This window comes from Perca flavescens, chromosome 8 (assembly GCF_004354835.1).
Source record: "Perca flavescens isolate YP-PL-M2 chromosome 8, PFLA_1.0, whole genome shotgun sequence".
NCBI lineage: Eukaryota > Metazoa > Chordata > Actinopteri > Perciformes > Percidae > Perca > Perca flavescens.
This window is the reverse complement of record NC_041338.1, coordinates 25,454,878-25,526,117: the sequence shown is the minus strand read 5'-3', so window position 1 is coordinate 25,526,117 and position 71,240 is coordinate 25,454,878. Positions and strand designations below refer to the sequence as shown.

General features: G+C 40.6%; 1 protein-coding gene across 2 annotated transcripts; it reads right to left on the bottom strand.

The window, feature by feature from the left end:
- Nucleotides 1-18,042: 18,042 nt before the first annotated feature.
- On the bottom strand, nt 18,043-55,922 carry sema3d (sema domain, immunoglobulin domain (Ig), short basic domain, secreted, (semaphorin) 3D). 2 transcript variants are annotated; one of them, XM_028585857.1, is made up of 18 exons: nt 55,674-55,922; nt 45,819-46,076; nt 41,616-41,776; nt 39,096-39,158; nt 38,816-38,935; nt 38,616-38,709; nt 37,971-38,099; nt 35,695-35,831; nt 33,775-33,889; nt 33,501-33,570; nt 33,250-33,394; nt 32,465-32,687; nt 31,692-31,780; nt 31,348-31,389; nt 29,431-29,588; nt 26,330-26,394; nt 25,988-26,127; nt 18,043-20,523 (listed from the first exon to the last, which is right to left on the bottom strand). In XM_028585857.1, exons 2-18 carry the CDS (start codon nt 46,024-46,026, stop codon nt 20,119-20,121), a joined length of 2,364 nt encoding a protein of 787 aa, XP_028441658.1. In that variant the 5' UTR covers nt 46,027-46,076; nt 55,674-55,922; the 3' UTR covers nt 18,043-20,118. The 2 variants fall into 2 exon arrangements, with proteins under 2 accessions (XP_028441658.1, XP_028441659.1); XM_028585858.1 differs by lacking the exon at nt 18,043-20,523 and adding an exon at nt 22,972-23,110.
- Between the last annotated feature and the right edge of the window lie 15,318 nt (nt 55,923-71,240).

Here is a 71,240-nt window from a genome sequence, read left to right as displayed (position 1 = left end):
CTTAGCCTACTTTGGATGTAGCCTATCATAAGCTTAATCGGGTATCACTGTCACTGTGTCACGAGCCAAAGCATTAAGCCTTTGATGTAGCAACCACCGTATTAATAATAATAATAATAATAATAATAATTTAGATTTATATGGCGCATTTCATGAAACCCAAGGATGCTAAAAAGAAAATAGGAGTCCAACACAAACACGGACTGATAAGAAATAAAAACATAACCGAGATTGACTCAGGTTTTCGCCCGTTGTGTGTCACTTTCCTTTTTAGCTTTTAGTTCTTTGTTTCATTTCCTTTGTTTCTGGTGATCACGCTGCAGTATCAGCCATAACTACAACATATAACTTGTAAAATCCAATTAAAGTAGAATTAGGCATATACAAAGCAATCTCCTGCTACCTTTACCTGACTCATTCTCATGAATTCAAGGTTCAGCCAAATTTCCAGTTAATGAATGTTAATAACTGTAGTCGTCCTGTAGTCTTTCATAACTTTGTGTTCGTGCTTCTTGCAGCCACCACAGCTTGACAATGCAGAGCATAGAGCCTTTGAATCTACAGTTATGGGATGTAATTCTGTTCCTGGGGTTTGGGTTTGATGAAAGAGCTGTTATCTGGCAGACAGACGATCACGGACCCTGATGTTGTGATCCAGGGCATCCTACATTATAGCATTATTATGGATTACTTCAAATTTGAGTCTCTTGCACAGATTTGTTGCCAAAAGCTTTGGCCACTGACAAAGTCTCCATGACAAGAGAAGGTCCTTTGATTCATCACTAGGCATTTAAAGAGATAATATCATCAGTGAAAGGTTGCCAAATCTAATTTGGCAATAAGGCCAAATTGCTCCCTCTGCACTGCTGTTGAAACATAAATAATGGGAAATTAACTTTAAGGGTGAAATGATAAAATGTTAAGAAAAGAAAATTATTTTCAAACTAACTTACTATTATACTGTTAAATAGAGAACGGAGCTACACAATGTCACAACATCCTTGGTCAGGGCACATACAGTATAAGTTCCACAAATGTCTTTAGTGCTATTTACTTATCTAACTGAATTATATTTTAAACATTTACAAATTTTTATTACAAATTTTAATCTTTTATTAGAACCTGTTGCACAGAGAGTGCAGTATACGTGTCAGGGTGTTCATATGTGTAATGTGTGTGAAGTTTGACTAGATGAGTGCAGAATGGTTCGGCCCTCACCCCGGTCAGGACAGCTGCACTGAGGACTAAACCAGACCTTCCTCCTCATGTCCCTTCCTCTGCCACACACAGAGACACATTGACAGGATTTTCTACCCTCTGTGAGGCTTTAGCTGGGTGCCGATCGTGCGTGTGGTCTGTAAGGCAATGCCCTTGTTATGAAGTGCTACGTGCTCAAGACGCTTACCTCAGGATTTACATGAGAGGGAAGTCTCAACTGTACTCCTGATGCAGACATGTGAACCCCCCCCCCCCCCCCACGACTGTCACCAAAGGCCAGGTGGTCAGTGTCTTACTAACGAACAAAGACAGGCTTATTCTCACGTAGTCTGTGATGGGAATAATACATTTGTCATAGAAAGAAAATTAAAACCACACACATCTTGTCTAAAAGGAGGATTGAGTTACCACTATAAAGCTATCAAGAAGAGACTAGAGTTACCAAGGTTGAAAAAAGGGGCAAAAACATCAGTTTTTGTGTTGATGTGTCACATGCAGTCACCTAGGGGCAGCTTTCTGTGTCAAGCTATGAACTAACTTTATCTTTTCTCTGCAACAGCACTGCGCAGTTTGTAGGAAGAGTGACGCTGTACAAGCACATAGATGCATTTTCACCTCATGACATAGCTTCCATTTCATTCACTAACTTGCCCCTCTAACCTCAAACCTTTCCATCAGCACTACCACCCCAACCAAACAATATGACCCTGTAGATTTGCCACAATGCTGTTGTTTCTCTTACAAAGATAGAGAAGAACACACACATGTTGCTACCTTACTTACATTGTCAAGCTGCAGCAGACAAATTGGATCATTTGTTTTTTAGTGCTACTGTAGATAATTGGTCTGCATTCCCACCTTAAATGGAAAACACATGCTACAGAAACCTTTACGGTATAATGAAATGAAATTACACATTGCAACATTTGTACTGTTAAATATAGTGCTACAGCTAATTTATGCAAATGCCAAAGTTTATACTAATAAAATCTGACTTACTTTGTGAGAAATCACACCTGCAAGACTTAAAATACAGTAAATAAATCCTGCTTGCTCTTTGGATTATATCAGGGATGAGGCCATCACTAGTAACATGTCAAGTACAGGCAGCTTGCTGAAACAATCCAATCTGTATGCCTCTCAATTACAATTGAGTTTTCAGTTGTAGTGGAACATGATCTCGTACATAGGGGGCTGTTCTTCAAATTGGTTTCAGAGTTACAGCTTAATAACGATCAAATAGAGATGTCTCAAGACACCTGTGTGCATGTGTTTGTGTGTGTGTGTGTGTGTGTGTAATGTAACAGAGACCCCTCAACTGCCCCCCAGAGACAGGCTTGACACAGAAGCTAAGAATAGCCCTGGCTATATTACCACCAGGCTTGGAGAGAGGGGGTGACGAGTAGAAGAGGCAAAAAGGGGGGCAAGTGACACTATGCCACTTGGGAGATGACTGGTAGACATAGGAGCCTCCGACCTTCATCGGACATCTCTTTTACCTGGTATGGATATATACATATGACCTAACTGATGACCCCTCCAACCTCTCAAAGAGAAACATGCACACACACACACACACACACACACACACACACACACACACACACACACACACACACACACACACACACACACACACACACACACACACATGCACACATGCACAAATGCTTACTGTGTCTTACATGTCAGGCATGCATGGGTTATGGCGTTTGGAGCCTAACCTATTATTTTTAGACTGAGTAAACAGTGGTCTGTGCTTAAGATGTCCATCATCACTGGGTGTGATGCCATGGATTGTAAGAGGAGGGTGGAAAAGATGTAAAGGAGTAGGTGGGAAAAGGGAAGAGCAGGCGTCAGGAGGAGGGAACAGGAGGAGGAGATGGATAATCATCAGGAAGTAGGATTGCCAGAGCACTCAAACACATTCTTGACTTTAGATTCATGAAGACCTCGGGCTATTATCACTGATTAAAGGACAGATATGCAATCTGTATCACCGTTTGGTTACTGATGTCATTTCAAAATGATTTTTATTTCAGCATAACAGAGCCTTATTTATTGTGTTTTGTGGGGGCATGGATTTGAGGACAGATGGATAGACAGGGAGAGGAGCTACAAAAACTACATACCATTGGATGTTGAACCTGTGCTACACACACGTCACATAACACACAGACACACAGACACACACACACACACACACACACACACACACACACAGGCTTCTCACATGTCAGGTGAAAGGTTGTGACCCTGCACTAACAGCTCTGTTTCCTTTGCCATCGAATACGAGAGCTTCATCCTGGGTCCCTGATTGGTTCAGAAAAGGGAAACAGTGCACTGAATGACTTGTCAAAATAGGCATATGACAGCAGGCCAAGGACTAACTGCATGTGTGTGTGTGTTGACACAAAGAAAATAGAGACATGAATAGCTATATGCAGGCCAGCAAAACAGCTACTCTAGAGGTGGTGCTACAGCAGTATCGGTGATGATGTCTGATAATCACCCATCATTTGAAATAATTGGGTAATTGGGGTAATGGGTTTCACTGTGGTCCTCTGAGCTCATCATTACAAACAGGTATGGACTGCTTTATTTTATCTACACTGGCTGTCCAGTGGCATAATAGGATGAGCCAGAGGTAATTGGTTGTATTTTTAGAATACAAGACAGAGAGTGAGGCAGACAAAACCAGGATTTTAGAAAAAGAGTAAAGAGAATGACAAACGTAAAAAAAAAAAAAAAAAAACTGAGAGCCACCATGAGGCTCTGCCAGGCAGTTAATGGTGGTTCAGGGTTGTTCAATGTGCAACAGGGGCAAAGACGGAGCGCATTACAATAGCAGCCTAACATTAAGGTCCCACTGCCATTTTAGATTTAATGACATGCTGGGTGGTGTCCAACTACATTTAATGTGCTCATCTGCATAATAGTGCTGCCCTTACAGCACTCGCAGGGGAGGAATACCTCTCTGTGATCAATCTTCCTCTCTTTATCTCTCTCTTGCACTCTTTCATTTACACACTCACACAATCACACATACAAGAACTAATGACCATTAGCATACACTTTTGCATAAACGTAGCCAGTGAAAAAGGGTACTGAGGACATTTGTGTATGTAAAATATGATTGAGCCAAATTACCAGTTGTTAAAAATTATCACTCCGCCATTAAATTGTTTGTGTTTTATATTACACATTAATATCATGGGCATTTTCCTGTGACATTTTCCCTTTACACTAATAGGGGAAAAAAGCATTCACATTGTCTTGTTAAAAAATGCTAAATTGTTTGTGTGATTACAGTACAAACAGTAGTAAATTATATTATATTAATGAGGCAAAAAAGTACAGTTGAATGAAGTTCAATTCCATAGTCTTTTAAATCCCAACACTCCCAAAATACTATAGTTATCAGACGCCATCGACAGGAATAGTCGAGCCTCGAATCCAGCAAGCAGACCTGAACAGCTGGAAGGACTGAGACTCATGAATCTTTTGAAATGACACTTTCCACTGAGAATGTTATATCATTTATCAAGTTGATTGTGACTTTTATTTCATCTCTCTCTCCCTAACACACAGACACGTGCAAGCACACACACATATTTAGTGAGTAGGAATCTGAACCACCATAAAATTCACATCAGGTTGGATGTGACCTCCATGTCTAGTGTGAAATATATTCTCTGCTTATTCGTTCACATATTTCAACTTTAAGCATGGCTGAAGGAGCCATAAAATGGCAGTGAGTGCGGTCATCTGTCACTTGCACAAGGCTGCTGAACATCCTCTGCCCTGATGGTAGCGGTGCCCTTCATGCTTGCCAAAAATGGTTCCTCAGTACCTCTTGCTATGCAAGCATTTCTAATGCAATCTTGTATGTCTTTGAACATAGTTCTGAAAAGGAGTTAGTGTTGGGATAAGGGTTAAGGTTGGCATCTGCTGATCATGAGACACTGTCCACTTCCTAATACCTGTGGCTGGATTGAAATAGCTGTAATACAATACAGTGGGATTATTATTTTTGCAAATTACGAATGTTAAATAAATTAAATTTGCAAAATCGATTTAGATTTGACTGAGTCATTGACTGTGTGTGTGTGTGTGTGTGTGTGTGTGTGTGTGTGTGTGTGTGTGTGTGTGTGTGTGTGTGTGTATTGGGAGGCCCTCACTCTGGAAGACAGGAATGCGCCTGCCATAAAACAACATGAGAACCAACATGCACGTGGATTTGGGAAAGACATCAAAGACCGTGCCATATGGGTAAGCTTATCAAAACCACAGGAAGGAAGAAGGGAGGGAGGAAGTAAGCAGGAAAGTAAGAAAGAAACAAAATAAATAAAAAACCTACAGTCCATTTCACAATTTATTATAAATAATAATCATAATTTACTACCATGTGTCTGGTGACGATTAAGGAAAGTAATTAGCTAGCAATGAATGTAGAATGAGTTCATTAAGACAAATGCTAGCAGACTGGGGCTTATCACACTCAAAGAAGCACAGGCAGCTTCTCCTTTATGACAGCACTGAATCATCTGTCATAAAAATCAGTTTAAAATACAAGAAGGAACTGCTGTGATCACCGGGCCATGGCATCAGTTTTATGAAAGATGATGCAGTGTGAGGCCACGGATGTCATTTTTCATTTCCAGCTGTACACAATAGGCCTCGCAAACTGGACTGTTTCTCTTCTGATGACTGGCATTCATTACTGGGACATCTGAATGGCCCTGAATCTGAAAAGGAATTTCACTGAATAGGAGCATAGCCCTTCCATTTATCATTTCAGCTGAAACTGATTAATACTGAGAATACCAATACTCCCTGCATTTGCACTGCTATGCTGCCATTTCTCGCTGTGGTGCCAGCACCAAATGTTGTTAGCAATCGTAAATAGAAATGTGACACGTCAAATGCCCGTCTATATATATCTTAGTCTGGGGATGATATTGCACTTTGCATGCAGTGGGGATAGTAGAACTTAAGGTCACTACAAATCTGCTTTTAATTTAAGGCAAGGTTTCTGTTGTTATTCAGCCTGTTTCCCATTGTTTTGCTTCTTCTGGAAGTAAACTTTGTCCAGATTTTGTCTTATGTAATGTTGTTGTGAGTGTGGTGAGGCACCTGGGGACTTAAATCAAATACCCCTTGGTCTTCATAAAATAGTTCTGTTTGGAACGTATCCACAGTAAAACAGAGAGGAACATTGTGTGTATTATTGCAAAAGAACACAACGTTTTTCAAACAGCCAATGTGTATCTTGTAAAACAGAAGTGACGAACCAGGTTAAACATGCAGAAATGTCTTAAGTTCCCCAGCAAATGTTTTGAGTTAAAGGAAACAAGCTCTGCAAATGCTTATTCACTCAACAGAGACATAAGATTAGAGGTGCATGCAGTCTTGCCTGTGCCAGTATCAACTAGAAACCCACAGTGCTGCAGCTGTTATAGTGACAAACATTTCATCTAAGCTTTTGATCTCAGAAGCTGGCAACCATTCACACCTCTGGAAAATACTTAGAGCATACCAAGTGTGCACACACACACACACACACACACACACACACACACACACACACACACACACACACACACACACACAGTTACACACATACAGTCTTAAAAGCACTCACGAGTCTCTACACCACCTTGTTTGTTAATGTGTTAAACAGGCTATGATACCTTTCCTGGGTTACACAGCTAAAGTCCCTTTTCTCTGAGCCAGCCATGAGTGTTTGAGCTCGATGACACCTTCTTATATGATGTTATATTTTCAGAAATGTGAAGATCTGTTTATCTCATTACCACTGTCAATACTGCAGCTGATAATTGGAAATGGTTAAACACAACAGATTTAACTGAACCTGTTAAAAGGGACAATATTTGTATCAAGCACAGAGCCCATCCATGCCAACAGCACGTGTCTTTTGACAGACCATGTCTTTTGACAGTATAGATAGTTATTTATGCATTTTCTCCTTAAATAAAATGCAAATTAGAATCAAAATAACGTAATTTTCAAGCACCAGAAATAAGCTTATGAAATCAACTTTTGACTAAATGCATTGCAATATACTGAGAAGTTACGAATTACCCACAGTTAAATGCATCAAAGCATGTCAAACGTCTGTGATATTGTTCCTTGCACATTACCTCATTCTAGTAAAACTAAATGTGACAAACTGCTACTTCATGCCATAGCGTGGTATCTAACATAAGTAGTGAAGGAATCACAATCAATGTCAATAAAAATACAAGAAATATACTCAGGGCCCTATCTTGCACCCAGCGCAATTGACTTTGTTCACCAACGCATGTATCATTCCTATTTTGCACCAGACGCACAGCAGACTTTTTCCTCCACAGACGCACGTCGGTAAAATAGGGAATGTATTTGCGCTCCCGGGGGCGGTTCAGCGAAAAGAGGAGGCGTGTTCCGGCGCAAACGTTACTTGGTGCTATTTTGCAGTTTCAGAAAACAATTCCGCCACTGACCAGGAAAAACCTGGTCTAAAGTCAGTGGCGCTAGTCTAAAGTCAGTAGCGCGTTATTCAGATGCTATTTTAGGGGCGCATGCTTGGCCATAATGTAGCGTGTGCACAATGCGCATACACTTCTCTCATTTAAACGGACGCAGCAGTTCCCATTTTTGCAAACCATACATAATTACAAGGAAAAATGTTACTGAAAATGCGCTTCAGGTGTTTGGATAGATCAGCAGGCACTTTACAGTACAGTCCTCAAAAAGTTGCAGCATTCTTTGTGGCTTGTTGTGATTTACACGTGTGTTGTGTCTATGACATAAATGAGGAAATATTATAGGACTTAAGGAGACGTGATGTGGAACTACGGCGGGATCTGGTCCGTGAGTAATGCGCGATGTGCTCCTGATGGAGCGGGTGGACGGAGATGGTGTGGGGGGAGGAGGAAGGGGCACAACAGGTGGTTCGTTTGGAGGCCCACACTCCATGGCTGCAGCAATCCTCTCCAGACATGAGGAGATGCGCCCGAGAGGCCACAGCAACATCGCCACCCGGCCAAGACGGGCATTTATTACTTTGCCGCATCCAGGACAGCTCCCGCTGAGTGCACGAGGCAAATCCGCCGTTATAATAGCAATCCGCCACGGAACAAGCGCGCCTGCTCTTAAGGTGTAGCACATATAGCCGACGGCCGACCGTTGACAGAAAACCCCGTTGATATGATCAGTTGCGTCCCCGAGGTCCAAAAAACTGCCACAGAACAGACCAAAAAGACGAGAGGAGACGAGACGTAATACGTCTCTATAACAGCAGGCGGTGCTAATCTGTAATGTTGCCCAAGAAATGAAAACCGGCAGCTGATTTGACGAACGCGTCACATGGGTTTGTTTTCTTCGGAAATCCAAAGCCAAACTGTCATGGCGGCCGTTCAGAATACGATCTCATATTGTACTAAAATAGTTCACTGAAACGTGTTACTGAGAACATTTTAAGCGAGAAATAGGCCATGCAGCTGCTGAATCTGTCTTCATTTCAGCTCAACAAAGGTCAGTTAAAAAGATTTTCGTCAGATTTTGAGAGACTGTAGTCACCTCATCCTGCTCGTCATTTCCGGGTGAGTCCCGACTGCCCTGCCGCCGACCGAACATGTCAGGTCGGCCAAAATGAACGCCGACAGCTCCCCAGACGGACGACAGCACGGGACACACCGAACAGATTTGAGTCACTGACCTCGCCAGACTGTCCCACGGCCGATAATCGGCCTGATGTGTCCCGGCCCTTAAAGGGAATGTGAGATGACGCTCTGATTGGTTTATTGCACGTTACGCCCATACCACACCTAGCTACTTCAGACCAACCCATTTTAGATTTGCGTCTGGCCCAAGAGTCATTTATCCCGCCGGTATAATAGCAACCGTGCTCGAGATCGCCCACAAAGCTATTTGCGTTTCATACTTGCGTTTCAGATCGCTAAAATAGAGCCCTCAGTCATCAACCAAAATAAGGCAAAACACAGGAAAAAGCTGCACTGACTCTCACACACCCTCAGCTCAGTGTCCCGGAATGAGCAAGGTGAATTATTGACTCCAAGAGGCAGGTACCTGACTATGGCGGGGGAAATGCAACTCTTATACCCATTGTTAGTGGTTATAATGCATAACAAATCAGCTTTCAAAAGGAGAAGGAATTTCTCTCACCTTGGAGTCAAGCAGAGAGAGTCGAGTCTAAGCGGTGTTGGAGGGGTGTTTGGTTTCAGCTGCCAAATCCTCGGTGGTATGATGTTATGTGGTATGACTGAAGAAGGAGGAGAGGCCATTGCATGTCATCAGGCTGTAGAGTGATACTAATCCCGATCAAGTATCCACTTTTCTCTCTCATCCCTCTCTCCTGCTCTTCTGCCTCCTTCTCCTCCCTCTCCTCACCCTAACATCCGATGGCCCTGACCACTTGCCAAGTAGCGTACTCTCAGATCAATATGATGAAAACCTCTCACTCTTTATCTCTGTATCCTTTTTTGCCCCCCCTATCTTGGTGCCCCCTCTGTTTTGTTACTGCTCCCTGCATATGTTGCACAGATAAGTGACTTTATCACCATAAATCACTATAAATTTGGTTTGGGGGGCCGAGGTTGGGCTGTGAAGTCGGGGGAATGATGGACCTTCTGATGGTTTAATCTCTCTCCAGTAACTGGACTGCTTCCGGACTCCATCAATATCAAACATTGTCAAACTGCTAGAGAATTTAAATGAAATATGACTACGATGATATGATTCCACTCATTCTCAACATGAATATGTATGTGTAAGAAGAGATTGACATGGCATGATAGTCAGTCAGCGCTTCCTTTCCTTACAGTTGATATCTGCCACATGAATCAGGGACATATTTTCCAAATGAGATTAGTGCAGTCGTGTCTGCAGAGCAATGCAAGGCTACAGTAAAGATATGTGACCAATTGGAAAAACCGATTGAAAGGCTAAAGGTCAATGAGGTGTGGCATCAAACTGTACTGAAAGCCATATCCATTTCATGCATACGCACACAGGGTTCGCCCCTGGGATCTGTGGATGCCAGCAGCAATCTGAGACACACACAGGCACACACATGCAAACACACATACGCATACTGAAACACATACAGTTACTGTAGGAATTTGTTCTGTTATGGTGTTGCACACACACACACACAGACACACACACACACACACACACACACACACACACACACACACACACACACACACACACAGCTATAGCAACACAGTGTAATCCCTAATGCAATAAGGCTCACATTGATGCAGACATTCAACTTGATATGCCAATTCATTAAATACATTAAATTAACTGTATCATTTCGACAGTGCTCTGCAGATCTGTGAATCAGTCGCTCTACAGTTAACAACACTCAAATCTGCTTGTTTCTCAAAAGTCTCCAAAGTAAGTCCTCTGATATGTGTAACGTAATTTATGTAATAAATATTTTATTCAAATGGTATAATTGACTACAAATTGAATTTGTACAATCGTGCAAATTACTATTATAAGCTGGGAATGTGAACTCTGTCAACCTTCATGTAAATCCCAACTGTCTGTAAAAGCTATTACTGTACTATTTTATTACTGTTTTAAAGTGTGGGACTAATGTGGGAGTAAATTGTATAATGCAGTACAGTCTCCACTAGGAAGATTAAATGTCTGAAGTTTGTATGTTCATTATGTTGCTGAAAAAAACCCACATATATTGTCTAAGAATACGACTCAATTGTGTTTAGATAAAGGAGAACATTCCTCTGCAATGGAAAAATCTTAAAAGTGTCACTAAAAAGCATTGGAATCCCTTCCAAATAAGTGTGTCAGGATTTACATGCAAAGTTTTGTCCGTCAAATATTTGTTTAAATTTAACAGAATTTTCGTTACTTACCTGTAGCTGCACAAATACACATTTCATCAGGTTAAACATGTCCTCTAACAGAGTGTAAAAACAACTGAAAACTGATACTTGAAAAAACTGACAGGCATTAAGATATGGCTGAGAAAAGCCAGAAAATATGTTTTTGGCTCATGTGGATGAAAGACACCAAATCCCAGAATGCACTTGCTTCGCTGCTTTATGAGTCCACTTCCAAGCTATGCCTAACGTTTACAGACATTATACACATTATATATAAACGACACACGAAACAGGCTACATTTAGTGCACACACATTATATGCTCCATAAAGTTCAGCTAACGCATACTAGCATTAGCGCTTGGTGGGCTGTAAACACAGAGTATAAACACAGCCGTAAATTTGCGTGGAATGTAGAATGGTCAGCATTTAACAGTCACAAACTCCACCAGCAGTTAGATACAAATCATCCCATTTCTGCAGCAGTCCGTGTTAACACAGCCCACCTCCGCTAGTCTTACCCAGCGACAGAGCAGCAGGCTTGGTAGCTGGATAGTCCGGTACACTGTTGTTCAGCCATGTTTCCACAACAACAAAAACACAGCAGTCTCTGAACTTGCGTTGGGAGTTTTGTTTAAGTTGGATGTAGTCCAGTTTGGTGTCTAATGAGCAGACACTTCTAAGCAGGATTGATGGGACAGGTGGCCGGCTAGCGTTAGCTTTCCACCTGGCTAGCGAATACTCCTGCCCTACTTCCGCGTTTCACCGCAGAGGATGTCCCCTTACCGGCTAGTGGCATCGAGCGACACCGCAGGCTGAGGTACTGGTCTCTGTAGAAGGCGAAGCTCGCGTAGTGTGTCGAGTATTCCGTCTGTAATAAAGTGTCCTGCATATTCTCCGATCTGTACCAATGTATCCGGGTGGTACACATGTGCGGTAGTTTGAATGCACATAATTGTTATAAATTGTTGCTGAAAAAGACAGAGCCTGTTTAGCGAAGCTTCAAGATGGCTGACATTCGGCTTGCTTCGGCATGCTTCGTGTAAAGACGACAGTCCAACCCCTTATGGGCGGGTTGAAAACATGCGGAACTAGCTGGCTGTAGTCCACAGACTCTGGGCAAAAATGCCTCAGATGACGCTAAATGACGATTTTTGCGTCATCGGAGGCTTCTTCCAGACCCAAAATACGGAGCTCTCTCGTCTCAGGGGGATATGAGGGAGGGAAGCACGGTCATTCGAAAATACTACCGGGTTTCTATTGATACAAAGCTTAATGCTAATCGGTGAAGTATCCCTTTAATAAGCTGTTTTAAATTTAAAATGTTCAATGTGTTAACCTTTCTTGATTGCTTCGTTTCCGACCTTGGTCAGAAAACCAGGGGAGACTCGGTACCTCCAGGGCCAACGTTATGAAATGAATAACACCAGGGTTAAAATCCCGTTTCTGGTGAGCAAATGAATGAGCTTGGCTTTCAGTCTGGGGTTTATTTCAGACAACGCACACAAAACGTGTACAAAACTTTAACGTATTCCACCAACTCTGCTCCGGTCTCATCTACACATCTGCTTCCTCTTTCTCTATCTCTCTTCTGCCCACTTTCCTCACACAAACACACACACACACACACACACACACACACACACACACACACACACACACACACACACACACACACACGCACTGAGCTCTCTTAAAGGACAACTTTTCAACATATGCCTTTTCGCGCTGATGTGACTGAGCCTGACCGGAACCCGAATATATTTTCTAAATATCTGTCCGAACCCGGCAGGTACCTTAAGGTCCCGTCGGGCTCGGGTCAGGTATCCATCCTCTAGTCCACAATATACGAAAGGGACACAGCCAGGTTGTTGCTAGTTTATATCCTTGACGTTCCACTTCCAGGATTGCTCCATTGCCAACGGAAATTCCGCTGGATTTCACTAATTTATGCCAGATATCCGTTGCCTTGGGCTTCCTTTGTGTTGGCATTTTAAACTCTGGTCGATTTATGAGGACTATGGTTAACCTTTTCTCAGATCTCTGCAGGTTAAATCCAGACAGCTAGTTAGACTATTTGTCCAATCTGAGTTTTCTGTTGCAGGACTTTCGAACTGTTCCACCAAAACAAGTTCCTTCCCGATTTTGCAGCGGAACCAAGCCAATTCTGCAGCAGGCACCACCGGAATGCTGTGTAGTCTAGCCAGACCCTCCTCTGCAGTGCCGCAGTGGAAGAAGGTCTGGCAAAGTGAGACTAGGTTGTTGCTAATCATGTACAGAACTTTGCGCAATCTCTCTCTACCGTCATTTACTAGGCCTACTCACCTGTCTGAAGGCATTCTGCGAGTGTTGAGCTCTGCAACGTCCTCCACCATCTGCTCCAGGTTCAACTTCTCTGCTGATTCATTCTCAAAGCATGGTATAACCAGTCCACTCCACCTCTCTGTGCTCCTCAAAATTTTCAACCTGAACGAGGCTGTGTAGTCACATCAGAGACTATTGTCACAAACAGCAGAAAGGCTTTACACACTGAAGGGAAAAGTTCCTCAGTGAACGCAGAAGTTCCATCATGAGCATGAGTTAGCATGTCCTATAATTTGGGTCACCTGTTGGTAACGTTGCGTAAACATTATAGGTGTGTTTGATTTGCGTCACTTAGTGTGCTCGTCGGGCCGTGCAGTAAATCAGTGATCAATTAACCTTTTTTTTAATTTTTTAATTTTATTATTATTAATTTATATGTCAAGGTACAATAATGCTAACCATAACCCAAAAGGATGTGATCCTTAATTTGATTGCATTGTTGTGCATTTTTTGTACTGTTCACTAACTGCTAGGCCCGGCCCGGTGCTCAGCACCTCTCACCTCCTGAAACTCAGCCAGTGGATGTACAGATTCAATATATTTGTTTTCCAGAAAGTCACATCTCTGGACATGGCCATTCCTAACCTATACAGATGCAACGAAAACACCAAAGTTACTATAGAAACAAGAAAACCAAGAGAGGAGAGGAGAGGTGTGGAGGCCAGAAAGGCTTATTGAAGAGTGTTTAAAGTTCATCTGTGGAACATTGGTACCCAGCAGACCTTCTATCAACCTGACCTCCTGACCAAAAGCAACAGAGTAATAGACAATTCTTTCTTTGAGCATTTAGATTTGTAACAGTACTCTTGGACACTTGTGTTAGATAGGAGCCCATTTTAATTAACATCTTGAAGACAGTAAAAAAAACAACTTATATTTATTTAGTCTCATGACACATAAACTACCACAAACACTGGATTTCCACACTATGATTGCTATGCTGTTATGATTAATTAGCCCCGACTGTAGACCTGATCATTGCATGTGAATGGCTGCTCCTCTATAATTCTTTTCACATGTCTGTACCATGAGAGTTCTGTAGGCGACCACCTCCATTAACAAATGGGATGAGTAATGATATGGACATGTGAAGGAATGGACAGACTTCATTAAAAAATTTGTGGTGAAATTATGAATAGTTTTCTTTCAAAATAAACAAAACCAAATGCATTGGATGTAACCACAATATATTTCCCCATTCAATTTGCAGTGAGTCTATACATAAAACATCAGAAACACTCCCACGTTGCGCATTTCTGTAGTTGGTTCACTATCAAGTAAAAGACTTTCGGAGTGAAAACAATTATTAGATTGATCTTATCTTTGGTAATACAATTGGCATTGTATTTGTTTTTGCTTGTTTATTTTCTGTTTTGGATCCTACTGTATTTTAACAAATGTTTATTGTGTGAAGCACTTAGTGACTGTCTGTAAAAGGTGCAATATCAAATAAAATTATTATTATTATATTATATATATTATTATATATTATAATTATTGAGTATAATTTGAGTGAGAGAGGTAATTAGTTTATTGTCTCTTATCTCACAGCTGTTACCAACTCAGCCATGCAAGCAGCATTTGTGGTGTCATTACAATGAATGCATTTGCCGACCACAGACGGAACACATTCAGTGGTTATATGATCAGGGAGTTTTCACGTGTTTGAAAATGTCTCACAATGAGAAATCTTTCCATGTCCCAGAAGGGCAAAAATGCATCCACAGGCCATATAAACTACCTTAAACTCACTCAGGCACTAGATTTAGCCATTTAAGTTAATTTACATGTGTTTTATATTTGATTATACTTAAGACACGCATGTACAATCAGTATGGCTCATTATAACTAGCTAGTACTTTTGATACAATCTGAAAGAGTAGTCCTTAAACTCTGGTACTTCGATACCAGACGTGTTGAGCCCCGCAGCCTCCTTTGTGACCCTTGACCTCTAATGAGAAGAACATGGGCCTGATCAAAACCTCTGTGAAAGCGGATTATGCATGGATGCACAACGCCAACTGACACCCGATAGCCGATCAGCAGCAACGACCCCGCGGCCGAGAAATTACAACTTGCATCCCACATCTACAAAGCGTTTGCCGCAGTGAACGGCGAGGCAAAGAGCTTTCAGAGGAGACATCTCATTTACATGGATTTTTTAAAGCAGCTCTTCACACAACAAACTAACACATCTATCATAGGGTGTGTTCAGGTTATTCACTGCATCCTGCGTGTCCTGCCACAAATTCTGGAGCGAGGAGAGATCCTGTTTGTCCGTAAATCAGGCCGAGGGAGCACAGGTAGTCATTACTTCCGAGGGAACAACTGTTTGGAGCTTACGCACATACCTCTTGCCTTCCAATACCCCCAGGCGGCCATCAATACCGCCAAGCCCGACAGCTGCAATACAACACTTGGCTGTCTCCACCTAGCCCAGAAGTTCACTGTCAACACCTTACAAATACACACATCTGCACAGCTGTAAATACCCTGTAATATAGAACCAGAAACACCTCTGTGGTCTGACATCTCAATTCCGCTCTCTTCTCCTTTTTATCTCCCTCCAGTCTTCTTGTCAATGTCATGGTGTTTGATATCTTGATTCTGGCGTGGTCCTTTGGAAGTTTGCTGTGGGACAGTGTGAAAACACATTTGCTTTGAATTCTTGCACCTGGGCACACTTGCATAAACTAACACAAATATGTGCTCACTGTTGTCAGGTTAATGGCAATAGACAGAATTACAGATTTGGGTCAACAGATATCCGTGTGGTTATTTTTATGTATCAACTCGTCTTGCTTTGCCAGACCCTCCTCCAAAGTGCGCTGAAGGAGGGTCTGGCTACTTCATGGGGATGGGAGGAAAACGTGCTCTGGTTTAATGGCAATTCTTTAAACCAATCAGAATCCTCATGGGCGGCACTAAACTCTGCACAGAGCCACTGCAAAATAGTCATGCGAGAGAAAACTCAGATTGGACAGATAGTATAGCTAGCTGTCTCAATTTACCCTGCAGAGATCTGAGGAGCAGTCAACAATAGTCACCGAATTTAAAATTTCAACACAAAGAAAGCAGAAGTAAACGGAAAATACAAGCATCCAGCGGAATTTCCTGCTGCACCGGAGCAATCCCGGAAGTGGAACATAATGGATATGGATTATCAACTAACACCAGGCGGTCACAGTCTTGATAATTCTTTTTTGAGGCATATCTTGAAGTTTGAGGCTCTCCCTTTAAATCAAAAGATACACTGAATTGTGTTACTTGGCCATTCCTAAACTAACAAAGAATAACACGTGTTTTATTTTGATTAAAAAATAAATTAAAAGCTCTTACTGACCTATGTACTAGTTTTAAAATGATTATAATGATAGATTCCTGATGCAGGGGGGAAGACAATATCACTTAATTAGGGAGCTTCCAGCGCCGGTCCAACCTGTGCCACCTACTGGGAAGACCCCACTCCCATGCACTATATCTGATCTTAATGTGTCCACCTGGGTCACTGGACACAGAAAAAACACTTAAAATGGAGACAGTGAAAAGGGAGTATAATGTGTGCATGTGCCTTTGTCTGTGTATCCTGTAAGATCCCTACAGGGGCTCTAAGCAGACTGGCTTGCTCATTACACCAATCACATCAAAGTAAGCACTTCCCTCCGTTAAATCTAGTTTATTTCCCTGAATTCTGGTTCCTAGTTCGACCCCCCACTGCCTCTGTCTGCCTGTCTTTCGCAGCAAGTCATCTTTACTCATTGTTTTTTCTCCAGCCAAATGTGAAGCTCATGTTAACTCACTGGCAACTGCCTGATCCTTACATTTGGAAAGAGCTCCAAATGAGGAAGTATAACATCTGACAATAGACATTCATATGTAAGAAAGGACATCTACTTCAAAGCATGAGTGCAAATATGAGATTAGTGGAAAAATAACCTGCAAAAATTTGTTCTGTCACTGACTTGTTATTGACAATGTCTAAATGAGGACAAACACCACCAACCAGTACTGTAGTCCTTTCTTTTGACTATTGCCATTCTCAGCTCAGTATGCAAAATGGTACAACCTTTACATTGCTAAATTGTGCTATTACTGTAACAGGGTGTGGCAACTGGTGATTTCCATACGTGTGTATTATGAGGGACTTTTCTGTCTCTCAAAGTTTTAATCACCTCTCAAACATCTCAATTTGTAAAATGTTTTTTGGAATGTTTTGCTTCTCCCCCCTCACTATTTCCTTGACTCTCCTCTGACCTCAGTGAACTAATTAGTTCATGGCATTGTAGACCCATGAAAGTGAGGGGCAGAGTGGGTAAATTATTGAGTTGCAGGACCAGACGAATGCAAAAGCTCTGATTTTTGCCTAGAGATGACTTAAAAATTAAATTAAAATGTACGAAATGTATGCATTTGCTGTTGTGCTTCTCCAATAAAATATATTGTGATTATAGTGTGTGGTTCAAACATTTGAAGCCTGTTTTAGCCTTTTCCTGGTGTCCCTTTGCGGTTTCCCTTTTTGGGGAGATGTACAGTAGTTTGTTCTTTGCAGCTGACTGATAAATAAACAATAGACAAGAATGAAGTTCTTGAAATATTTATTGTCTTTGTTACAAGAAACATGGAGAAATCACTGTGGAGACACACAAAATGGGAGACTTGAATGCTGTTAGTATGTGCATACTCCTATAAAGGCCAAATACAGTAAGCACAATGAATTGAGGTGAATGGTTGTTTCTGTAAAAGTCAAGGCAAAAAAATACCAAGTGTTTCACTAAGAGATAGTAACAGTCATGTATTAGGGGAGGCCTAAATATGAGATCATTAAAAGAATTAAACAGCTATTAAGATATTAAGCATTAGAATTAAGTTTTTCAATGCCTTGAAAAAGAGTACTATAATACTTTACTCAACAGAAAGTAGTGTTCCTTTAAATGCATTTTACACAAGTAAAAGTAAAAATATTTGAGTAAAAATGTACTCAGATAAAAGTAAAAAGTAGGTTAGTTAAAACGTATTCTGAGTAAAAGTTACTGTGCTACAATTTAAAAGGTAAATATTCTTATAAGAATATACGTATGTGGGCTAATTATTATAGCCATTTAATTAAAGAAAACATTTAGGCTACAAAACAACGTCAATGCATCAACGTCAAACCACGGACACCTTATGTCCACACCAACACAACTGATTATCAATTATACAACACCTTCCTCAGTGCAGCCTTAGAAGAATTAACCAGGAAGGAGACAAAACTTAGACAATACACAAAATGGCTGACAATAAATAAAAAGTGTAAAGACACCGTGACGGGTGCAACAAACAGCCACATAAATAACCTGCCACTTCTTACAGAATCAACAGTACAATAAAACATCACCTATGGGCAGACAACACAAAAGATGTATAAACAATATAAACTCCACAGCAGCTGTAGCCAAAAAAATGCATATTAAAGCATAGGAAAGACTGCACTGGTTTTACACAACTTGTAGTGTAATGAACACACACGCACACAACGCTATCTACTTTTGTACTAGCAACTTTGAAGTTCTCCTCTGGAGAGAGTTAGACCTTTACCATGTTATTCTAGGAATTCTGTAAATTGCTTAGTTTGATCACAAACTTTCCTATTTTGCATGGTTTCCCAAAGATGCCCATTTTCTCTCTATCTTTTACACACACACACACACACACACAAAACAAGAGACCAGCTGGTCCTGAATCATTCTGACATATGCATACAGTGCACAGGGACTTGTGTTGCTATATCAGGAGAGCTGAACTAACCCAAACCCATTCTCGACCTTGTCTTGCTTGTTTGCTTGAGAGTGCCTGTAACTGCATTTTCATCAATAATAGATTTTCTGTATACTGATTGATCTCTTCACACAATGTAAGTAATTCATTGAACAGAGTCTCTAAGACAGATTTATTTAAATAACTTTAAAAAAACAGCAGTAAAAGAAAACATCTATTGAACCTACAGTAAATAGGAGTAAAACGTTTGTACAAAAATATGTCATTTTGTCAGCCCAAACATGATACATGATTATCATTTGAGGTATACAGATCAGTAATAAGACTAACTTGAGCATGCTGTATCTCCTGTACATGGTATATAAATATTTACAGTCATTCAACATGAATGCATTGTCATCACCACAAGCAAACTCTTAGTTTGTTTTTGTTTTTTTTCCCAATCTCACTAATTCAACTATATGTTTCAATATCATCAAATGATCACCTCTAATAACCGTCAGTCTGTACTGCTGGGGAAACTAAAGTAATTAGCCGATGAAAGCTGTAGGAAAGACCTATGTGTCATGTTCCAATCCAGGAGAGATGAATGCAATTAGATATTCACAACCCAATATTACATAAAACTGCTTGTCGAAATCTTTTCAATAATTTTATTTTGACCTCTATATATTTCAGGGTTAGTCTTTCACGCCCCATTATTGTAACTCTGAGTTAGATTTTGCTTGCTCATGAATTGATCTGTCATTGCAATTTTGCAGTTATGTGTCACATTCTGCTTCATCGTCCAACCGGTGAATATAGACAGCTAACCCTGAATGATTTTTACCACACCCCTCACTGCTTTGCTGTCCTCACCACCCTCCCTCGCTCCTGTTTTTCCCACTCTTCCTCCCTCTATCTGTGTTGTCTCCTGTTCCTGCTCTTCTTCATTTCCTGTACATGTTTCCATTTGCCAGCTCCTAAGCCTCTTCCTCGCACCCTTGTCGGCCTCTTCTCCAGCCACAATGAATCGCAATACTCCTCCAGAGAGCCAAAGGGAGAGCTCATCACTCTCAGGTAGTCTTTATAACGCTGACGGGACTCCACGCTGTGGCGTAGTTCCACCGTGGGGTCTTCACTGGGCTTGGGCTTCCCATCCAGTTGTCCATGTGTAACAAGTTGTAGCTTGAGACGGAGGAGAGTGTGGGTGAAGTGTGTGTGCTCTTGAGCTACGCAGACATACACGCCAGCATCAGAGGTTTGGAGGGAGCGAATCAGGAGACCTCGATCTGTGTGTACGACACGATCATCCAGCCTGACCTGGGAGACAAAAAGAAACATACAGAGCTTCATCATAAAAAACTAGGTCATGTAACTACAGCTGCCTTCGCTTAGTACACAATACAGACTTGTGGGATATATTCTCTTTATAATTTAAGATTTAAAGCTTTACTATAAAACAAGAAATTCTCTCTCCCAACTCTCCCATTACAAAACATTACGTTTGATACCTGCCTTCCTGTTTACACACATACATTTCCACGCCTGATTTATATCCAAGGTGTGTTAAACATGGTAATGACCCCTGAAAAAGGAAACGTATTGAATTGGGTGTGGTGTCAGGGGCCAGGGGTCATTATCTGGTGTAGAGAGATCTATAGATGCATGATGAGTGTAAGCAGCAAGCAAAGGCTACAGAAGGTATTTGACAAAAGGTGTGTGTGTGTGTGTGTGTGTGTGTGTGTGTGTGTGTGTGTGTGCACGTGCGTGCATGTGCATGCGCGCGTGTGCTTGTCGTTATAAGGTGTAAGGGTAAGTGCTAACGTTTATGATCTGCTCTTTTCATTTAGCATCCACCATGATTCATGAGGTGGCATGGCTGATGTCAGGGCCTAAAACAACACAGCTGTGTTCAGAGGACAGAGAAAGAACGTGACAGTGTGTGTGTGTCCGTGCATGTGTGGATGCTTCAAAAGGATACCTCCCACAGCTCCGACCCCCCAGAGGTGTAAATGATAAGAAAGCTTGAGAAGGAGGCCAGGCATAAACTGCATGTAGAAAGCAATACTTTTGTGTTTATTCTTCTATATACTTATGGATGTGTGTGTGTGTGTGTGTGTGTGTGTGTGTGGCTCTGTGGTGGTTTCTAGGTCTGACACTGATGATGTGTTGTCCAGCCAGAGGCAGACCCCCAGGCCTCAGAGGCTCTTTGGACCTTGACCCTTACCCACATTAGATTTACTAGTCTGACTCCCATCACATTTTTGTTTCATGACACACCTCACTGACTGTGACAAAACACATGGGATATATATATATATATATATATATATATATATATATATATATATATATATATATATATATATATCTCTTACTTGTGCAAAGCCTCTGTGAAGACGGTGGGCAATTTTTAAAATCATTCAATCAGTATTTATGTGTTTTTGTGTGTTTCTTTAAAGCCATCCTCCCTCTGCCATCTAAAATCAAAGGCATCTGTGACTAAATGGCAATGCCAGACTTTTAAATTCACCCAGATGGTCTGTCTTTATTTGTGTACCTGTGTGTGCGTATGTGCCTGTGTGTGTCTGGGCATGTGATTAAGCCAACAAATAGCGATACAGCTTTAAAGCTTACTGTATGGAGCTCTGTGTTCATAGGGACACTTACAGTACATGCACATTTGTGTGCATGTGGGAACAAGTGTGCATGCATGTGGAGTAAGGTTAACCTAATGAAACACTTTAACTGTTAAATGAAGCACAAATAAGTGTGCTTAAGCTTTAAGCTATGTTTAAGTGTCAGGTTAAGAACTTCCCATGCTTCCAGGAAGGCTGTGCTTTATTCTAATGAACACCATGAAATGTAACGTCATCCATGCTTTTCTTATTGCAAATTTCCCAATGGGCCTGCATTCCAGGCTCCAGGTGGTGAATACACACACATGCACTAACAGACACAAATAAACATGCTGTGAGAAAGTCAGAGGAATCTCTTCCAGCTCAAATATTTAATAGCTGACTTTTTACAAGGGGATAAGAGGAGGGAGAGTGCGTGTGTGTGTGTGTGTGTGTGTGAGTGTATGATGAGAATAAGTGTTGGGGGGGCTGCAGGTGCTGCAAGCAGCTGGTCGAGGATGCCTTCATCAAAACCCATCAGAAGGCAGAACGTGTGGAGAGAGACGCAGAAGGGAAGAGACTGTGGGAAATTGTGGAGACGACAAACACAGTAGACGGAGTAAGCAGCGTGAAGGAAGGAATAAAGTGAGGAGAGATTAAGGTGGGACTGATGAGGGAGGTTGAGGGACAGAGGAGGACAAGGGATGACAGACAGAAGTGAACAGGGTGGGAAGAAAAGCACAGGGAGTGAGAGGTTGACATGAGCCAGACACTTCAGAAATCACCTTGTCCACAAGACCACCTTGTCCTTCATGAGGGAAGCCCTAAATCACCATTACCATCTGATCTAAAAGGGCCACTCTTGTAGGGCTGTGTGATAAATAATAAATACATTTTTTTTTAATATGGGTTTGATATTCTTTCCAATAAAGTTTCAGTTTGTAAAATGCAGGTAATCAGGCTGCAGTATTTTTTTGTACTTGACACAGCTGCCAGTAAGAAGAAGAAAACATTGACTAAAACTGGAAAGAACAAAAGCAACAGAAGTGAGGAAATTGTCACGTAGCACCAATTGCAAGAAAGCTATTTGAATATCTTCAAAGTAACAAAGCTCAGATAAAGACAAAAACATTGTGTGCTACACAGTTCAAACTAAGACACACACACACAAACACACACAGCTAATCTCTTCCATCACCTGAAAAGTCCACAGAGTGAGTTTCTTTGACCTCCAGCTTGGTGTGGTTCACTTGGACTCCTTTACTTTGTTTTGACTGTCAGCCGCATTGCTAGCGTTCAGCCAAAAAAACAATCAATCAAGTGCTTAATCCACATGAGAAAGAAGCAAAACGGAGTGAAAACTAACTAGCACTTGTTTTATAGCTAAAGACGTGTTGCTTGTAAGGGGAATAGATATAGAACACTTATCTAAGCATTAGGCTCACAGTCAGGATTAAGAAAATATTTCTAACTACTTCATATTTTTTATTATTCAGTTTAAAAGCCATATAATCTGACATGTTACTTAAATGCTAATGTATTAGCTCTTTAAAAAAGAATGTATTTTTCAGCCATGTGTAATTACTTAAATGGCCACAGAAGTAATACAAAGAAATACATTTGATATATGAATCATAACAGTTGCATCTGGTTTCAGTCATTATCAGGACATTCTTCAAGCACCAAAACCTTTTTAAATTTATCATGATAAATATAAACATTGGTGTTACATGTGCCTCTGCTGTGTGTATCTTGTTTTCTCTCTCTTTCTCTCTCTCTCTCTATCTCTCCGTCCCTTGTTCCCCCTTCTCCCTCTGCCTACACCTGAGTGTAATCAGTGGTCAGGTAGAGTGGGGGAGGTGATAAGAAGGCAGAGAGTGAAGTTACAGTTGCACATGGAGAGCATGTTAGTGAGGAAGAAACTCCTCACTTTTTTCTCCACAAGCAGGTTTGTGTTTCCCAACCTCCATTCACACTTAGGTGGTGGAGTTTTGTTATTTTAGTTTATTGTGTTAGTTTGGTTTGGAGGTTACCGGTAGTTCAGTTATTCGTCTCTTTTGTTTGTTTTAGGATTAGTTGATCCTGTTTAGGTAATTTAGGGGGAGACGTGGGCAGCAACCTCCTTGGTTGTTACTTTTGGGAATATTTTTGAAAAATTTAATAAACCTTGTTGTTAACCTTGTGTCTGGCATCCTTTTTATATGCTGCATCCTCCAATCCCTTTTTGAGCCTTGGTTAGATTCTTTAAATGAAGGCCGTAACAATTGGTCATTATGACAAAGCCGTGTAAAAAAAAATGTAGCTATAAAGCCCAGCCTTTGTCTCAATTATCATTCAATATGAAATGTGTCATAGACATTTTGACCCCCCAAAAAAAAAAAAAAAAGGGCGAAAAAAAAGAATTGTAACCCAGGTAGTGGCTCTCTCTACCTTTTCATTGGCAGAGAAGACCGTGAGATTAAATTTCAGTAATTCATTCAGAAATTAATTGTATGTACATGCAAAACACAGCCACACCTCTTGACGTTATAATAAACACTGAAATTGCTGTGTATTATATTCTGTACTTTTTTGGCTTCTGTGTCTATCATATGACAGTCCTGAGGGAGGAAGAACTCCAGCATTCACTGCTTCATCACTTTGTCTACAGTGCAATAGGTCACATATCATTGCATGCCTAGGCACACAAACACAGAAAACTCCCCATTGTGTTCATTACCCCAAAACACATGGCTGTCCCTAGGGAGCGCTCTGTTATGATTTCTGCTGTAGGGGATCATAAAGAAACACACGCACACACACCAAGGGAAACACAGGGCTTTCTGCTGTGCGGGCCTATAAAGGAACTCCTGGGTCTTTAGTGGCCTCTGCACCTGTCTGTGTGTTTACATTCACCCCTAAGAGAGAGGACAGGGGACCAGTCGTGGGAGTAAATAAGTGTAGCAGGAAGTGGGGAGGAATGAGTGGGTTGAGTGGTAAGAAGGCCACTCGCAGTGGGTGGAGGAAGGTTTTTATGTTTGGATAGGGGAGGGGAGAGCACTGAGGTGCTGAGTAAGCAGGTCTCTGTTGTCTCACTCAGGAGACAAGTGTCCTCATCAATGAGTTTCTTTCCACACCTCAAATACAAACACATTCAACTCTCTGTCCCTATATGTCCTTCTGTCCACCACCTTGTCTCCCAGAATCTGAGTTTTAAAGTGACTTTGGTCTTGTGAAATGACAGCAAAAATGAAAAAGTACAAATTTGTTTAACAGTTCTGTAAATAAACATACATTTGCACCACAGATATTTATTTTAACTTCTTTACAACAGCTGGAAATTCTGCTTCCAATATGCCCTAAAAGGGACATTGTCTATATTCTGTTTGTTTTAAGTGATGCTTTGTGTAGGTCAGTATTTTATATATTTATATTTTCTGATCCACCACTCCATTTTCCCGTCCAGAACACAACTGAAACAATCATAGTCTCCCTTTGAACCTACGGTGTTCCACGGGGGAAAGCAGTTGCATTCTAGCATGAATATTTGCAAAAAATGCAACAAAAAAAAGGTTAAATGTGTAAATTTGCATGTTTTTTCTCCCCCATTTTTCATATAAAATAGATTATGTCCCATCCCTAGGTGGGTCTGGTTTAAGTCACTCATCAACTTCCTCAAAACCAGATGAGCTGCAGAAAATTTCAGAAAGCCCTGGACACTCATAACCATCAATAATGACATTATTCAAGGATCTAGTGAGAACTTGGATTGCTCCCTTATTACCTATAATTCCACAACGGATGTGACTTTTGGGTATTCAAGCTGTGAACAGTATCCTAAAGGTCAAAGCACTGTTTTCTATCTTCCCCAAAATAAGCAGGACCTGCAGCAATGTGATTTGTGGCACAAACATTTTCTGATGGGTTCAAGGCTCAGACCACATTGCCGGTAATGTTGAAGTCAGGTTGGATGCTTTGAAGTACTTATGTAAGAAATTACTGTTGCAGTGAAAAATGTCCTTCTTTGGCCCTGTAACTTCCCTGCTGGCATGAAGAAAATGTAACCCCTCAGGTCTAGTAGGAAAAGGAAAAAGGTCCACCTTCAGACTTTACAGAGAGTGAAGAAAGAAAGGGAAGTAAGGAAAGGAAAAAGTGGGGAGATCATTCATGTTTGGGTGGTGTCTGACCTCCTCCCTGCGTTCAGATCCATGTCTCTGTATGTACCACCGGATCAGAGCCTGTTGAGATTTGGGGATACACTCGAGGAAGGTGGAGTTGCTCTGCACCCCATAGAGGACCCTCTCCTCCACCCGTCCCCCAACAAGACCTAAAGAAAATATTCTGTTATTGATCCAATGGTCTTTTTCTCTGGTTCTAAAAAACAGTATGTCATGTAGGTATCCTCTAGCGACTTTTTAAGTGATTCATTTATTTGATCGCTGGCTGTGTGTTTACAGCTTGCAAAGAGAAAAACAGAGTCCTTACAAAGAGAGATACAGGCTGAACTTAGGATAACAAAGTCTACATACTGTCTTCTGTGTCCCAGCACTGACTGGCAGGGTCTCCATGCTTGATGTCCTGTCTTCTGGCTCGCCTGGAGAACAAACACACCGTTTATTAAGATTAGATTATGAAATGTCACCAATGTGTTTTTCTCTGATTTGGTTAAAATGTAGAATTGATTATTATATTTAGGAATTTGCACTTTAGCTTCAGTAATACCGCCATCAGAGTTCAAACACAAAAATAGCCAAACTGAATGTAACACTGGACAAGCTGAAAATAATAGCTTACGTAAAAAATATATGAATACCATGAAAAAGGACAGTGCCAATAACCATATTTTCTCATACAAAACATCATTCAAATTAGTTTTCTGTGCTTTTCAACTGGACCAGAAGTTAATGAAAAGAACACATCTCAAACTGGGATATGTTTTCTCAAATGTCAGATTTGCATATTGGGGAAATAAATAACGTAAATAACGTTTCTTTGGTCTCTAGTTTGGCAATGCTCTCTTGGGCTTCTACAGTTTGTATTGATTTCACCTCCTCCACCTCCTGTTAGTCTTGTGCGATGGGACATCTGTAGCCTACACTCAGTATATCTATCACTATATCAGCTTTCAAAAAGATGTGGAGACCAAACGCAGGGCCTCCACTTTTCCACAAACCATAACAGCTTCCCCACTGGCCAATAATATGGCAGTGTGACCTCTAACTGTAGGGTCTAGATTCTGTAGAGCCTTGGTTCGTGCAAGCAAGCACACAAACAAAAAACACAGATACACAGGCAGTACGCACACACATGCATTTCCCCTCTCCAGGACTTCACTCTATGTAGAGGTGTGAAATGACAGCAGCAATAATCAGTGAGGAACGGCATCTCTAATCAAAGCCTCACATGGACTAATACCCTCTGGCATGAAATAAATGCTGAAAACGTGACAAGAACTTTGCCTAACAGTCCCAGAATAAAGAACCAGCCCCGGGAACAAACACACACACACACACACACACACACACACACACACACACACACACACACACACGCACACCATGGATAAATAAGCAGGGCAACAAAGGGTCACATATTTTCAGGCTTATTGCTGTAAAACATGCTATGCCACAACATAATAATTCAAAAATTCTAATCACCATGACATTAATGTGCACCAGCTCTGCATACACAAGAGCAGGGGTCTTCAACGTTTTTTAAGCCAAGGACCCCTTAACTAAGAGAGACAGAGCAGGGACCCCCTACTACATAAATAAATATATAAATAATTAATTTGCATATTAAACTGGACCAACAATAACGTGTAGGGCAGCCTAAAGCCTTCATACATACCTTTTTAGTGCATAGAATAAAAGCTATTAAAATAGCCTAATAATTGTTGGCATGATTTTATAAATCATGTTTTAATCTTAAACATACATGTGGCACAATGAATCCTTAGAATTAATTGTATCTGTGGATGATCTTAGTGACTACCTTACCTACAGGCCAGTAAGCAGTGGGGATTTATATTTGCTAATAATATGTTGGATTCAGACTTTTTCATTTTTTTAAATTGTTTTAAAAACATTAACAATAACTCGGAGGCCCCCCTGACTCTGAGGAGGAAGTAAATCTAAAAGTAAATTTTAAGTAGTACATTTTGAATTTGCATTGTGTGTTTTGTGGTTACACATGTACGCATGAGTGCATGCATGTCTGTGTACAGGTTACAAATGCATATGTTTAATTTTGTAATTTCCCATCCAAATTTGTGTGAAAAATTTAATTTCTTAACATTTAACTTACAGTGTTTCTACTTGTTTCTAAGTGTATATTGGGTGGGGTTAAGCAGTGTACAACTGAGTAACTCTGTGCAATGAACTGACATGACCTGTTACCTTAAAGGTCCCATGACATGGTGCTCTTTGGATGCTTTTATATAGACCTATAAACACCTAGGCTGCCAGCATGGTGGCCCAATGGTTAGCACTGTGGCCTCACAGCAAGAAAGTTCTGGGTTCAAATCCAGGTTGTTCCGGGCCTTTCTGTGTGGAGTTTGCATGTTTTCTCCATGTTTGCGTGGGTTTTCCACAGTTTCCCCCACCATCAAAAACATGTACTAGGTTCTTCAGTCAGTGCCCTTGATCAAGGCACTGTGATTGGCTGCCCACTGCTCCCTTGAGGGATGGGTTAAATGCATGAATGAATGAATTTTGCTACATGTGTATGTGACAATAAAAGTACCTTTACCTAAACATAATACTGTATCTGAAGTCCCTTTCCCAAAATTCAGCCTTGGTGCAGAATTACAGCCACTAGAGCCAGTCCCACAATGAGCTTTCCTTAGTATGTGCAATTTCTGTGTCTGTAGCTATTGAGGAGGAGAGAGGGGGGGGCAAGGTGGAGGGTGGAGGGTGGGGGTGTGGCCTTGACCAACTGCCACTTTGCTCATTTGAAAGCCATGATGTCTCTCTCTCATGGGTGGGCCAAATTCTCTGCAAAGCAGAGAAAGGGGAGGTAACCTTGCTCCTTATGACCACATAAGGAGCAAGATTCCAGATCGGCCCATCTGAGCTTTCATTTTCTCAAAGGCAGAGCAGGATACCCAGGGCTCGGTTTACACCTATTGCCATTTCTAGCCACTGGGGGACCATAGGCAGGCTCGGGGAACGCATATTAATGTTAAAAAACCTCATAAAGTGAAATTTTCATGACATGGGACCTTTAAATATTTAAAAAAGAATTAAACATTATGATATAATGATTATGACTTGAAATTATTATTGATATATTATTGATCTGTATGTTGGAATGTGGTCTTGTTGATAATGCCAGTACTGTGTAACTTCATCATTTCTATTCAGGAAACATTTGAGCACAAGTTGCATGGGCTGTCATTAGTATCATTGGCATGTGTTATGATCACATTATTATCACATTATATTATGAGTAAAACAAAACATTTAAATAAATTAAAAATCAACTCTAGACACTCCATCCTCTTCCCTACCTTATCAATGTGCAGATATATTTACAGATTTGAGCTGCATTTTTACTGTGAATGTATGCATCTACAGACTCTAAACAAAAAATAATGTTCGGCAAAGTGAATTTTCAAGAGTTAGCATACCTCTTCGATGCAGGGACGTATCGTGAGCATGTGTGTCCGTCCCATGCGCAGTAAGGGTCTCGTGCCAGGCAGCATTCAGCACAGGCTTGGCCATACATGTGACATCTACTGAGTGAAACCTGGGCTAGCCCTTCATTTGAACCCACGTAGAGCTGTTGCTGTAGTAAAACACACACCACACTCTGTTTTAGGGAAGGTAAACATACAGATCAATTTCAAGTTCAAATGTATTATCCATAAAGGAAATTCCTTTGGTTGGAAAAGCAAGTCCATAAAACTGTACATTGTGTGGTCTGTGCTAAAACAATATTACACATATACTCTTCATATATCAAAAGTCCTCAGGGTTCCTACTGTTAATTTAAGCTCAAGAATAACTGTGGGTCAAGGCTTTATAACAACAAGACTCATTTAAAATGTCAAAACCTTAAACAGACACATGAAACAAACCACAGAGATTTAAGGATTTCTCAATGTGAGGACTTTTGGACAGAGGTGTCAAGTAAAGAAGTACAAATACTTTGTTACCTTACTTAAGTAGAACTTTTGGGTATCTATACTTTACTGGAGTAATTATTTTACAGCAGACTTTTTACTTCTACTCCTTACATTTTCACGCAATTATCTGTACTTTCTACTCTTTACATTTTAAAAATAGCCTCGTTAATCCTATTTCAGTTCGGCTTGTTTTCATTCCGGCTTGTCATCGTTCAAAAAAACACACAAACAAAAAAAACCTATCCAGAAAAAATCGCGCCATCTGGATAGAGTGAATCGTTTGTACGCAATCCATCGCACCTGCACAGACCCGGTGCTAATACGGCACTTAACGACCGTTATCTACCGGACCGAATAGCAACGTGGATTTCGGTGCCTTATTTAGGTGCCACTTAAATGACTGTGCTTCTCTCTGATGCTCCGAAAACAGATGTTAGAGGGAACTGAAATATCGCTGCACGGGACGCTAGTCAACACTACACTTGACAGCAGGTAATGTTAGCCTACCGTTAGCTAGCAGCTGGAGTAAACACGGTTAAAATGCTGACAGCTGAACGGTGTAAAGTGTGTCTGTATTTCACTGCAGAAGATTGTAACACCAGACTGTAGCTGCCGTTGTCTGAAAAACACAGAGGATGTGTCACCTTTTTCAGCCCTTCTGAGTTTGCAAGTATGATTTTAATATAACATTATTAGTCATTATGGCCTTTAGAAAAAAATATTTTTGTGGAGGTGGGGTAGTGCACTATAAGCCCCTGTGGGGCAGGCTAAGCTATTGTCCTAAATGTCATTTTTTCTCCTTACATTACTTTTATTTTTATACTTTAAGTAGTTTTGAAACCAGTACTTTTACACTTTTACTTGAGTAAAAAGCTTGAGTTGATACTTCAACTTCTAGAGAAGTATTTACAAACCCTAGTATCTATACTTCTACTTGAGTAATGAATGTGAATACTTTTGACACCTCTGCTTTTGGACTGAGGATCTGCTCTGACTCGTCTGAAGTTAACGAGAATCCATAACAGAATTTCCAAAGAACTTTAAAAAAAACAAAAAACACTAGGGAGCATGCACACACAGCCACACGCACAGATCAAACACTGCTGGAGATTAATGGAAGCATTGATTGGGGTTGAAGTGTCTACTGACACCCCTGACCCTAAGATAATGAGGCAGAAAGGGGTGAGAGTGCTACAAGAGAGAGAGAGAGAGAGAGAGAGAGAGAGAGAGAGAGAGAGAGAGAGAGAGAGAGAGAGAGAGAGAGAGAAATTGAATAGATGAATGATTGGGGATAAAAAGCAGTATGTCTTGTGCCACATTAGTCATACACACAAAGCTGAATACATGTGGCATGAATGAAGGCAGAGAAATAGTGCGGGAAAGAGTGTGGGAATAACATGGATGAGAATGAGGTCGAACCTGTTTAGAAGACATCTCCATACTGAGGATGGGAGTGGGAACCTGCAAAAAGTAAAACAAACGAACATAACCAGCTTTAACACCTCAATAAATAAACATAGCTGGGGCACTGTTTGAATAAAAAACAACTAGATTAGTTTGTTGAGTAATAGCTCAGAAAATTCCATCAGTATCGCATAGTTTGTAACAATGTCATGATGAATATTTCAGTGTCTGATGAGTCAACTGTCCCACCGAGGACAGCTCGAGAATCAAAAATTGTCTATCAAAAAGCTTAGAGCGACTCAAAGTGTGTGTGCTTCTGTATCTGTATTTGTGCATGATGGCTGTGTTGCGCCCAGTACCTGGAAAACTTGAAGTTCTTCAAGCACCACTTCCTCTGTTGACCAATTCTCCTGAGTGATGCTCACCACCTTTAGAATTGAGCCGGCATCTGCGACAGAGAGTAAGACAGATGGCAGGAGGGCTGATTAGGACAAATCAAGCAAACCACACCACATGATTTTTTCTGTCAGAAGTGAATAATGTAAACCAGCCAGGTATGAGTGCTGTGTTGTTTTCGTAGCCAATGAAAATGAGCACTTATGGTCCGTACACTCACTCACACTCTAGTTCTCAGACTGTGGTTTGAGAATTCCTGTGTTAAAATGAAGGCCTACAAAAGTCCTAAAGACAGAATAGTTGTTGTTCTTTTTATTTCTTTATTTAAAAGGCACAACGCACATTAATCAACACGAGCACAGAGTCCATCATGTAAATGTGCCAGATTTAGCCATGCAGGCTAATTTTCATCTGCAGTCCCTAGCAGATTGATGGCTTAAAACAATACATAAGCTACACCAATACAAGACATAAACATAAAACAAGAACACATAGGCATAGACAAGTAAAATGGCATGACCACTATACCAGATCATGACAGCTGGCAGGTTGATGGCAAAGACAGGATAGTAGACCCAAATGCAACCTTACATCTTTTCATCTTTCTAATTTCAAGACCATAACAGCATCGGCAAAATCAGTCTCAGGCCAAGGACAACTCATAGTGATCTAGTGCCCTCTGCTGGTCAAATGTGGAATTTCAAGAGACAACAGAGAGGAGGGGTGTTAGTCTCACCTGTTCCCAGAAACATGACCTCATATTGTCCATCCTCCGCCAAAACTCTGTCCACCACGATCTGAGTCAGGGTGTAGTCCACTCGGACGCGCGTGAACACGGGTCGACCAGTCAGAGGGTAGACAGAGCGATACATAAGAGGGTGGAATCGAATAAAACTGACCACCTCATCTGGGAAGTCTTTGGTGGTCTTGATCCTTGGATCATATGTCTTGCTGGGACACTAAAGGGCAAAATAAAAAAAATGTTGATCTTGGGCAAAAGTCTCACAGTCACAGGCGATTTCACTCCCTGAATGTGTTTCCCATATTTCTTTTCAGATAACTGACTAGTGGTTAACAATGTAATGGTGCATGTCTCCCTCTGGTGGTCAAATGAAGGAAAGCAGGAGACAAAGCACATCTGGAACATCTGTGTCTCTACAGCTTTCCCTTTCTCCATATAGTATAGCTCAAACAGCTGTACACCTGAAGCATAAATTGAATTCTCTATCCGCCCCTTTCCCTCCCTTGATTACGGTTTTAAACAAAATTAAACAAGAATCTGATTAGCATGTAGAGTAACCTCATTGAAGCCAAGGTTATGTCATATATCATGTGCAGATGTGAGCATGCATACCCTACAGCATCTTGAACATTCCACCCTTGAATCAAACCACTTTTAAATTAGGCCATGTTTATTATTCTGTAATTAGCAAGAAAGTTGAGGATCTTATTCATCTAAAATCATCTTAAGCTCGAAGCTATCAAGTATGAGCTGTCGGTTTTTCTCTGTGGGAAACGCACCGTTCCAGGACGGGGATACGGTATCCTCCCCTCGTATTCTACCCATCGGTGGTCGGGCCCCTCCTTGTGGGCGTAAGGTCCGTTAAACACGGCCCTTATGTCCGCCATGCTGTACACACACACTGCTGAGCCACGGAAAATTGAGCTGAGAGGAAGGAGAAAACAAGAGACCAGGTTAAAGCTAGGAAAGAAAGGGGAGAGACCATGAGTGGTGTTGATGATGATGAGAGTGTGATGAATAATAAACTTACCTGGAGGTGGTGAAGACTGCATACACTTTGGGGTTTTTGTCATCCCTGGTAGGGAGCACAAAGATGTCCTCTATAAGAGAGAGGGGAAGCAAAACTAAGGTTATTTGTTTTTATTACCTCTATCTGCACAGAAGAGATTTGTCTACCACTGTGCCACTGCTGGCATACATGGAAATTCTATCCCTTTCTAAAGTAAACCCAGAAGGTTGATTCTGACAAAAATAAAACTCAGTTTATTGGCCCAGATTTTCTTTTTATTCTCACAATCACTTACGGAGCTCATCAAAGTGTGTGTCCACTCCATCTGGTCCAGGGATAGAACACACAAGCCTGGTTTTGAGGAAGGTGGTCCATTTATTGGTCAGACTTCTCAGCCCACCCACATCATTCTGAAACAGCCACATACAGTGTATCAAAACCACAATCAGCATAGTGTAGCTGTCCAACATGACCAAAAGAAAACCACAATCCACACTCCGACTGTAATCTATCTAACGGACTTACACACAAAGACAACACACAGCATCGCAGCCTGACTCCGATTCCCTGCACTAATTAGGAAAATAAACAGGTGAAGCACATGCCTCTAGTATGAATCTGCTTATTTAACCAGCACAAAGGAGACCTTCTTGTTAGTATAATGACAGTCAGGAGTAATTGAAAAGGGAGAGGAAACAGAGCGAGACAGCGGAAAAACATCAAAGGAGAAGAGAAACAAATGTAAGTGCAGCATGTTGGAGGAGAGTACTAAAATCAAGTGAGGCTGCAGACTGATAATGCTGGGTTTATCTTTGCATATGAATTGCTGTTTTAAGTAGCGGCCTTTGATTGAACTATGGTAAGAGCATTCAAGTGCACCTCTTTGTAACGCATAGAAAACTTAAGAGATCCTCCCTATTTAAGTTGGCCAGTGCACTAACCTAGTGGTATAGAAAAGATTGTTATGGTTCAACACACACAAAAACACACTTGTGTTTAAGAGACAGAAAAAATTGTAAGCACTTAATGAGGATGTTTCACAGTGGCAATAATCTTCAAAGAAGATTGAAATGAAGTGCCCTCACTCCTTTTACATGCAAGGGAAAAACACAGATAATGAAGGAAAAATACAAAGATTAAAAGAGAGATGGCAGAAAGAGAGGGCTGTAATCCAGAGGAATCTCCTTCCAGTCTACTTTACAGCTTACTCTTAAGTCATAAATACGCTGAAAGCTTTTCCCTAAGAATGTAGCAATAGGCCTCCGAATGCTAATGGTAAACTGCTGTGGGGGCTAGTCCCATTTGGAATGACTTATGGCACACTGTATGGTATACAAAAGGTCCCAATAATGAATCTATTCGGCCCTCAGTCAGCTGTGCAGTGCCATCAAATAGAACTTAATAGGCACTGAAACATGATATGCTTCTTAAATATCTTGCAGCATCTAACAACTGAACAGAGAGAACGTTTCTATTACCAAAATGGTTCCGTTTGGGTATGAATTTCAAGTTTGGCATTTTGCTTCAAGCATGGACCTTTGAATGATGACTTGTAGTTCCAGTAGAGGTTCCAGTGAAGGCTGAATGCTTTCGCTGTAAGTCACGTTGGACAAAAGTATCTGCCAAACTAGCATAGTCTCATGCAATGTAATGGTACCACACAAAATCAGTTTTCTTTATCACCCTTTTAATAGAGAATACATGCAAATCCTTTGGGGAAAAAACAATGAGAATGAGATGGCGCTATGATCTATATTGATCTCAGTGACAATGTAGGCAGCAGCCCTAAGATTGCCCTGTCAGCAGGCCACAAAGGGGCTAAAACCATGATTCACTGCCACAAAAGAAGAATATATCAGAGAGGCCTCCTTCTGGGGTACATAAAACACTCTTCTAGTGGCCGACACAATGATCCTTATCCGATCAAATCACTGTAGGAGTTATGACTCTCTCACACTCTGTAAGAGGTATTGCACTCCTACTGTCTTTGTCTATAGTCCCACTATGTTGCACCTATCCATCTTCCAAGGATCATTTCTCTCATTACCAACTGGGTCTTGAATTTCATGTACAAGTATCTTACAGTAGTTGGGGCTTTCATTCTTCCAACCCCTTCTTTCTCCCCTACCTATCCAACCATCTGTCATATCCTCACCTCCATTCCTCTGTATAGCTCCTACTTTTTACAGTACACTTCTCTTGTGTAATATCTCACCTTGCACACACGAGCCACTCGGGACAGGATGCTCTTGCCGTTGCCTTCCCACGACACCTCGCGGAAGAAAAAGTATATCTTATCATCATCTGGATTGTAGGTGTCTGCAATGGGATGAGCAGATATAAACCTGGCCTCTGAAGACACGGTGAGGAAAAGAGAGAGAGGGGAGAGTGTTAAAATAAGTCAGGTAATGGATTTGCCATGTGCTGCAGCCTTGAGGTGGCATTAACACTACACCTAGCACATGTTTATTTACAATCTTGTTTTATTTCTACAGAAAGGTCTGATATATTGCCTCTTCCATTTTCTAAGCTAAAGCTTGGGCCGCAACCTGCCGTACAGTTTGATAAATGGACAGATAAAGTGATTGCCAGGATTTTTATGTTAGTTTAAAAGCAGTTTTGTTTACTTTTCTATGATTTCTATGATGATGATGTCTGGCAGTATCTGTGCAGTGTGGCATAGAGATCATCTTGAGCTGGAACACCCAGGCTTAAACATCTACCCTAATCATGTTTCCTCTGAATTTGACACAGTATTCAGATCCTTTAATTAAAAGTAGTCACTTAGAGGCAGCGGAACAAGCTGTAAACACAATATTGACATATTACCACCTTATAAAGTTGAACATGTTGACAAAATCCAGTGCCCATTTACACTTTGAGCAGACACAGAGCAACATTAGCTCAGGAGTTGTGTTTCTTGACCCAAAATAAATGTAAGACCAATATAAACGCTCCGTCTTACAATGTTCTGATCTCCACCGATAACGAGGGGGAAATCTGGCTCTTTAGCTGCCAAAAAAATTATGCTCACCAGCTAGTTGCTAACTTCGTCTGCTCTTTGTTGCTGGACAGTTAGCAAACAGTGGGTTTATCAGAATGTTTTTGCTGGAAACAACTGCCTGCAGGTTGATTAAAGTAGTTTAGAGTGAACAAAAACAGTTCCTGCAAAACTAAAACAAGGAGCTAAACGATGATAAAACATTCTGTATAGCTGAGGAGAACTGCAGAGATGGGTGATAATTTTCTGTGGTTCACTATGAGTGACATGTTACACACAATCATTTGACCTGTTGTTTAATATAAACAAGTCAAAAAAGTAATAGCATTGGAATCTATCATATGTAAAAATGTATCATATTTTATAAGATGATCCTATGGTTGTATTTAAAACTTAAAACTGCAAAGTATTAGTAGCTATAATTGTCAAATGCATAATAAATTAATGTGGTGCCGTTACTATTACTAATAGCAATACTATCAAAGGGTTTCTGGGCTGATCTTTACAGTAAGACATCAGAAAAAAAAAATACTAAGAATGATTAGTAATTTCTATTTTATAATGTTGAACAGTGTGACAAGAAGAACATGGACAATAAAACATGATGTAGGAAAAAGCCTGAGGGGATCAACAGCATGTTGTTGTGTCTTGATTCAGGCGGGGACTATAGTCTACAGGCTTAAGTGTTGCAGTGACATTACATCAACATTAGCTCAACCTCTAGAAGCCTAGCCAAACACTAGGGTGATTCCCCAACTGGAACAGCTTAATGTATGACTGCTAACACACTCGACAGAAGGTCATTGTTAGTCCTGCAGCACTGGAAAGATGTTCCACGAGGAACAGAAAGACTACAAGACGGGATGTCCTCTTTCTTTCTGCCTGCCCTGCACCAACACATGCACTCTATACACATACTTAGAGAGACAGAGCAAGAGACATAATTACTCCAAACATCTCTGACTGTGTGGTTGTGAAATGTGGAGACCATGTGTAAGGATTTAGATCCCGGTGACAACTGTTGATACACGACAACCCATCAGTGGCTGTAAAACACTCGAGACTGGAGATGTATACAGAGAGAGTCGACTCCCTCTTCAGTGATGACTGTGCATGCCTGTGTGTGTGTGTGTGTGTGTGCGCGTGCGTGCGTGCGTGCGTGCGTGCGTGCGTGCGTGTGTGTGTGTGTGTGTGTGTGTGTGTGTAAATGTGTGTGTGGCTATGGGGTTGTGTGACTAAGACCCTGCTTTTGTGGAACACTGTAAATTCCCCTGTAGGTGTGGTCCCTGTTCAGCTATGGCATTCATATAAAAGTTCCAGCTAAATGAATAAGTGGGTTGTTTCCTCCGCACTGGAATGTCAATAACCATCCTGAGGACACAGAGGGACTCTTTGTATCAGTAGCGAGGCTGGAAGTTTGGAGAAAGAGCAATAACAGGTTTTGAGGGCACTCAGCGTGCTAATGTGGATATGTGCAAGCATGTGTGTACCATTGATCCAGTATTCTTCAGACATGTCTGTGCGTATGTAGTGCTGGTCAGGTGGAGGGCCAAGGGAGCGTGTGAAAGTTGTGTCTTTGCCCAGGAAGTCTGATGATGTGCCCGCATACAGGTACTGATCTGGACCAATTACAGACACAGGTCAATCAGTCATGACATTACAATATGCAATAGTAAAATCAGCACATACAGAACATCATTGTACATAACAGGTCAAATAGCAGTAGTGTGTACACCACAAAAACAAAAAATAGACATTATTGTTTAGCTTTTAGCATTACATAGACTTACCTCAGTGAACCTACATAGAAAAACATAGACTGAGAAACATTTCCAAAAACAAACATATGAAAGACAGATAAGGCTCCAAAGCACTTGTGTTTACAAGGCTCTGCCAAGTGGATGTGTTGCTGACTGAAAACTGTCTACTCGCCTCTTTCTTGAGCAAATCATTTGCAGAAAAGTGCTGGGAAAACAGACATATGAATACACATTTACTCAAACAACTGAGTGGAAAGGAGAAACATCATATATCCCTGGGTAAATGGTGCTGTGCAGCAATAACATGTTGCACAACAGATAAGGCAGGCAGAGGATTGCCATGTTGTGTGAGTGCTGTGTGATGGGTTGTATTACCTGTGAGGACTGAGGTGAATGGCTGCGAGGGATCAAAAGGACATTTCAATCTGCCAGACTCCACTGTCCTAGAAAGCAGTTGGAACACGCCATCCTGGGAGACGAAAAAAGAGATAATGTGAAACTTTTGCTAATTTAAATCCAACTCCTAAACTTGTGTCAAAATTATGCTGAGATTCACTCGCTCATATCTACTTTACCTCTCTGCGGCCAGTGATTTCAATGAAAGCACAGTTGGGGTGGAAGGATCCTGTCCCACAGGCATAGACATGTGTTCGATTGTAGTTGTGGAGGACCCTGACAAAGTTAGCACACTCCAACTAGGACAAGCAGGGGCAGAAAAACAAGGATGAAAAATTATAAGATGTCTGATTGAACAGGTATACTGTATATTACAGCACACAGATATACTTAGAATCTAAATTAGTTTTTTTTAGAAGTGACTTTTTTTTTGAAGTGACTTTCTTTGGAAGCACTCACATTTGCATTTTTGCCTGCCAGTTTGCACATATCCACTCGGTCCCGGGGAGCAGGCCAGTGAATCTAATGACAGGTAAATAAGAAGAGAAAACATTTTACATCTCATAATGTCGTACGTGAGCTGTCACTCAGTCAAAGAACTTGAAAACTGCCATTTACACTTTCATTAAATCTCCACCAATCTCTGCTATTGCAAAGCGCTATAACCCTTTAAGCAAATAAAATAACAATGTAATGTGTTTTAGCTGCAGTAGGTGCAGAATGCAGCAGCCAGTCTTGGCACAACATCTGGAAGGAGAGTGCATAATACTCCTGTTTTAGCATCTCTACACTGGCTACCTGTGCACTTTAGAGTAGAATATAAGATTTTATGGATCACTTTAAAGGGTACTACTGAGTAAGCTCCTGACCCCCTAACCAGATATGAGTCTAAGTGCAGCCCAAGAGTGGCTCTTAAAAGCTAAAAACAAAAGGAGGCCAGGAATTTGTCATTGGGGCCCCTCATCTCGGAAACAAACTGCCAGAGAAGTTCAGGCACCCAGTTCTTTATTCTGTATCAAATCCCATTTAGAGACACAATATTTAGCTTTTACTGTAAATATTAAATTTCTGTTTCCCGGTGAACTCGTATGGTTTTTATTCAGTTATATTCCATGTTGTATTTTTCTTCCCTTTGATCAATACATTTTCCACTGTTATGTTATAAAGTTGCAATATAAATTAAATGAGCGTTGGAAAATGTTCGCTCCTCGACTTAATCTTTAACATTTTAAGGGATTATTGTACAACTGATCTCTATTGTACAATAATTAACACCTCCAGGTGCTGGTACGAGAGCGCAATGGACGTATAACATCCATTGTCCCTGCAATGTATTCCGCCATGTTCACACATGTGTAATAACAGGCTTATGTGCTTAGCGTGTTACCTCCCTTAAATCCTACCAAGGAGAGCTATCGCCAAACTTATTCATGGGTCTACAGAGCCTGAATACGCATGCAAACACACCGGCAAAAATATCAAAACATCTCATGATTCCAAATCAGTGCATGCCGCCTAGGAATTCATACAGAAAACTAGTGTTACAACGTGATCTTTTGACTGAGTATGGAGTGGGGCCTGTGAAGGGTTTACGCTGGTTTTGAAACTCAGAATATGAAGTGATCAGTGGTCTAGTTTTACCCCAGCATATGGAAATATCTTAAAGACAGTGGAAAAAAGTTCATGACATAGCAGCTATCTCCTGAAAATCAAGGCAGAAACAACTGGAACGTTTGCTTGCAAGATATTTGGTCGTGTTTTAGTGCCTGATGGTCCATTTTTCAAGGTATGCCTCATCATTACCTGATGAACACCAAGATTGCTTTTCTAGATCAAATTCACTGTCAAGGGCTGGTCCCAGAGGGCAGAGGGAATTAGACCTTTGGTGCATATCTCCCTAGCATCAGTATCAGTAACCAGAGAGGTAACAAAAAGGCAACACTTTGAGAGCCAGACTAAGAGTTAAAACAACCAGATACAAATCAAATAAACACATATCACTTGCAGTTCAACCTCAGCTGCATAAACACACACTCACTCCTACAAATTTTAACATATGGCATCCTTCTAAATGCATTTGTGTGTTTGTGTATTTGCGTAAGGGTGGACCTGCATGCCCCATAAATATGTATATACTACGTGTGAGTGCCCTATAACATGATGACCCTGACCTCGCCAGACAGACACTTTTAGACTGCTGTTGACTGAAAGGTGAGCTCTTCTCTAAAACAATACACAGTTGAGTACATTTCAGCTTAGCAACACATGGGGGAAAAATACGTTACATCACCCCAATTAATGGAAAGACAGGTATAAGTGTCAAGAGCTGAAGTGCGGGCTGTCTCTATAATAATGAGCTGCTCCCAGCAAATAGCAGTGGTTATTAGGGTGTCTCAAGGGACTCAAAGCATGAGTTTGCGCGCCTGGTGATTGGGACCTTTACAGTGTGTGGAGGAGATACTCCATCTCCTGTTCAAACTTGAATTTCTTACAGCACTATCTTCCTGTAACAGGGTGCGGAGAGAGGAAACTGCTGTAAACACTTCAACGTCTACCTGAACAACCTTAAAGTGCTCATATTATTCATTTTCAGGTTCATAGTATTTAGCGGTTGTACCAGAAAAAGTTTATGTGGTTTAATTTTCAAAAAACACCATCTTTTTGTTGTACTGCACAACTTTGGGATGGACTTTGGGCTTTTTCATTTTGTAAACCTATAATGCACAAACAAGATATATAACACATAAAGGAAAGGGGAAAAGCCAAAAAGCATAATATGAGCACTTTAAGTATAGTAAATGGCCTGAAAAGCTACAAACCCCAAAGTTGCTGTTTATTTATTGCACTAAATTCATTCTTGGCCTGTCTGAGGTTTGATCGTTCTATATCATTATATATATATATATATATATATATATATATATATATATATATATATATATAATTTGCACATTCTGTGCTCTTCACAGCATAGCGTACCTTTCTGGGGGCTCTGGCCAAATTGTCAGTGTCAAGCAGGTAGATGTGATCTCTGGCTCCCAACAGAAGACGACCTCTCTCCTCATCCAGCAGCAGCGAGTGGGAGTGGAGGCCATCGGAGGGGCCCAAAAACAGAGATACACTGCCGGCTTGCAGCAGTTCTGGCCCAGAGACAGCGACAGACAGACATAGAGACAAACAAAGAGATTAATAAATCCCTTCAGTACAGCGTATGCATAGAGCTTACTTTTAAAAACACACCATCTAGAATTGAATTACAGTACATTGGAAAAATGATTTCAGCAGGATTACACTGTCAAATTTAACTTATTCTCTTCAGTTCACTGATACAGATATCCCAAAGACAATATAAAAAAAACAATTGTCTTAGCTTGACTTGAAACTTGCCTAATCCTCTGTGGTTCAACACCTTAGCTTTACATTCTGATAGAGAAGAGATACAGTAGCAGAAAAATCCAACAGCACACTACTTCAGTGGATGCATTATCAGATATCTTTATCAGGGTATTTTCATAGCTTCTTCATTAACCATAACGACATCTCTCAGTTCAAAAGCAGCTGTTTAAAAGGAGGCAGGGGTTTATTTATTGTAAAACTACCTGTCTCTCTACCAGTACTTTCCTGACTAGACCTTATTTGCAGGTGACTGAACATCTTCATAAACATGAGCTGTGGTATGCCTGTCATGGGCAACGTGAGATTAGATCATGAAAAGACCAGGTGGAATACCTGTTGCTCACTCATAAGATGATGGTATCGTTTGCTGTTGACTTCAATAAGACTTATAGTGGTAACACTGTAAAGGACAAATATCATGCTCATTTTCAGGTTCATACTTCTGGGGTTCTACTAGAACATGTTTACATGGTTTTATGTTAGAAAAACACATTCTTTTACTCATACTGTCTGGCTCAATACACCTGTATTCACCCTTTGTCCGAAACGCTCCTTTTTAGCACCTGTCTCTTTAAGGCTGGCTTGTTGAATTTGACGTTTTGTGACCTAACCCAGCCCACTGGGTTGTCGTATTTCACAGTTTGTTGGTTGGTAGGCACTCCAGGTGTACTGCACTGACAATTTGAGTTTTTCACAACATCTCACCTTTAAATAAACTGTATATAAAGAGTTAAAATATACTGTATATAGGCTGTGTTTGCGTTGGTATCGTTTGGTCTCCCAGCTTCCATGGTCCATTTCTGGGAGCTGAACACTGACTACATTCTCAGCTCAGTACTGTGTCCTTGATCTACTTGATCTAAGGAAATCTCTTCTATCACCAGGCTCTTTTCAGCACGCCAGTATAGCAACATGCCTTGAATAAACACTGGCTCAATGCGGGGGAGTCCTGTGGGAGTCACTCTGAAAGGATTGACATTGTGATTACCCTCTTGGTGTGAAGGATTGGAGAGGTTACCAACCCTCAATATTTGAACTTCTAGGACCCCTCCACACCACGCAACCCTGCTTAATACCTCCTCCTATACACCAGCTCACACACAAAGCACCCCCACATGCTCATTTCTCTCACCCCTATACATACATCATGCCCCCAGCAGACTAAACCTCACAGAGAGATTAGGCCTGCTAGCCCTTGGCTAATGCTAAGCTGCTCTGTAAACACGTAGCACTATGAGCCCACTGAAACAGCCTGCTTATCTGTTGTCGCTTAGCATAGTTCTCCACACCTTTCTCCAGAGGAGAGAGCCCTCATCTCCCTTAACAGCTCTTGATTAGTTCCTCAACTGGAGCTCTGAGGCACTCTCATCCACACATTTATTTGAGTAAGACATCCCCATGTTGGCTTGCTGCCACCAGGTTTAGGCTGATGAACTATTTAAGCTCTATAATACTTTTGACGTCTGCCGTTATAGAAGTGCAGACCACCTTACACAGCTGCAGCATTGCCTTTTGTCTGAATGTTGAATATAAGAGGATTAAGTTGAAAAGATACATTCCTGTAATGATGATGTTAATGAATCTGCCATATGGGCTGAAAGAAGAGTCACATCTTTTAAGCATGAATTAGAACAATATTCATTAGAAGAACCTATCAATTATTGTATACCCCGCATTAAGCTAGCTGAAAAAATAAGGCCGCTGTTTTCATGTTGCATGATCACAGCCTCGGTCTGCCGTTATTAATATGCAGAGTAGGAGTTAACGTCACAGCTAGTATTGTTAAAAAATAAAAAAATTAGTTTCACTAAATTGAGGTTATGTTTGGATCAACTGTTAAATGTAAGGGAATTGTCCCTAAAATTGTCTTCTTACTGTAACTAATGACCTAGCTTTTGAGTAATATAGGCCACAAGACTAAGGATAGAATGCATGTGGTGTAACTTAGTACCTTTGGGCACGCATTAGAAACAAAGGCATACCAACAATATGAATGTGCAGCGTATTAAAAATATTTAAACCAGATGACTTTACATCCCATTTGGCAGAAGGCCACTAATGTCTATGTTGTGACTCTAGATGAAACTTAAACTTGTCCTTTGAGATGTGTTTTGAGGAAAGCTTATAAATTTGGAGTAGAAGGCAGTTGTTTTTTAGGTGTTCACCCAATCAGGGATGATTTCACTTTGATCGTTTCACCCTTCACTCATTGAAGCCGTGCTTTTCAAAGGAGGCAGATGCGATATTTGAAGAGTGATCGCTGCTGGGTGGTGTTGCTTTTGAAGAGTGTGCACTGATGAGATAATGACAAGATGTGTGCACGATGTGCACACTGGGTTACAGATGGGTTTGCTTCTGATAGATTCTTCTTTGCTTCAGTCATTCTGACTGAGAGCCAAAAATGGGCATTGTTCTACTGTTGTTAATCCATAGGAAACCACTGCAGATTCGTCTCTTGAATGAAAAGTAAAGTTTACTCAGCCGTGCTCAAAGTCAAAGCCAAGAGACACACCCTGATAGAGTATCAAAGTTGAAAAGTTGTCTCAGATATATGGCCCCATTAAAATTCAATCATATACAAAATGATGAACAGATTTATTTTGGTTGGTTTGGAACAAACATTAAATGAGATAAACTGTAGAGCTAAATACTAGCCTAACTGCTGAGTAAACACTGTCCCTAGCAATCATTATTCCTTCAGCTACTTACATATATTTATTTTGGACACTCAAGACATACATGTGTCTCTATTTCCAGCCATAGGTTTTGGAAGGCTTTGACCAGAAGAGAACTTTTGGAGGTTGAAGACAGAAGGAGTTTACTTTTAGGGCACAGTAGGGATTCAATTTTATGGAGCAAGACTGAAGTTCATTTGTGTGGTTTCTTGTAGCTGATACAGTACATAGCATGAGGGATGGAGACTTTGAAGTAAAGTTTGCACTGGAGTCTAGAATGGGTTTTAAAGGGAGCAATAATTCAGCTTTCCCCCCGGTGGCACAAAGCAAACAGCTGACGCAAAACTAAACACATCAACGCAGTGCACAGTTTGAACGACAGTCTGTTATGAACCAAGAGCATCCACATGAAATGTATGTTCTACATGTGAGTTAAACATATAGGACTGGACTGCAACAACACTGTATTTTATTAAGTGACTGCAAGTTTATGAAATAAAGATACAGTATGTCAATGAGTGGATTTATAGGTTTTGTTAGTGTTTAAGGAAAAAGTGGGAAGGGAACATTCTTGTGCCCATCAAACATTACAAAATAAAAATTATGAGGTTGGCAAATGGAACAGCGAGTGAGTCTTAGATCTCTCTTTACAGTCTTGTTTTAAAGACCATTTACTTTAACAGTGCAACTGAGTGTACTAATCTCTCTTTTCACTTTGCCTCTTGGCTGTGTACACAAAGCCACATGAGAAATCGAGACAAGGGAAGACAAAATGTTACAGGAAGAGAGAAAGTTAAAGCTAGACATGGCCTTTGAAGATGCACACTGAATGGCTGAGAAAGACAACACATTCAAGGGCTTCATAGGTATGAGTCAACAGAGTCCTAATCTCATGTAGCTATAACTATAACTCCATCTAGGTGCCGGTACACATGCTGACTAAAGTTGTTGGCATGAGGTAAAATATCCTCAAACCTCAAATTACCCAAAATTGTATTTAGCTTTAAGACTGCTCTGGATACTGTAATAATAATACGAAAGTATCAAAGTAAATGTAAATATGTAACAACAATACAATTAACAGACAAATCAACAATATTTCAGTTCTTACCTCTGTGGCTGAGTTTAACCCTGGGGACACTTTGTTTGATACTTGCTCCAAAAGGGAGGGTGGCCAACAAGATCAATACCACCAATGGGACCCCTGGATGGGATGGTACCTTAATTCTCTTCCCTTTGCCCTCATAATTACTGCCAGACATGCAGTGCAGAGCCCCATCTTCATTCAGACTCTGATTACCAGAGTCCCCTTTCTTCATGGTGTGTGGAGTGGTCTTGTTCAGTTTTCACTCTGTCCTTTTCTGCAACCCTGGAAAGAGACGGGAGTGAAGAGTCAAGCTAGGGAGGAGCAATCATAAGCGTGTGTGTGTGTGTGTGTGTGTGTGTGTGTGTGTGTGTGTCTCTGTGTGTCTGTGTGTGTCTGTGTGTGTGTGTGTGTGTGTGTGTGTGTGTGTGTGTGTGTGTGTGTGTGTGTGTGTGTGTGTGTGTGCGTGTGTGTGTGTGTGTGTGTCTGCATGAGTGTGTGTCTCATCTAACTTTGTGCAGGATATATACACAGGATTCTGTTGTGAGTATTCAGTCGTTTCACCATGGAGCCCTACAGGCATGTCCCCTTTCTTTACGCATCCTACATCAGCTGTTGCCTGTCACTGGCTTCCCTTTTGTGTCTCTTTTAAATCTGTTTGCCCAAAACAAAGGTCAGGCTAACAAAACAGTCACATTCTACTATCTTTCATTCGGCCATGCCTTTTTTAGTTTCTCTCTATCCTCTGTCTTCTTTTGACCTGGATAACTCATTTAATTCTTTAGCTAAATGATACTTGCCAATAGTTTTAGCATTGGCCGATGACCCTGTCAGCTCCTCCTTTATGTCCTGTAAAAAATGGGCCACGTCCTGTCTGGGATTTCACAGTGCATTAAAGAGGCCTGTAGCACAATCCTTAGTTTACACTCAATGGAAAGTGAGACGTATGAGTTAACAGTCATGGGAATGCTTGCTAGCTTTTCTGGCACTAATAAGCAAGGAGAACTTGAACGATGTACACTAATTGAACACGGGACAAAGTGAAATCATTGTGGAAGAAACCGGACATTTTATTGGTTATATTCAGTGGGGAACTCTAACATTTAAACATTAGAAATGTGCAAATGTGACAATGTTTCAATCACAGTCATTTGGAACTGACAAAAATGCAACTGGAATTGAAAAATTGTCCATTTAGTTACATTTGTGGTGTGGTTACTCTCTGATTTCCAATAGCCTTGCACTGTATATGTGATGAGCATATACTATGCTCTTTCAAACATGCAAATGTGATCATAAACACAGATTTTAAAGGACTTATGAAGGAAGCATGCAACTGACGGTTATGAGTCTGCAGAGTGGATGTTTTTTTCTTTGGTAACATTTAAAGGTCCAATATGTAATATCTGTAATAAATCCAAAAATGACACCAATGCCTCATCAGATATTAAGGAAACATGTTAAACTGAAATACTATCTTTTCTGACAACAATGCTAATTTCAGTATTTTTTAAATTTACATTCATTGACGGAATTTATGTTTATGTTTTGGTCTGTGTGTTGTTATCAACGGCCCAGTTTGACAGGCAGGCCAGGTTGCCAGATATACCTGTAAAAACGTAAACCCAGCACGCTACAGTTGTAACGGTAGTACAGCCATGAAAGCAGCAAACAAACGAACAGGATCAACGGAGATAGATTCTACATGACATAAAAAAAAGAATACAGCATGTTTCTAACAGAGACGTAACAACCCCCTGGTAAATATTGGAGATGTATTTGAAAGATGGAGACAGCTTAGAGCCCAAAAGGATGCAGAGTTGGCTTATTTTCTCCTGAACAGGTAAGCATTAGCTTCAGGCTAATTTATCACAGCTACTAGGGATGGGCATTTTTTGTCATTTCAACATTTGTGTACTCACATTGAATTATATAGCTAGAGTAACCGAGTTGGTTACTCGCAAAAACAATTGAGACATAACCAGTAAAGTGATCCCGACTGGTCCTGGCTAACGCCGTCATGCTAACCCTGCTAACTGTTAACGTTACCGGGAGGACCAGGCAAGCAGCCCATGGCTGTTTACAGCGTGTAGCCTCTTCAGCGGCTGGAGCCGACAACGGTGAGTTATTTTAAACCACGGGAGGGGGGCTGTAAATCGGAAAGAGAGGACTGTGAGTTTGTAGTGTGTTTAGCGATTGTTGCCGTAATTCTAAGCCAATGAAGTGTGTTCCGTCTGCAAGGTAGTGGTATTTTTAGCGTTTTGTATTGTAATTCTAAGCCGAGGAAGTGTGCCTGACTGGCGTGTGGAGAGGACAGTGAGGTTGTTGTGTTTTTAGCGGTTCATACTGTAATTTTAAGCCGAAAAAGTGTGTCTGTCAGTTGGTTACAGAGCTCCGCGTGAGCACGGGCTTTTATGACTGTCAATATAGCCAGCATCTAACGTTAGCTACTCCGCTATGCTGTGGAGTAATGTCTGGCTATGTGAGACTAGCATCTAACGTTAGCTACTCCGCTGTGCTGTGGAGTAATGTCTGGCTATGTGAGACTAGCATCTAACGTTAGCTACTCCGCTGGGCTGTGGAGTAATGTCTGGCTATGTGAGACTAGCATCTAACGTTAGCTACTCTGCTGTGCTGTGGAGTAACGTCTGGCTATGTGAGAAAAGCGTCTAGCAACATTGTTGTGAATGCTGCGGTCTCAGCCTGGCAACCCCCGTGAACTTCGAGTCTGGGCAGGAGGGGGCGGGGAAAACGACTCTCCAGTATTTTGAATTGGTAGTGCAGTAACTATTTTAACCGCTAGCTGCCAGTATTACACACAATATTACATATTGCACCTTTAATATCAAGAGACAAGTTAGAATAAAATCAAGAACAAAGTGCTAATTAACGAACAAGATGCGCCTAAAACTAAAAACTATTGCAAGGAATAAGTATCAAATTATTTATAGATATCTATGAATATTCATTGTGATTACTTTCTTAACTCATTGTTACTGAATTACTTTGATTCAGGTGCTAATCAGCATAATTACACACACATACTGGTTGTGTGTTATGCCACCTCAAGAAAAGTGGTGCACTGTATTACTTTGGAATGCATTGTTACCTCATGTAACCTTACCCTTAATCGGAATTGTTGTGGATGTAGTGCAACACTCTATCCAAAAAGCAACTCCATTCCTGCACATTCCACAGCCATCTAGCTACTAATTAACCAAACAATCAATGAAGAAATTAATGAATGCATGAAAAGAATGCCTCCCCACTAAGGCCTTATTGCTACATCTCCATTATTACTTTCCTTCCACCCCCATTTCAGATAACACACATCAACCTGTCTAGTGACAACATAAACAATGTCAACTTAAATTAATAGATCTGATGTGGCAAACTCACACATCTCAAATACTGAAACCAAGCATGCTGCTTCCTGTTGGAAGAATTGGACAGATAGAGAGAAGATCACCTTTTGGGACAAATATTGTCCATGCAGTTCCAAGAAAATTATATAAGCTGACATTCTGAGAACATACATGCATTCATGCCTACGCACACAGATTTGCATGGCATGTTGGCAGACAGATACAAGATGTAAAAGTCATTTCACTTTATTTATTTTCCTTGTCCGGTTTTGGCATCTGGTGTTTGAAACTTGAGTTCATTACGGAGCATCAGGACAGAGTGGCACCCATTCAAGTGCCCCATAGCTTTAAACTGGAGAGGATTAGACCCTGATAAACAGACTGCTGTTTACTTAAGATGACAAATTGAGGCACCTTCACACCTTCAGGGTTAGAAATACAGATAAAGAGCTGTGTGTGACGGATGGGCAATCGGCAAAGAGAGTGAGAAAGTGAGCAAGTTTAAATCTGTGCGGTCTTTGCACACTTTGTGAGCGACAGTGATAATGCTGGCGGTGGTGCTCATCCTCCCTGCAGTATCTTCAGGGAAGCAGTGACACGATATCACCCATGTGAGTAGCGTTCGAGTAATGTATCTCTCTTTACCGCTTGAGTGCCTACATCTATCAGCAGTACAGGCCTGTTTAGCACAAAAATATGCAACAAGAAAGCTCAAATCTTAGAAGAGGAGCATTAAAAACTCTCCATCTGTTGAGAAAAGGATGTCAACAAGAGATTGTCATGTGATATAGCATGGAAGGACATAATATCGGAAAGGCTGAATAATAGAGATGAAAAGAGAGATAGAGGAAAAAGAGTGAGAGAGAGTGAGAGGTGTGAAAGAGAAGAAACAGACAGCTTGTGCCATGTGGGTTAAGCTAACACCCCTGTTTCCTGGCGGCTAGAGTCCCTGTTGTCTTTGGCAGCATGGCCGGCACACGGTGCAGGGGGTGATGGGAAACAATCCTGATGGCGATGGTGACAGATTAAAGCTAGCAGCCAATTATGCGCTGCTGGCATCTGATCTCAGCCCAACACATAGCATCTTATAGATTTCACCTCCTCAAATATACTGGCTTTTCCGATTTGGGCTCAACATCAAACAATTACGGTATATATTTGTCTTAAAACAACCATTTTACCAGCAGCCATTAATTAACAGTGATCCAAAATATATTAATTAAGATGCTATGTAAAGTACTGTAGCTAAACTTTTAAATGAAACAATATTCCCGGCAGAAGTTGTCAGCCGATCTGAGGAAGGAGCAGATGGTGAAGAAGTGCTCTGGCCATGGGCATTCTCACACAGAGACCACCCCTAATGAGGCATTTAGCAACACCCGGCTGCCCTGTAGAGTACACTATTATCAAACCCCTCCATCTCCACAGGACAGAGTGCATTAGCACGGCTATTTGTCTTTATTCCCCGACCACAGGCACTGACCTGGCAGAACAACATAGGTAATTGTTTCTAGCTCTCAAGACATTGGTTGTTTTTCTTGGCAACAGTCAATCATCTTTTTTTTTTAACCTTGCATTTAAGCAAGCATGTAACTCTCCTGTGAGTCTGTGTGAGTTTATGTCTCAAAGGGAAAATACAGGACAGCCACCAGGCCAAACTGTTTGTGTGTTCACTAAACACAAACTATAAAGAATATACTGTGCAAGGAGCGTTAAAGTTGTTCTGTTGGCTATAACTCCAGTTATAGATGGCAGTAAAGAAGGAAACAAAACACTGTTCAAATACAGACAAGCGCAGACTTTTGATTCATGTCTTGGCACTGTCATATACTGTATATTTTATTTCCATCACAAGCTAATAGACTTCTAGAAACTTAATATTGATCTGAAGGGTCCAACATCAATGTCTTCTAACTCCTGTTTAAAATATTTTTGCCTTAATAATGTTAACACATGACACACTTGCTGCAGCTCTCATGGTGTTTAACTGTACGCAGAGAATTAACTGTTGCCAGAGAGCAAGTAAATATGAAACATGTGATCCTTGTGGCGATTTAATTTTTTTTCTGGACTGAGATCAAAAACCTCAACCTACGTACTGTTACACTAACTACAACTAACTTTTATTGTATCACTTACAATTTTGTTCTCAAATTTTGTTTACTCAAGTTATACAGTAAACATCTAGGCAGCAAGCTGTGATTCTTTTTTACATTTTATCCGAAAAATCAATTCCCCACCTTAGCTGAGGAAAACACCGTAACTATCAGCACAGCATGTGTATCTCTTGGGAAATTACATATCACTCCAAAAAATGAATGCAAAATAAATTGCCTGAAATATCCCCTTGCGAACAAAATGTAATCATCCAAATACGGTGATACAGACAGAGATGGGCTTTGAAGTTGAAAATGCAGCGGTAAATTAGCCCTAAATAATGAATGAACGCATAGTACAAAAAGGATATTTAATACCTCTCCATGAACTAGAACAGGGACCATTTGATCCCTCGCCATTAGGAAAGTCTGTATTTCCTGCAGCTGTTTACCTGCTAATAAATCCTATATATCAGAATTCCATAAGCTGTCTGATTACAGAATGCCCCTCACAAGACTAAACAACTCTGACAGTTAACTCCACTGCCCTAGCAAAAGAGTTTATGTGAGGTTTTCTCAGAATGAACCATTCATGCCCTGTTCTGCATCACATAAACACATTCCCAACACCACATTCAAACTAACAGACATCTCATGAAAATCACACTTTGCTTGAAACCTCTATGCATGAAATCAGTGAATGGTTTTGCCCAGATGAGACAACATTCCAGTGGAATTTCTTCCGTTTTAGAGGTGAAGAGTAGGTCTGTGGAGAAATTCCTAAGGATATGGATACAATTCTAACCCTGAGGTCCTGTCTGTCCACATGTTGTCCCTGTCTAAGCTGTTATCAGGAAGAAAAAAAAAACTGGTAAGAGAATACTCTGGGCAACTTCTGGTATGGTAACCAAATACACCAAAGACACATTATAGTGCTTGTGCTGCCTTTGTTAAAGACTTGCTTTATGTTCAATGTTGCTGTTTATCCTTCAATCTTTGTAAGGGGACAACTGAGCCCACGGCTCTGGGACGGTGTCAGCTCTGGTCTGCTGTTCACACCAAGGGTGAATGGAAAGGTGGAAGAGCAGGGGCGGGAAGTGATACTGGATCTGTGGTTTAACTCATTTCAATAGAGAGGATGGTAACGGAAAACAATAAAGTGGAAAAAAAGTTAAGAGGCTATTCAAGAGACAACAGCATATAGACACACATGCCGATAGGTTTGTTGATAAGGGACAATGTAATAAGTAACTCTACACGTGCTGAACAGGGCATGACCCGGGCCTACAACTCTGAATGTGTCTGAGTCTGCATGCATGAACATATGTGCGTGGGTAAGCTGATACCATCCTGAGGTAGGCAGATGGGAGCAATAAGGCATGAAAACAATGACTGACAGTTGTAAGTGCGCTCACTTGTCTCCTGATGGCCTGAGGATACAGGTACACCCATGTATGCTATGCAACAACTCCTCTCAAGAGCATTACTGTCTTTTGCAAATGTGGGAAGCAACTCTACTGCTCTTTCTCAGTCCTACATGGGCTTCTGTTATGTGGTTATCTCTACACCAGCTCCAGTACAGATCAGTAGAGACAAGGAAAACACGGACACCACTAGGGTTCGGTACCGAAACCCGGTGGCTCATTTTGGTGCCCTCTGATGCTCTGAAACCAACATTACAGGAAACAGAAGCATCGCTGCACATGACCGTAGTTATCACTTGGCAGCAGGTAACGTTAGCCTACCGTTAGCTAGTAGCTGGATTAAACACAGTTTAAATGTTGACAGCTAACATTAAACGGTGTAAAGTAGAGGATTCCACCACCGGGACATAACAGTCTGCAGCTGCTGTTGTCTGAAAACAACACAGACAATTTACTGGTGAAGTAAGTTTTCGTTATGTTATTGTTATTACATTATTAATAAATCATTTAATTTTGACCATATGAACTTAGCAATAAACAAGTCGTTCTTAAATGTCGCTGACTGTCCTTTAGAGCTCTTCTTTTTTTTTTTACTTTTAAAAAAAAGTATTGGTACCGGCACCGTTTTCGCTTTAGCAAAAAACAAAAAAACACCCAAGCCTAGAGACCACAGAGCTGCAGGGCAGGCATACCCAGCCGGACTGTCTGTCTGCAAGTCATTGGCACCTAGCCGTTGTAGACTCTTTAAACTAATCACATCACTGCTGCAGTAAAGATGCCCTAGCTGCTTTGTCTGTGTGCACTGAAGGATCTCTGGAAACATGACCATTTAAGGTGAGGCTAGTGTGCAGCATGACTACAAGTATGTTTGAATAACACTTTCCACCGAAAAAACTGTTGAGTTTTGAGAAAGAACTCTTTCAGTTTTTCATTTTCATCGCCGTCCAAGCCTCTGCATGAACGGCATGACGTCACAGAGCGCAGGAATGGTGCTGTAGGCCATTCAAAACAGAGCTGAATATTGTTGCTGTGATTTTTAGGGTAATGATCAGTCCAGACATGCATTACAGAACAGGAGTGAATAAAAGCACACAGGAGGCTCAGGGTTCGCACAGCATGGGTTTGAAGTGATTGATACAGTGAACAAAGGAACCCACATATGCTACATCAACCCTTCAACCAGACACACATTATTATGAAATCCACTTTCCCAACCATACTAGCGCTCTCATGGAAATAAGACTACAATACAGTTTCAAAGTATGCTGTCACTTTTCAAAAGTCCCTTCAAAGCCCTCAAAGATTACTAGCATAGATTCACATCTTGTGATGTCAGCAGCAGTCCTTAGCTTGCCCCTTTCCACAGTTGCTGTGTATACTGCAGTCTGCATTAAGTATGCCCGGCAGACACTACTTGAGTGACGTAACGATTGGACAATGTTTAAAGGAGAAAATCAGATTCAAGACTCTCTGAGTTGCCTTTCTGTGGCCCAAAGCAGAAATCATTTATTTACCCCAGTCATGCTGATCGAAAGCCCTGAAACGGCAAGAGAAATCAATAACCACACAAATTCCATCTCTTCCTCTCTCTGCCTCCCTTCAATAGTTTATTTGCCTCTCTCACAACACCCCCTCAACCCAAAGTGCCTTGTAGGGAGTTAAATAAACCTTTAGAAGTGCAGTAAGTGGAGAGTGGGTCCTTGAGACTGTAAGGTTTACAGTCAGGGGAAGGATGGTTTAATAACTACACCACTAAACCCACATGAGTGTTTTTTATTCCTGTATGCTGCACAGTAAACCACAGAAATGCACACAGTGCAGTGAGCTCCAAAAGTAAAGCAAATATGTTCACTGCAGCACGTTTGATGTACTGTAGATCCGCAATGTGACTATTTTGGATCATCGAAGAGGACCTGGCAGTTTAAGTGCGCGTCACATTCAATTAGAGGGTAATTGGAGCCCCCATATTCGCCCCCCTTCTCAAAAACTAAAATATTCTAAACACCCACACATTCGGTATCCTAACATCCTGCAACTCACAACTTAAATTTATATATATATATATATATATATATATATATATATATATATATATATATATATATATATATATTGTGAGTGATGTGATATATATATATATATATATATATATATATATATATATATATATATATATATATATATATCACATCACTGCTGCAGTAAAGGTGCCCTAGCTATGCACTAAGAGAGGCACTCTCTTCCTCTATATATTTTTCGTGGTGTAAAATAAAATTTAATGAAAATTTTTAATAGATTAATATCACAAATGTGCTCATAGAAACCCATTAGTGTTAGCACTGTTAAAAACACATTATGGCTGTCTGATAAATAGCATGTATTACAAAGATTTGTAACTTTTACAATTCCAGTAATTCAAAAGGATTACTTGTACCTTGCAGGTTGATAAAAAAAATCTTCATATAAGATCATAAAAAGTAGCTGAAAATTAATTGTATTATGTGAAAAGTTGGTTGTCACCATGATTTAAACAAAGCTGTTCAGAACCATTAAACGTTGACATTTTGGAGACACATGTAGGCCTATTAAATCCTGTTTTTTAAGGGTGCAATTACGGAAAGATGTTCTGCAGAACTTAAAGTCGGGATATATATAGACACATCAACGGTAAAGGAATATATGTAAATCTGTGGGGAGTCTAAACATGCATACAAATATGCAAACTGTATTGTGTCAAAAACATTCTATTGCCTATTGCCTAAGAACATGAAGTTAAATAAAACGTGTAACGTTATTGATAGATGTCTGTATCCTATCGGCTAGGTTACTTTAATAGCCTCAAAAGTTAGGTTAATTACTAAGGCAACAGATGGGAAAGGCAATAGCTGAGTAAACATCATAAACTGAAAAACAGTAGGCTAACTCAAAGTTATACATTTTAAATTAACTGCACGCGATTTCCATTACCGTTGTTGTCGTTATAGCGTTTCATCTTACCTGCGTATTCAACTCCGTGTCTTCTCACATGCAACACATGTCCTCGCTGTGGACAGCAGCGTCACTTTTCTTAAATTAACCGAAAGTATAGATAGACACTTGCAAAACCTCGACCCGACCGAAAGAAACGTGGATGGATAAACTGAATACTGCCCCAAAATATTTCCACTCCCCTTAATTGTAGTCAAACACACACTAGTGCTCTTGAACTCTTGGTGCACTCTGGCTGCGTGTGTGTGTGTGTGTGTGTGTGTGTGTGTGAGTGTGTATGTGTGTGTGTATGTGTGTGTGTGTGTGTGTGTGTGTTGGGTGGCTGGTTACTCTGTGGCAGTTCGCTGCGGGAAAGACAGACGGTAAACTCCCAATTATGCTGCTACGGGAGGGGAGGGGCCCTCAGCATCTGCACCGCGGCCAGCCAGGACTGCGTTGGGAGATTCCAATGGCCACGACACACTCTCACATTTTAGAATCAATAGTATAGAAAAGCATTATTGAAGTGTGCAATAATGCATCAAGTCTGCAATTTTAACTGCTGTTTAAAACTGGTTTACAAATGGATTCTGTTCCATATGCTCTCCAGCCCTTTGCCAGAAGATGAGCAGTGAACAGTCCGTTGGATGGGTCTTCCTGAAGATTTAATGAGCTAGCTAAAAAGGAAAAGCAGGAGTCATGCTGGGGGAGGATTTTCCACAACCTGGCATCCTAAAAGTTTTTTGTAATTAATGACTTATAACTGATCTATAAAGCATTACTAAATAATTGATTAAACAAAAAAATACAATGAGCTGATTGATTTGAGTAACTTAGACATATAAGTATAACAATATTAGAATGTCATAGGGTGTAATGATGAAGAGCCTTGCATTACTTATTTTTTAGCAAATGGGAGTGACTTAAAGTGCTTCATATTATGCTTTTTAGCTTTTTTCCTTACCTTTATTGTGTTATATATATTTTTTGTGCATGTAATAGGTTTACAAAGTGAAAAAGCCCAAAGTCCACCCCAAAGGACCATCTCCAACAGAAAACACTGTTCACAAACTACTCCAAACAGCTCTGTTGTAGTCCAGCCTTTACTTGTGTGACAAACTCTCGTCATTTTGTAACACACGTTATAATGCTCGCCTAGCTGCTAGCGTGACACGCCCTCATACTCTGCTTCTGACTGGCTGGTAGTTCTTACCTAGCTGCTGTGCATGTGCAACTTCCAACAAAGATGGAACAGAAGTGAGATGCCTCACTCTGTAGCTAAATCAGAGAGCTCAACACACAGGGTGAAAAGAGGAGCTGGTGTTTTTGAAAATTAAACCATGTAAACCTATTCTGGTACAACCTCTAAATACAATTATGAACCTGAAGATGAGCATAATATGAGCACTTTAAATGGATTAGATAATGAAAATGTGTGTCATGCTAGAAAATGTGTGTCATGCTAGCCAGATAATACGATAATTGTTAAGTTTGGGATATGTGAGCATGCTTGTACAGTCAAGGCCTAATGCTGATCATTTTTCTGAACCTAGTATCTGCTCCTCATGGGTTTCCCTCGCTGGTGAGAGGAAAGAACAGCTGTATTTGGGCTTAGGCAGCAGATCCTGCTGGGTGGGATGCCTTGGCCGCATGTCTTTTATACAGGAACGTGCCGTCCCAATCCCCCTGGTTGATTTTCAAGTAAACATTGATTTTATTGGCAGTCTCATGAATGTACACACAGGCATGAGTCAGTCCAAAACCTCGTCCATATTTTTTTTTTCCTTCAGCAGAAGTTGTGGAAGGGTCCGCACCAAGTACACACTGCAATGTATCCCACTTATAAAGTGAGCTGGGATAAGCTTGTTTTTGCACTTTGGTGGTAATTATTGCTGCTCTGGTTCTGGGTGTGTATCTGCAGCAAATGTGACTGGGTCCCAATTACCTAAGAGGATTAGGGTAAAGGTTAGCATGTTAAAATAGTGTCCTCCCTCCCTGCTGGGAGGTTCAGTGTCAGGGTGTGCACTTCCTCATGACAACTCCCACACACACACACACACACACACACACACACACACACACACACACACACACACACACACACACACACACACACACACATACACACAGTAAAACCATTAGTGATGAGCAGCACTGATGACATAAATTGTGTTAAACACTGCATACTGTCCATCCCATCCCTGCCCATTCTCCTGAGAGTTGTGCTAAACATTGAGTGTGTGTGTGTGTGTGTGTGTGTGTGTGTGTGTGTGTGTGTGTGTGTGTGTGTGTGTGTGTGTGTGTGTGTGTGTGTGTGTTTGTGTGCACATGTAAGGACAAAATGTCCATTAAAATAAAACCAAAGATTTTAGAATTTGATATTTTTCAAAACGCCCAAATGTTTGTTATTTTTCGGGGACATTTTAAGCCTTGATTAGATGGTAGTAGTGAGATGACGGAAATGAGAGATGGGTCCATGGTCAGATTCAAACTGGCAACATTGCAATTCATGGTCAGTATCTTAACCCCTAAGACACAGCAGTGCCCCAAAATGCCCAAATGTTAAGCAACTACTCATAGCCCCTTGAACATTTTCTAAAATTGCATTCATAGTCTCAAGAAAGAGAGTGGTGCTGACAGGAATGTACATATTCTTTTTGTTGCAAATTAATTGAGAAGCTGTTTTTTACTGGAGTTAAGAGGATTTTGGCAATGTTCCCAGAACAGCTGTCAAGTTATTTAAAAATCAGAAGCAAAGACAGACGACAGCACAGCAAGCGGTCCATTTGTCCAATTAGTGGCAGGAGCAGTTAATCGACGTTTGAGTGAAGAACAAAATTAATTTATTGTTCTGCTTCCTTGAAGAGAAAACTGTCCCAAGCAAATGCAACATTCAGTGAAATACTGCAAAGTGAAAATTTTGGTTGAACAAATTCAGATTATGGTTTGGGGTTACAATAAATCATTTTCACTCAATAGTTAGTGTGTGGATGCATATTAATGTGTGGTGTGCACACACACACACACACACACACACACACACACACAAAGACATGTATACACCATTGTGTTACTCCCCACGACTTACATGGTAGCTTGTTTTGGGTTTCTTCCATCCCTATCCCTTGATATATGGAGCGTGAGTGAACTGAGGGGATTTGGCAATGCAAGACATGATAAAGCAAACCAAAGAATAGCCCCATAATCCCCAGTCATTTCTAAAATGCTGATCCTCCATTAAGGAGGATCAACCATTCACTCTGAATGAGGTGGGAAGCTGCAGAAATGTGAGATCAGTGGTTTTCAGAAAAATATACCATCTTGGATAGTGCTGATTATTCTCAGGCACAATTGTGATGGTATTGCCAAAATGTAAACAACAGAAGATCATGGGCATTGGAGGAGGAAGAATATGTTATCTGAAGTCATAGAGGAGCAGAGATTCCTCTACGAGGATGCAAAATCTTCTCCATTTGAAGGGATTAACTCTTAACAAATTGGAAACACTTACACTAGTACATTATGTGTTTGGGATATGTAAGTGGCCAGTTTATCACTTCACAGGGTTTGGTCCGTATTACCTGTCTCATCTTCTTGAAGTTTTGCTAATGCACTTGGCAGTTGATGAAACTATGAAATGAGGTGAGAGTGCAGAAATTCTTATAAACTTGGGCATTAATGTTCCATTAGTAGGTCTGCAGCCCTCAATTGTTTAAAGAAGGAAACAGCTTCTTCTTTTTTTACATGCTTGTTGTATTCATGGGGGAGAAGGCCTTGTGCACAACCACACAAACAGTGGATGTTGAGGGTACAGAATGCAGTGCAATCTGTGAGTAATTTCTAAAAGTAATCATGAAGATCTCCAGCGAGAGGGCAGTCAGCCAGGCCTGGTCGCCCAGGGAGACTCTACTGTACTTGGGACACACACACACACACACACACACACACACACACACACACATGCAAGCCTCCAAACCTTAGTGCCAATAGACTTGAACTGATTAACTAATCGTGATTACATGAGCCACCAGGCTCGTAGTGCTCTAAATACAACTGGAACACAGATAATTATCAATGATTGTTACTTATCGATGATTAGGGATAAGGATCTTTAATTAGATCTCAACTAGACATGTCAACAAGCAAGGAATGACTTTGAGTACGCCCAGAAAATTCTAACATACAGAAATGCAGCAGATACACACAAAGTGTAATGTCATAAGAAATAGGTTAATGTATATATGTATATGTGTACTTTACTAATTGCTTGCATAGGAGTGGTAAATGAAGTGGTAAGCGTCTCATTGTCTCAGAACACCTTAGCATATACCAGAACACCCTCACCCAGAAAACGACCGTAGCCTATAGGTTGATTTTGCAAGCAGCTCATAACGAGCCATAATTAGGTTTCTTGTAGGCAGCGACCTGTTGTGGCTGATTATCGCCAGACCACACAAGGAAGCGAGGTGACAAAGTATAAAAGCACCAACTTTTGCGTGAGAAGGAATGGTGGGGATGGTGGATGGCTCGTGGATAGCTCAAACAAACAGGCCTTTTACTAAGGAGACTGGGGCTCGTGTCCGTGTGAAACCATAAGTCAACTGTCACTTTTTGAAAATAACTGAGTTTTACGGACCTTAGTCCATTACGCAAAGATGTCTGTGACGTCATGTTGCATCCTCATTTTAGTTGTTTTACTTTACTTATTTTAAGCCAATCCCTCATGTTTTACTAACCCTAAGTATTTTTGTTGCCTAAACTTAACTAGTTAAGTTTCACTACGTGTTAGTCATTGACTAGACCTATTCTGTTGGTTAGGTATGAGGATGTGTTGGCATATACACTTACACACAGTCCACCTTCAGCACAACTCTTTAATGTACCGTGAAAATTATGAATGACAGTGAACGCAATACAACTAAATGGCCAACATTCAAACAGCGGCCAACATGTATCCAGGTTATGGCTGTGTTGGGATGACATCAACAGAACTGTATATTACATGAAGACTGTCTGTTTTATAAACTATGGGTGTCACTTTGTAACAAATAGATCCAACTCCAACTGCCCCTCTGCAGAGTGGAAGTGGTAAGATGTAGAGGTATAACATTAATTCAGAGGTGCTCCACTGTAAACCGCTCATGTTCTCTGCTTGTTTGAAAATCTACTGAATACACTGTTAGAGATTCTCACCAAGTACATTGAGTGAAGCAATGCATTTAATTACAGTTTTAAAATGCTTCTTCCTTTTTGAGTATTTACATTTTCTGAGACTGCAGCACTACATTTCAGAGGACTGTATTTTTTAGTTTTAACTTTAAAACATTTCTTTGATGCATGTAATGCCAGATTCTACATCTACATTAAATAGTTTCATAAAACATGGGTTTTAGTTGAAACAGCAAGCAAAAAGACCTTGTCTCAAAAATAGGCCCACATTTTCTTTTAAAGAAATTGTCATGTTGACCTTTAAATGTGCATAATGCAAATGAAAAGCCTCAGGCAGAGCTCTTTTTGGCCCCTGTGTGGCCATTTATTGAAGCACCATGTGCAGCAGTGTGAGAAAACAACAACAACCAAAGCTACCCCAAATACCCTCAGACTGGCCTGAACCATTAATTAGAGATGTCACTACAAACATATAGATTTACATACTATTTGACTACATCAATACTTTATACATTATATAATTTGCTTCCTTTAACAATAAACTGCATGACGTAATCATAATCCTACATTCATTCTAATCTTTGCTTATTTTCTACCTGTAACTTCCCATCAAACCTTTCTTACACCTCAATAGTTTGTAACTTTTATTCACTGGTTCATCTTAGGCGTAAAAAAAACATTTTCTATGTAGCCACTCAATGGAGTGTTCTCTTTTCCTCCAATACACACACACACACACACACACACACACACACACACACACACACACACACACACACACACACACACACACACACACACACACACACAGTGACCCAAACAAAACACCAACAGACTGCATTTCCCAGACTAAAAGGGAGGCAAACAATCACAGCTTCAAACATCAGCGACACAGTCTAAACAATAAACCCACAGCCCAATTAAACGTTTTTTGAAATACACACATTAAATACACACTTCAACACACACATTTCAAAATTCCCCAAGCCATACTGCCAAAGGTAAACACCAAACATGTAGGCCCATTAGACTGCAACTGTAGCAAAAACATACACCCACAGAGGTAGAAAGTGAACACACTCTTAGAAAATGAGTTTTCCTCTCAGTCTCCATTTTGTTTATTTATATTCTGAGTGTGTTAGTGATTGTCAAGTGTCAGAGCGTGGGGTTATTTATTTATTTTCACCAGTAACATGCAGCTTTGTGGCTTACAGAGCAACACGCTCTACAGTAATAGTGAAGTGACCTGAAAGTGGAAACAGGTGAGATGTACAGCAGCTGGGAGAAGAGAAGGATTTAGAATGTGTGAGACACCGAGAGGTATGTTACTGAATGAAAGAAAAAAGTAAAAGTAAAAAACGCTAAAGCACAAAAATGTCATACCCATAGGCCTACTAGAAGAGTGAAATGAAAGGTGAACTTCCTGTTCTATGCAGCCATTAACAAACCTTTGATCTCTAAGTTATTTTATAGGTGAAGTTAGAAAACATACAAAGAAAGAAAAACATATGTGATTGTACAATATTTTCTTTATTTCTCGTGTTGCATCTCTCCGTTCTGATTATTTGCAGTCTCAGGTCTGCACTGCTGGATACCAGCTGGTGAACAGGGTATTCCTCTGTGAACAGTTAAAGACGCATGTTGATTCTGTATCTGAAATTATTCTGTGCAAGAAATAACCAAAGGGAAACCATGAATGTTTCACTCAGGTAGTCCCAAATGTTCCCAAGTGAAGAGCTGCCAATATCAGCATCACTTTCTCTCGAACATTTCTGCCAGGAGAGATGAGGAAAGTACCGATTATGAAGGAGGGAGTGTCTGTCCTAGGAAATGGATGGCTGTTATCTTGCCATGACTTGTAAAAATGAATGTTATTCTAACAGAAATCATTTGCAGAAACGGGTGTAACAGAAATTCAAACTCACGGATCACAGAGGTTAGCTTGAGCTTCATATTCTACAGAACAGACAACCCTTAACCTTAGCACTGCCTCTACTATCAATCAAACTTGTCAAAAAAAGGTACTTTCCTTCAAGTCAAATCCAGACAAACTGTAAAACTGTCCTTTTTGTTTGCCATCGTATCCAGACTAAATAATTGACCTGACGTCTGCCTGAGATCTTGATAGGCCTTCACATTCCTCTCTAGTGAAATAAACATCTGTGGATCCCATCGGATAAGCCAATAGCACTTCTTTGGAGAAGACGAAGACAGAAGGATAGAGTGTAAATTAGATCTTCAGGGGAGGATGCTGACATGCGGCCTCAGATGGTCTGCATGTCTTTGAACAAAACACATTTAACAACATCCTCCCCTGTGTAGTTTGCAAGTGTGTGTGTGTGTGTGTGTGTGTGTGTGTGTTTGTGTGTGTGTGTGTGTGAACAGCTGTGTTGTGGTTTTATCAGGGAGACCTCTCCTCCCTTGATCAGCTGTTCCCACTGTGTAGAATAAATCCAAAATGTACAGTAATGGTTCAAACACGGGAGGTTTTCAGTTGCTGATCTCATTATTTTTCACTGCTGAGTCTGAAGATGATAGCCAATGAATTTAAACTGTATACATCTCACAACTCTTTCCACTTCTTCTGTGAGGTAGACATTTAAAAAGAATAAAACATGTGCGTTTTGTGATGTATAGCAGCATGAATCAGACCAACTGGAACCAGATATAAAGAGACAACACAAAAACAAGCCTACGAAAAGCTCTCAGTGAATAGGCTTCACGCCATTATGTTATTCACTGGTCATGTAGAGGTTTTAATTTGTGTTGTCATCAGAGAGGGTCAGATGTTGGCAGCAGGGAAAGGAAGGGGAGACAGGAGGCATGTGCACTCAGCTTCCTGTTAGAAGGCTTAATTGTTGTGTGCCAGTGGGGACAGTGGATTTTTTTTTTCTTAGCTCATTCTCTCTCTTATTCACCTTCCCTCTCTCCATCTGCACAAGCATTTTTTTACTGCTACATTGTTGACATGTGATCCATATCTACACCCCCAGGCAATCAAATAGTGGGGGTAGGATAGATAGAGAAAGCTCAAAGGGAGAGAGAGCATTGCAGATAGAAACATATGCTTGTGGCCCAAATTACTGCAGCATTCTCCCAGCTTATCAAACATCACAGTTCACTTATTCAGGGGTGGTGAAGGGGGGTTTGGGGGGGTGGAAGGCTTGTCCCCTGAGGTGGTCCCACATTCACAAACATGGAGACAGATCGCCTTTAAAGATGGATTCAAGATTTGACATGCCAGAGTAAAGTCTGATTCCGGTATTCCTCTAAGTTTGCTTCAAGTGACCAAATGTGTGTGGCAACCCGAGATAGAGAAATAACTCCAATTCATTGTTACTAAGACCTAGAAGGGCAGAATTTTTAACATGGTTCTTTGGTATGGACATGTGTGTACTCAATCAATACCTTCTCTGGATATTTACAGTATTAGTGCCCTACATGTAGTCTTTTTTAGTGTATGTGGGTGGGATGCTGGGCTGCGGTGGGAGTATGTGAATTCAGTGTGTCAGCTCTCTGCATTCCCTAAATGAATCATTTTAAATCACTGCTGCATCCTGTGCTAGCTTCAGCTTGTAATTGTGGTCACTCAAGCCTAAAGAGCAAGGGGAGAGCAAGAGAGAGGGGCCGACAGAGGAGAAAAAGAAATAATTGAAAGGGAGATGGATTCTATGACAACCCCACTGCCCTTACCAAAGTACTGTAAATGTTCAGGTTTGGAGGTCATCAGCATGACAATGATCTTTTTCAGTCTTGTGAAGAAATATCCCTCTTTTTTATCTCTGCTGTCACTGTTGTTGAATCCTGTCAACAAACACCAGAAACTCTGTGATTTTGATGAACATTATCAAGAACCAAAGTACCTCTGTTCCCGGCTGCCAGTTAGAAGAGACATAAAAAAATAGACTATATGATCAAATTACTGATACAGCATACATTTTTGCTGTTATTTCTAATCTTCTTTACTGCACTGCTGACTCCCCCATTCAGCCAGTTATTATTGAGCTTGTATTTTTTGCATCTATTCATTATAACAATGGAATGCATTTACATGACTTTCATTCGGTCTCAGAGGATGGCATTGACGATAATGTGCGTGCCAGTGGAGTGTAACCTCCATATCCCATAAGTCTACCTCAGGTGTGTTTTTAATCTACTGCTTCACTTTGGGGAACACTCGGTGTCGATGTCTGGTGCTGGCTGGCCTGTTGGAAGTCATAAATCACTCTATTACAGTATTTCAAACAATTGAGAACAATTAAAAGCAGTTAAGCACCCAATTACCAACACATTCAGATTATTGTGGGACCTCAGCCTCGTTACAGAGACATTCAGTGCTAATATGTTCACAATACATGCTGAGGTGATTCAGTAAGTCATTTAGTTTCACTATAAACCTAAGATTTAACTGACCAATTTAGACTAATTGGAAACAATTTGCAGCTGTTTCAATAAAAGTACGGCCACTTAGAGAGTTGTTCGGTAGGGGGCCCATGATGGAGGCCCATAACAAATTCTGGGTGGAATGGTGCAAAACCCCAGGGCCTCAGCAAGGTGGGAGACATGAGTAATTCCAGGTATATGTGTGTACTGTATCTGTAATCATGTAAGGACATTTGTAATAAGGCCCTCAGAGAGAGTCTTGTGTGGCACCTGACTGGCTGAATGGGCCAGACTGAGCCATAAAAACACCTTCACCTCCATTAGCCCATAATGAGTGCTGTGTCAGGCTGCTGGATACTGCATTCTGGCTGCTACCACACAGCTCAAGCCTTCACTGGAGAGGAAATGAGGAGTGATTGGTACAATGACTCACTGTGAAGTGAAAGTGGCACTGGGACAAGCCAGGGATATATGCTAGAAGTAGTGGCAGGGTTTCCATCCTGCGTGATGCTTATTAACCTGTAGGGTGTTGGTGCTGAAACAGGAAGAAACTTGTAACCATTGCGTGTGTGTGTGTGTGTGTGTGTGTGTGTGTGTGTGTGTGTGTGTGTGTGTGTGTGTGAGACTACGTATGGGACCGATAAAAGTAGCAGCTCAATGTTTTAAAGATGGAATTTCACTCTCTGGCACCATTCTCTCCATTGCTCCATGTTAGTGCACCTCCCTCTTCAACACTGTCACAGGCTGGTAACACCTAATTGTGTCATGCAACAATAATCTCTAACGGCTGATTGCATGAATACAGATGGTGTACTGTGTGGAAGAACACAGAAAATATGTGGTGTGCATAAACCTGAACAGCTAGAACTTCAGCACTGCCAATATGTAGGCCTAACTTGAGATATAGAATAAAACGGAATCTTTTATCCATTTCTTTATTTAAAGGGCATGGCAAATCCTTAGAAGTTATTTGTTTTGTAATTATTTTGTAATCATGATGTAAGAATAAGTTGCTGTAAGTGAAGACTGGTTGTGTGTTGGTCTCACTTGGGAGTCTGGGGCACTCAAGCTGCCTGACTTTGACACCCATAACAAGAGAAATGGGCAATAAATAGAGAGAAGAGAAATTAGAGGAGAAAGAGGGGTAAAGCAGCGATTAAGTTTGGAAAATGAAACCCCTTATCTGCTTTTCATTTGCAGTAATGGCCATCAGCTCAGTTTGTGCTAGCTTGCAGTGAATTTTTAACCTTTCAAATCACAGGGGTCATTCCTTGGAAATTGGAAAGGAGCCGGTTATAAATCTAAAGGGTTTTATTTTTTTCTCACATGGGATTGCTCATTACATTGGAATAGTGCAACTGAAACCAATACCATATGGTTGTAAACGGAAGAAACTCAATTAGCAAGCTAAGAGGGTCATATGAGGGCATTGGGTTTCAAGAGAGCGATGGACAGACAGAAAAGAGGAAGCTACATATGGTGGTGGACCGAAACACAGGAAGTTTCTCATTGATTCTCAGGATATTCAGACATGAGACACAAAATGTCATCGGGTAAGGCAACCTTATATGTATACCTATCAGGATTATCATATTTACCTCAAAGGAATAGTTTGACATTTGCTGAGAATTAGTTGAGAGGAGCAACACCACTCTCATGTCTCTATAGTAAATATGTAGCTACAGCCAGGAGACGGTTAGCTTAGTTTAGCATAAAGACAGGAAACTGGGGAAAACAGCTGGCTCACTAATCAAAATGTATAACTCAGGTTGAAATTTTTACACTTTAGTTTTTTTAATGGAAAGAAGATATAAAGTGTTATTAGTGAGCTATAGAGGTGCTGACAGCCAGGCAAGCCATTTCACCCTGCTTCCAGCCTTTATGCTAAGATACATAAACCATCTCCTGGCTGCAGCTTCATATTTAGCATTCGGACATGAGAGTGGTATTGATTTTTTTCGAACTCTCAGCAAGAAAGCGTATAAGCGTGTTTCCATCAATGCCAAACTGTTTCATCATCTACATTGTTACTGACCCTTTTCCCCTTCAAGAAAAAACGTGGTAAAGTTGGTTTTATATTGGACATTGGATATTCGACACATTCGAAAAATTATGCGGCTTGCCATTTTGACCTATTCATGTCAAACCACTTTTGGTGAACTCAGCTAACTCCCCTACACATAACACAAAGCTTATTTTTTCAAAAAACCCATCCTTTAATTTTTTAAATATTGTTTAATGTAAGAAATGTCCCCTATACATAACACAAAGCTTATTTTTAAAAAAAAACATCCTTTAATTGAAAAAAAAAAATTTTATGTAAAAAAATGCTATAAATCTATTATGCGGCTTGACCTTTTGACCTATTCATATCAAAATACTTCTGATGAACTCAGCTAACCCCCCTACACATAACACAAAGCTTCTATTAAAAAAAAAAAAATACATTGTTTCATTTTATAAATATGCTCTCTGCAGCGGGCTGGGCGGCTGCTCAGTTATCCCCACGACTGACGTGCGTGTGTCAAGCTGCATAATAGATTTATATCATTTTTTAATATTAAAAAATATTTTAAAATCAAAGGATGTTTTTTTTTTTTAAAAGAAGCTTTGTGCAATGTGTAGGGGAGTTTGCTGAGTTTACCAAAAGTGGTTTGACATAAATAGGTCAAAAGGTCAAGCCGCATAATAGATTCATAGCATGTTTTTACATCAAAAAATATTAAAGAAAATTGAAGGATGGGTTTTTTGAAAAAAGGAAGCTTTGTGTTATGTGTAGAGGGGTTACCTGAGTTCATCATAAGTATTTTGACATGAATAGGTCAAAATGGCAAGCCGTATAATTGATTTATAGCATTATTTTACATTACAAAATATTTAAAAAATTAAAGGACGGGTTTTTTGAAAAAATAAGCTGTGTGTTATGTGAAGGGGAGTTAGCTGAGTTCGTTAAAAGTGGTCTGACATGAATAGATCAAAATGGCAAACCGCATAATTGATTTTTTGAATGTGTCGAATATCCAATGTCCAATATAAAACCAACTTTACCACGGTTCAAGACAGAGGATAGTTCCCTCCAGCCCAACCTACCATTTCTCTGGCTTCAGCCCAGCCCAGAACTTACCCCAACAATAACCAGTGGCTTTCCTTTAGCCCCCTCAACCCCACCTTTTAACCCCCTCACCCTCTAAACCAGACCACCTGGTAAACTGTCTCTGATCTAACCTCTACCTGTTTGAAGCATAAGCATAAATCATGACCTCAATCCGGTGAGTTAATCACATCACAAAAAGCGGTGATCCTTGCAGGAAGCAAGACTTAAAAACCAGGAAGTTCAGGCAGAGGGACAGCCCGAGGCTGGTAATCAATCGTGAGTTGTCTGGTGTGAGGTCACCTGCATGTGTATGTGTGTGAGTGTGCGTTTAAAGCATTCATTGTTTCCAACATATTGTAGTATGTATAAAGGTCTCACATTTCTGACTTTCTGACACTCTCTGACTTTGGGAATTGCCACTACATAACATATGACCTTTGTAAAATAGCAAAGGCAATGGGATAGGACATTTATGTTGCCACAGCAACCACTAGCTTAGTTTTGGCTTTACTGAAATGTGGACCTATCCTGACAGGAAACCTCATTATGACTGACATGCAGTAACAGGGGAAAATACTTTTATCAGAAGCATGCTTTTCAGTGAATCTTCTTGCAGAGATTATGAGTGTGAGATGGCTCATTGCTGCGTTTTGTGAATTTAGCATGACCCCTTGTTTCCAAGGTAACAACATGGCACCGTCCAATTAGTGACAATGTTCTGACTGACAGGTAGACACAGTAAGAGCGCTGATATTCTCCCATCTTCACAACCTTTTCTCCCTCTGACGGTGGAACAGATGAAACCGGGATAAATCTTTTTATATTTTATTTCAGTATTGTTTTCCAGTGTCTTCTTTGTAAATGTGCTCTCTTAGTTTTACTTTTCCATACTACTTTGACTACTCTTGACTTCCCTTAAGTTTGACATTTGTTGCTTTTTGTGAATTTTAAAGATGCTGATTGATGATTGAAAATGGAATATAAGATGTGGCTACTTGATTCATGTCTGAACAAGGCTAGGATGTTAATGAAGACACAAATATTGTGTCATCTAATGCCTGCTCTTTTGATTTGATTTCTTACCCACCCTTTTAAATTTTATTCTAACGAGAGACTGTGTGTTGACGTTCATCATTCACAGTAAAACTAGAGCAGACTTCTTCAATCCCACAATCCCTTAGGGCAGAACAGAAGAACACAGGCTGTCAGCAAAGAGGAAAACAACACATCCTGGGGCCCGTGGCATATGTCGTTAGTTAGAATTGAAATAGATTCATTCCCTCTGCTGATGGTCTGCAAGATCAGATTTTTGGCTACACAGCAGTAATAAATCACATTAATATGGAATGTATTTCATTTGATTAGCTTCCTGCCTTCATGTGCGCACACACACACAACACAGGCAGGCTCTCATGCACATGCAGGGAAACGCACACATTTTTCAGGGAATGGCTCTGGAAATTATAATAGTGTTCATGTTTAGTCATATGCGGCTTGATACACCACACCTGTTCCACTGACACATTGGCAGGATAAAAGAACAGGGCAGGTCTATAAATGCTCTCCTGCTGTTTTACCTTTGAACTTAAGTACCCTAGCCCTCCGCCTTAATCTCTTTACGCTGTTTTGTTAGGCCCTTCTAATGGGTATAGCTGGTGGCTATGGTTAATGTACCGTATCATTGTATGGGACACATCCTCCTTTAATCATACCTCTATACCGAACTCCAAATGTATGTACATTATGTGTTTTAGTGCGATATAATCCAAGTCATGCAGCAGATTGTTTTCATAGTGTCTCCATTACTGTCAGCTCTTGTGCAGGTCTTAGGAAGTGTAGAACATGCTGTCACTTCAACAGTCCAGAATACAGTGATTGTATACACTTACCCTTTTCATACACCGATGGGATCCATGCCCTAAAAGCCATCTTGTCTAAATGGATCTAACCTTAATGTTACCCTTGAATTTCTTCAAGTAGGCTCCAAAGTCAGTAAAACATCAACCATGTCACATATGCTGCATGAACACGTATTATTTGTGCTGTATGAGCTTGTTCCCACATAAAGCCAAAGCTACATCTTAGACTCACAGGAATAGTTCAACAATTTGGAAAACACACTTTTAAACTTGGCCAGAGTTGGATGAGAAGGTTGATAACACTCACGTATTATGTGTCTAAATATAAGGCTACAGCCAGGTGAGGATTAGATTAACTTCACAAAGAGAAGAAAATTTGTGAAAGTTGTGGTATTAGAGGGGAGCTATGTGCAGGACTATTTCTTGACCTGGTTCAGTGACTTCCTGACTTTACACTTCCGTTTTTGTGTGGATTCAATTTAAATTAGTTTTAGTGAACAGGTTCACAAAAAGATAATTTTATATTTTTGTGGCAAATGAAAAGATAATTTTATATTTTTTGTGGCAAAAGAAAAGATAATTTTATATTTTTTGTGGCAAATGAAAAGATAATTTTATATTTTTGTTTTTCTTTGGATATCTTGCAATTTGGACCACAATTTTGAATTGCTGCGAGTGTGGCCTTGCAACATGCATTTGAATGATAGATTCACCAGTGAGGGAGAATATTTAAGCTTTTATACAATTAAGACGTGAAATTGAGTTTCAGCAAAACCAGCTGCAACTCCATCCTAAGATGTGGATTTGATGAATTCATTTTTAACTCCACCTTTGCAGCTGCAGCAGAGTTTGTCCTGGCGCACTGCACTTTTGCATTGTTCTATTTGTCGAAGCATAAAGGACATCAAAAACAGCTGTTTGCTCTTTGCCCTGGCCATAGAATAAACCTTTTGAAGAATGCATTGCCATTTGGAGTATGATCCTGTATAACATTAAAACAGGCATATACTTATAGATTTTAGCTGTAAATTTACATCAAAGGTTTACAGTGTAGCCATTGGCTGAAGTTCTTTTATAAGCCATCATTGGATG

Bases quoted from the DNA above. Each gene is read 5' to 3' on its own strand.
- sema3d (XM_028585857.1), bottom strand. From the start codon at position 46,026: ATGAAGAAAGGGGACTCTGGTAATCAGAGTCTGAATGAAGATGGGGCT. The intron at 33,395-33,500 runs GTAAGTTTATTA...CCTTCCTCTCAG, and splicing joins GCAGTCTTCACCACCTCCAG to CTCAATTTTCCGTGGCTCAG. The intron at 26,128-26,329 runs GTATGTAGACTT...TATTTTCTTTAG, and splicing joins GTGCTGGGACACAGAAGACA to GTCTTGTTGGGGGACGGGTG.